The sequence below is a fragment of the Nelumbo lutea genome, chromosome 2 (assembly GCF_056320005.1).
Source record: "Nelumbo lutea isolate HS-2025 chromosome 2, American lotus-T2T, whole genome shotgun sequence".
Classification (NCBI taxonomy): domain Eukaryota; kingdom Viridiplantae; phylum Streptophyta; class Magnoliopsida; order Proteales; family Nelumbonaceae; genus Nelumbo; species Nelumbo lutea.
The window spans coordinates 4,045,769-4,117,857 of NC_142685.1; the positions used below are offsets into that span (position 1 = coordinate 4,045,769).

General features: G+C 40.9%; 4 protein-coding genes and 2 long non-coding RNA genes across 6 annotated transcripts; 2 read left to right on the top strand and 4 right to left on the bottom strand.

Annotated features, from left to right (window-relative positions):
• Positions 1-14,447: 14,447 nt before the first annotated feature.
• Positions 14,448-15,602, bottom strand: LOC148868161 (zinc finger protein ZAT12-like). Its single transcript, XM_088973981.1, has one exon. The coding sequence runs from the start codon at positions 15,247-15,249 to the stop codon at positions 14,716-14,718; it is 534 nt and encodes a 177-aa protein (XP_088830107.1). The 5' UTR covers positions 15,250-15,602; the 3' UTR covers positions 14,448-14,715.
• An 18,892-nt stretch (positions 15,603-34,494) lies between these two features.
• Positions 34,495-36,993, top strand: LOC148868162 (uncharacterized). Its single transcript, XR_016107193.1, has 2 exons — positions 34,495-35,005; positions 36,547-36,993. It is a non-coding gene; the product is annotated as an uncharacterized LOC148868162 (long non-coding RNA).
• Positions 34,529-36,869, bottom strand: LOC148868163 (uncharacterized). The gene is made up of 2 exons (XR_016107194.1): positions 35,635-36,869; positions 34,529-35,551 (listed from the first exon to the last, which is right to left on the bottom strand). It is a non-coding gene; the product is annotated as an uncharacterized LOC148868163 (long non-coding RNA).
• Positions 36,994-39,054: 2,061 nt separating the features above from the next.
• LOC148868164 (histone H2B) lies at positions 39,055-40,127 on the top strand. Its single transcript, XM_088969596.1, has one exon. The coding sequence runs from the start codon at positions 39,458-39,460 to the stop codon at positions 39,911-39,913; it is 456 nt and encodes a 151-aa protein (XP_088825722.1). The 5' UTR covers positions 39,055-39,457; the 3' UTR covers positions 39,914-40,127.
• Positions 40,128-43,760: 3,633 nt separating this feature from the next.
• On the bottom strand, positions 43,761-44,401 carry LOC148868165 (hexose transporter). The gene is made up of 2 exons (XM_088969598.1): positions 44,239-44,401; positions 43,761-44,109 (listed from the first exon to the last, which is right to left on the bottom strand). Exons 1-2 carry the CDS (start codon positions 44,320-44,322, stop codon positions 44,026-44,028), a joined length of 168 nt encoding a protein of 55 aa, XP_088825724.1. The 5' UTR covers positions 44,323-44,401; the 3' UTR covers positions 43,761-44,025.
• Positions 44,402-45,229: 828 nt separating this feature from the next.
• On the bottom strand, positions 45,230-55,945 carry LOC148868166 (PIF / Ping-Pong family of plant transposase). The gene is made up of 2 exons (XM_088968048.1): positions 55,320-55,945; positions 45,230-46,565 (listed from the first exon to the last, which is right to left on the bottom strand). Exons 1-2 carry the CDS (start codon positions 55,453-55,455, stop codon positions 45,520-45,522), a joined length of 1,182 nt encoding a protein of 393 aa, XP_088824174.1. The 5' UTR covers positions 55,456-55,945; the 3' UTR covers positions 45,230-45,519.
• Between the last annotated feature and the right edge of the window lie 16,144 nt (positions 55,946-72,089).

Sequence of the window (72,089 nt, forward strand, 5' to 3'; positions counted from 1 at the left end):
CCGGGCAGCTCGCCACTTATAGGGTAGCTCGGTACAGAAGAGTAGTTTGGCGTATCGCAGGAAGATCTCTTGCCTGACAACCTTAGCCCAGACACCGACCCGTCGACTGACACAGGCGTCGACCTGACAATCTGGCCCAGGCGTCGACCTGGCCGCCTGACACAAGCGTCGGGCTGACAACCTCGAGGAATTCACCACCGTAACCCGGTTCTGATGGGATATGAAAAGTCTTACCGTTTGAAGGCTTTTCACCCACCTAACCCACGAGGACACGCTACAAAAAGCTAAATTCTCATCCTACAAAAACTAAGTTCTCATCTACCAAAGCTAAGTCCTCACTTTTTAGAAATTGAAGCTATCGCTTTATAGTTTACATTTTTTATGAACTCAAAGACTATGCAGGGAGCTAACAGACTAAGTAGCTCTACCAACCTTACTTTCAATTCAGATAATGCCTCATTAGTCCTCTCCGCAATGTCCCCCCTACAAAAATGAGCTATTCGTGGCTTCTGCGGGAGTTGGCGGCCAACAGACTACATAAGCGCCCTTACCGGTCGAGCCTTCCAAGGCTCCCGTGTGACCTGGCGACCTAAAGTTAGTAGTGCTGCCCCCGAAGGTCGAGCTCCTAGTAGCTTCTTGTAGGAGTGGGTGACCAGTATTACGAAGCTGATGCAGCACAATCATAGCTCGATACCTCACAGGCAAAGCCTACGGGCCACATTACTGCTTAAGACCCAGTCGCCTCTCCGGCATGGGCAAAATAAAAAAAGAGTAGACTATGAATCACTCCCAAAGCCTATGAGCCACATTACTGCTTAAGACCTGGTCGCCTCTCCGGCACATGCAAAGTAAAAAAAGAGTAGGCTACGAATCACTCCCAAAGCCTACGGGCCACACTATTGCTAAATATCCAGTCGCTTCCTCAACAGGAGAAAAATCAGCAAAAGTGAACTATAAGTTGCCCCAGAGCCTAAGGGCTACACTACTGAACTGGCGGAGACCCCCTCGCCTTACTAGCAGCTCGCCACATACAGGCAACTTCCAAAGCCTAAGGAATTGGATCAGCACTTACTAGCTCGTCTACTTACGGGCCAAAAGAAATCTACTCCCTTCGCTGAGTTACTCTCAGCTCGGGAGTGGAAGGCAAATGATGAGGGCATATTTGGCCCTCCAGTGAAATTGTGACACGTGGCACCTCGTGACAACTAGGTGACACCTAGGCAACAACTTACCAAGTTGGTGTCCCGCCGGGGCACCGACCCAGCTGACCTAGCCGGCCTGCGCACTGCTTGGCGCGCAACCTTCACACGGCCTGCGCGTTGCCTGCGCAACCTGGCCGACCTGGCAACCCATAAGACGCCCACCGATGAACCATAACGGCATACCCCGCGAGCTTGGTAACTCACCAAGGAGCTCGGTAGCTCACCAAAAAGCTCGCCAAGGAGCTCGCCAGCTCTCGAAGGAGTCAGGCAGCTCAGCAAAGCTCGCCACAAGCAGCTCGACATAGCCAAGGAGCTCGGACACCGACCCAGACACCGACCCGCCGACTGACACAGGCGCTGACATGACAACATGGCCCAGACATCGACCCGCCGACTAACACAGGCGCCGACCTGGCCGCCTGACACAAGCGCCAGGCTGACAACCTCGAGGAATTCACCACCGTAACCCGTTTCTGACGGGATATGATGAGTCTTACCGTTTGAAGGCTTTTCACCCAACTAATCCGCGAGGACACCAGACTCCGACCCCCAAAACCAAAAGAAGGAAAAAAAGCGGACAGTGTCATATCTATTAATTGGCATACCAATGTATGACATTTGTCCAAAATTTGTAGTATTGGTGTTGGTGGGGCTAATATACTAGCATGTTCTCAGTGTTGTAGTCCAAAACGTAGAAAAGCGGAATCAGTGATCTCGACTGTCCAACCACACTTGGTCTTGTGTGTGGCACATACCATATACCATATACCATATACTCGTATAGCAAGGAAAGAAGAAATTTAAAGGGTGTCCATAACATTCTCCCATCAGATTCGAAATATGTGACCTCATAATATCGTCTGTCTGTCTTATCTTTCCGGCTGTTACGTTTGAGTTATCTTAGCTCAGCCAGCTCTAACTCGATCGGGAATGCTTTGCTGTGGTGCTTGCGGTTTTCCCGTCCAACTTCAAATGAACAATTCCATCCCTGGCCAGGCCTCTCAAGCTGACAGCTTTCCGTTTTTCCTTCCGATACTAAATTTATTTACTCATTATTTCCAACCTCTTACTTCCTCCTTCCGTCTTGTCAAACGAACCCAGATTTACTATTCACTTTTCCTACCCACTTTCTACCCGCCTAGAATTGCACTCACACATCTCTCAATTCATAAGAGAGATGTGTGGCTGTAATTCACAACGGATAGAATGGATAGGAAAAGTGAATAGGAAATCCTGTTTGTGAGCAATAAGCCTTTTTTTTGTCGGTGCCAGACTGGGCCATTAGATGTAGCCCATTTTAAATGTGTTGGATTTTAATGGGCCTAGGCATATGTTAGATCATGTGGCTGCCAAATGGCCCAGTCAGAGTGGAGTTCCTCTATGCCCAATTAGAAGACACCCAAACAGGAACAAACCCAATGGGGACTAGAAGTAATTGCTCCACAACTGACCCCATTTTATCAATCAAGCATATCGGGTCTCAACTCTCAACAGATGAGACCGTCTACAAAGTATCAGCCTCAGCCCTACCCCTACGTCCCACCTATTCTTTAAATCTAATTGTCAGAATTCCAAGTAAAAAAATAAAAGAACACTTACTACTTGTGCTTGGTTGATTCTAGATTGATAGCAGACTGCCCAATTAGGTCAAAAGATGAGAACCGAACCCGGATTTGTGTGGATAAACGAATAATACTTAGGTCAGAGTCGCAGTTCATATTATTGCATAAGTTTCATATTATTGCATAAGTTTGAGGGTGTCCAAGACTTCTCCCAGAAATCTCTGATTGAAGACAAAATGCATAAGAGGTTGGAACTTGGAAGGGGATGGGTATGGAGCAGAACAACTTTGATTGGTTATCAGGCTGATGCATACACTGTAAAATGGATCCCATCCCCACCCCACCCATTTCGACATCCGTATGATGAGATTGAGTCGGGATCACCTGCCAACAAAACAAGTTCCAACCCTCCCTCTACCAATATAATCTCATACATAAGGGTGTCAATGGATCGGTTTTGAATTGGACTCCGCCCAAACCAAAATCAATTTGGATGGATTGAACGGACCAACGAGCCATACTGAATTGGACCAGACCAGTCCAGATTTAATGGTCCAAAGTGTCTATTAGATTGGATTGGACCTGGTCCATCCATAACGAATTCATATTGAATTGGGTTGGAATGAGGCAATCAAGGTTTTTAAAAAGAACCGGAAATAGAACCGGCCAGGGGACCAGTTTCCGATTAAGCGGTTCAACTGCCCAGGTCGAACAGTTCGACCCATGATGCCATAAATAAATTAAAAATAAAAAATATATTTATAAATAATAAAAAATAGCATAAAATTAAATAAAAAACAGAAATTTACAGAAAATAAAACTATCTAAATACAAAAATAATACATTACAAAACACATATAAAATATAAAAATAAAATACCAAAAAATTCTAAAAAGTACAGAAAAAAATCAAAAAATATAGAAAAATGAAACTATCTAAATACAAAAAAATTGCTTGCAGAAAATACAAAAACCATATGTTTGCAGAAAATGCAAAAAATATCCAGAAAAAAAAAAGAGATTTTATCATTCTTTGATATCATTTGATCATCATTCACATAGAAAATAAGCAAGGAATTGAAAAAAAAAATTAATAAAGCGAAATTAATTAAGCCAATGTGAATATGTGAATCTTTGTAATCAATTAAGCAAAGAATTTAGAAAAAAATAACTAAGCTAGATTAATTAAACAAAGAATTAAACAAAAAATTGAAAGAATTAATTAGACTCACAAAAAGATTAAAAAAAAAAGAATTTTATACCTTCAACTCCTTCAAGCCTAAAGGTATAAAATTCAAAACTTTTGGAACCACCAATTTCGAGCATGACACTCAATTCGGAAGCACGAAACTTTTTGGGAACCACCAATTTTGAGCCTAACACTCAATTGGGAACCACTAAATTGTTCATCAGTTTGCCAAGCTACTGGTAAGGTTGCAGATAGAACAATGATACTTACTCTCGCACGCATGGGTAGAGAATAGTGGGCAGGAAATATAGCATTATCGCCACTACAGGTAAGGTTGCAAAATCACCGGCCACCGCTGCAAGTCAATCGCCGGACTTGTTACAGCTGCAACCCGCAACTATTACTGCTAGATCTGCTGGAAAATCAACGCTGGCCTCCGTAGATGAAGGTCACCATCATCGCGGGTCACCGTGAATCACCGTCGGTCGTTGTGTGTTGTCGTCGGACATCATAGGTTGTGGCCACCGCAAGTAGTCGGTTGGGTGTGACGACTAAGAGGAGGGAAGGGTTAGAACGAAAATTAGGTTGTTCTATCCCTAAACGTAAGAGATGGGATCAGGGATATGGGGGTCATTTTGTTTTTGTTTTTTATTTTTTATTTATTTTAATCAGCAAAAAATAAAAATGATAACCCACGAACCGCTGGTCGGGTCGAACAATTTAGCAGTTTGAGCCCAGGTCAGTGGTTTTTTGACTTTTTTAACGGGTTTTAAAGACTTACTGATTTATAGTATTACCAGACCCAGGGGCTGAAGGTTATCAATTTTTCTGGTTCCATCCAGTTTTGAAAACCATGTAGCCAATATCTAATCCATTGATAGAAAATAAGAACATAGTTATCAATGCACCAGATTTGGATTAGAATCAATCCAAATTAAAACAAGTTTGAACAGATTGGACAATCTAGATGGGAACAAATTAGTCCCCCACAAGATTGCCCCATAACACATTCCCACCGTGTATATTGAGAACATCTTCAGTATGATAATCCCAAAAATGATGATAACATCATTGGGAGATGTTCCCAATACACAGCGGAAATATTCTGTGGGATGTTATGGGGGGCTGATTTGAACTTGGTCTACATATTGAATTGGATAGGTCCAAAATATTTATTGGATTGAATTAGACATGATCCATTTGTAATGGCCTCACATTGCATTACATCGGATTATACCAACTAATCCAATTGATACTTCTACTCGTACATGGCGGGTCCTACTTTTATGGTGGGTCTCAGTCTCATAGTGAGATGTAGAGGGTTGGAACATGTTTGATGGTCAGGATAAAAAAAAAAGAGAACGCAGCATATTCTCCAATCTCAACTACCCACAGCATGTCAGCTTTAAAATTCATTGGCCCTACGCCAGGCGGACCTCAACATTGAAGTTGAAGCACATAGTTGATTTTCGGCGGGTCCAGAGTGAGGCTGGCGAAATATTTGATAATGAAAGAAATGGAGGTATCCAGTCTGTTTGGAACTTTATTTTTGGGTATGATATCCATCGTGAGGCTACCCTACCCACAGTGGAGAATATGGGTCACCAACCCCATATTCGGAACTTTATTTTCTAAGTTTCTACTGTTTTGATAAACCTTGAGAAACTTCTCCGATACAAATCTCGGTATCAAGTCTTCACCACAACAACAACAGTTCCTAGGCCGGGCGCTTAGGCTTTTTCACTTGGAGCTACTAGGTCAAATTAGGGTGCCTCTGAATTTGACTGTATGTATTTCTGATCTCCAGCTTTAGACCTATTCGAAATCTGAGAACTAAAACTCTGGCCCTCTCTCACCCACCTCTAAGTTCTAAAGATTGCCAGCAAAATAGACCGTGAGTCCGTGACCCTTTTGCTTCGTGGAAACACTAATTAATAATGGGGGATGGCTCCGCTGCTAGTTTAGACCAACACATAGAAAGACCATTACTGGATTATGAATATATATATACATATGACCCACCTATTTTTGCTTTTCTTACTCGTTTTCCCCTTTATCTCAGGCTGCTTTTGTGTCGTTATATTGTTGCAACTTCCAAGTTAGAACATGTTTTTTTTTTTTTTTTCTTTTTGAAAAATACACTATTACATTATATTATTAAGAAAAAGGTTTATTATTTGGCCAAAGTAAGAAGATTCCCCGAAGCAAGTTATGTTATTTCTGCTACATAGAGAGATCTTATAGCTGATCTAGAATGTTTACTTGGGGGCCTAATACTAGATTGGCCATCCACCACCACCTAATCTTCTTTATTCTTTGTATTTAGGCCATATTTGGGAGTGTTTAAATTAATAATAAGTGTTTATTTAAATAAGCACTTATTTGTTTATTTTTTTAAAATACGGATTTATTTTATATTGGGTGTTTGGTAGTCTTTCTCTAATAAGCATTTAAATAGGCATTTGTGACTATTTTATCATTGATTTTTTTTTCTAATTTTCAAAATATATCCATTGAAAGCACTTTTATGAAAGTACTTTTATAAAAATACTTTTATGAAAAAACTTTTATAAAAGTATTTCAATGAAAGTACTTTTACAAAAGCAATTTTGTGAATGTGCTCTCGGAAAAGTACTTTTGCAAGTGCTTTCATAAAAATACTTTCATAAAAGTACTTTCTTAAAAGTGTTTTTATAAAATACTTTTGTAAAAATGCTTTTACTTTTATAAAAGTACTTTCATAAAAGTGCTTTTATAAAATTCAACGAGGGATAATTTTATAAGTGGTATTTTAAAATTAAATTAGGAATAATTTTGGAAGAAAAAAATTCAATAAGTGCTTACTTAAAAAAAGCTCAAAGTTTGGCGGTTATGCAGCTAAGTTGCTTGACTAAACCAGGGCAATTATGAACCACACTGGTTTGTGGATCAATAATTGGTTGCTTCATTTTCTTCAGAACAAACATTGCTTCCAGACCAAACCTGACCCTATTCTTATCTGAAAGATAAACCTTGTTCAATATGTTCATGCGTGAGTCTGCAGTCTGTACCATACCAAACTATGCTCCTAAGTAACCCTCTTTCACACAAGTTTATTGGCATTCTTAGGCCCGTTTGATTGATGGGAATAGGGGTTTGGAATCAGAATCAGAATACCAACTGTTTGATTGGATAATATTCCGATTCCAATTCCCATTCTCATTCCTGTCTGAACGAAACAGGTTATGGAAATTGGCCATTCCAATTCCAACTGCCAACCAAACGAATCCTTAGTTTTACCGAGTTTTAAATAACCAAAAACGAAACAAAGAACAAGAAAAAGAAGAAGGGCATTAGTTGTCGTAGGCCTCACGATGTGTGTCCAAGATCGTCAACCCGTCTAGTCCGGAGTTGGTTTCTCACCCGAGGATGGACTCAGAGTGAACATATATGGCTTATCCAAGTCCGTCTGAATCGGGCGAGTTGAACATAAAATTTGTTGACATATGCCATGATCTCGAGGAGATTGGAGATAGCTGGCTTGCTTCTAAAAAGAGGCTACGTGGCACCTCTTTCAATAGGTTGGTGGGTCAAGTAAGCTAATCTGGCCTCGGTCTAGCTAGGTGACCTAAAGTACCGGAGATGACTAGGATCACTGAGGTGTCACAATGTTATTCTGTCACTCCACGTGTTGTCACATCATTGGACGAGCCAGTTTTTTCCTCATCATATCGCAAATTAGTTTGGGGCCCAATGTGGCCCTATAGATCCCCTTGCCAATTGCTATCGTCCACATGATTAAAATAAATCTATTTTTTGATAAACTAATAAAAGCCGAGGGGACGCACAATTAAGGCTATCAATAGATGGGATATTAACTGTTCAAATTGGTTTTAATTTAGATTGGGTCTAATTGAATTAAACCTGATCCAATGATAATTGTGCTCTTATCATATGTCAATGGGCTGTATCTTAGTTCAATATGACTCACGCCAATATAAATTCATTATTACAAATGGAGCAGGTCCAATCCAATTCAGTTATATATTGGACCATAAAGTCTGAACCACTCCAATGTAATATATTTTATTGGTCTGTCCGGTCCATTCAAATTGATTTTGATTTGAATAAATTCAACCCAAACCCAATCCATTGACACGCTGGGCACAGCTGATGCAATTAGGATTTGATACTCACGAATTACACCTCACACCGGTCTCATAGAGTACACACCCCACCTTATATTCACAACATCTCTCGTGAACAATAATATTAATATATAGATAAGTACCGGTGATGTTCCCGAAACGCGGTTAGAACGTGCTGTGAGGAGCAGAGGCTGATGAGGTCTGTAATATTGATGGAATAGGTTGTCAATTCAGAGAAAAAAAAAAAAAGAGCCTCCCACTTGATCGATGGTTTCATAAGGCATGCCTCGATTTAGTGGGAATTTGAATAAAGTCGTATAATTACTTGACCCGACTACCAGTGAACCATTTTTCCATGATAATAGCTATGTGTGTTGTGGTTAATTATTGGGCAACTTATGTGAATTCCTAAAAGATGGAATTCTGGAAGAACAATTAATTAATGGTGCGGTTGATTACATAAATTGCTAGAAAAGGAAGTTCATGTTTAAGTGCAAGTGCCTCCATAATAGTTGGTTAATACCTTAGAGAGGTTCGGTGCATGAGTTTCTTAACTGAATATTCATCGGTTGGCTAGCTGTTTGTTATGTGGGGACTGGGGAGTAGTCCAAGCGCATGTGTCTTAGAAATTGGGAGATCTGATCTGCTCTTTACACCTGGCGTCTTATAAGCACATCCTACCATGCATTAGGAACAGCTCCCGTAATTATTAATTATTATTTACAGGAGATGTTTTTAATACACGGTGGATGTGCCTGTGAGGCGCCCATTTGTGAGGAATGGATCCTGTTTCAGAAATTGGATGAAGATTAGGGATTGGGGACATCAGCTAGCCAAAGAGAAAAGTCATTAAAATGTTGATTTGCGCATTATTAATCTTGGTGGTTAATTTATGCGGTTTCCCTTCTATGGTGTGGACCTGCAGCCTTTACAACTTTAAGTTGTAGGTGGGGTGGGTCAAGAAGGGTTGAGCTAAAAGAATTAGCACTACTCATCATTAATCTATATCTCTATCAGGAGTAAAAGTCCCATGGCCTATCAGCTAGGCCATTCATATTTGAAAGCAATATCAACGGGTTGAGTCCAACTAACATTAGCAAACCGAAATTAATTTTTTAAAGTCGGATTGAAGGGGCCTTTTTTTTTAATCGTAATAAAGAGAGAGAGAGAACTTTGCAATAATTCGTTTGATTTAGAGTGACATAGATGAGAGTAGCAGCAGTAGGTAGCAGTTTGTGTTCAATTGGGATATATGATGTACTACTTTTCATGCAACTACCACCAACCTTGATTAGAAGGAGAGATTGAAAAGCCATGTTGGTGGATATATTCAACAAAGAGAGATGTTTGTAGAGAGAGTAGAGACCGGGAAACGCTCCATTTACTTAATTGCTCAGCTGATGGAACTCTCACGATACTTGATTGATTGCTTATTTAACCAAGGAAATTTATAAATCACTAACAAACTAATCTGATAATGACACACAACAGTTACCTGAATTAAAAGTTAAACCCATAATTATATTACATACATGATATACATCACTTACTCCAACCAACCATGACTAATTGTAACTCTTCTATCTAGCACCGTTACCATCCCAGTTTTATTATTATTATTATTATTATTATTATTATTAAAACAGAAAACAAATATATTAGCAAAATCCAAACATAAAACAAAATTAAGGAAATAAGGACTATGTAAGTCTTGGTTGGCCAGGCTTTGAATCCACCTATAGATGGTTCTTTGACAAATAATCCAGACTCTTTTAGATTTCATTTAGCCAGCATGTGAATTACCCTGTTACAATGCTTGTTCACATGTACAGAAATACAGAAAAACTAGTGGTAATGGCATCAATATCCATGCACAGAAAGTGAGCATCCAACGCTAAGTCAAAGTTCTTAGAACTCTGCGCTTACACTAGAGAAAGACAATCTGATTCCACTTTTATAGTATCTTTGTCAAAGTGTTTCAGATTCTTCAAACTATTGAGTAATGCCATAGCTTCTGGTTGGATGGGGGAGGAAGCTGTAGTTTTACCAAAAGATGCAGCTACTACAGTTCCTATAGACTCTCTCAACACGGCACCATACCCTGAACAACCAGGGCTAAAAAAACTTCCATCAACATTTAGTTTAAGTTGACCTGGCTCGAGGCAGATGACAAGAACTTTGCAATTCTGCTCGGAAAATCCTCATTCTCTATCTCCACATTTTGTAAGACACAACAAGGGTAGAGCTCGGGTCTAGATCAACATTTTTTAAAACTTTCAAATGTCTATATTTCCAAATATTCCATAGGATTAGAAAAGGAAAAGCAATCAAGTCATCCTTTCTATCTCTCTTTTTCATGCAATGATCAAGCCATGTTGAAACCCACTGATTGAAAGAAGAATAGCAGATTCCTCTGCTTACCCCAGGATCCCTGTTTAGGGAGCCTCGGAGTTAAGAAATTCTTACCCCTAAGATACCTAGCCTTAATGAGTTTAACCCAAAGGTTGTCCTCCTTTGTACAAATCCTCCATGCCTGCTTTGTTAGTAAGGCTAAACTAAATTTATACGAATCCCTAAAGTCCAACCCCCCCCCCCACCCCCACCAGTTTGTTTTTACTGAGAGCCTCCCAATCTTTTGATCCCCCTTAATAAAACCTGGTTTGAGTCCTCTTTAATTCATTACAGACATCTTGTTGTAGAAAAAGACAAGACATGGTATAGTTTGGGATTGCACTAGCCACTAACATTAATAGAATTTATTTTCCTACCCAAGAGAGTAAAGATTCATGGCTCTTTGACGATAATTTTTTCACTCTTTCTATTAGGAAAATAAATAAGGCTTTTTTGGATTTACCAATTCTTGTAGATAGACCCAAGTATATAGAGGGAGTAAGCATTTTTTCCATTTTAAGGAATTTGGCCATAGGCTTCTTCATAGAGCTTGAGAGTATCCGAAAGAATCTGCCCCTCCCCGAGGTTTGCTTTAGAGACTGTCATCGCACTATCAGTTTAGCAGACAAGGCTTCTGAACAAAACAAGAACAGGTAAGGGGAAATGGGGGTTTCCTTGCCTTAAACCCTTTTCGGATATAATTTATTACTTGGGCAACCATTTATCAACACTCTATATGAGACTATGGTTACACACTGTAACACCCAATTAACCCACTTGGTACCAAACACTACCTTCAACAACACCCTCTCTAGGAAGGTCCATTCTACCCTATCATAAGCATTGCTCATATCTAATTTGAGGACCATCCATGGGGCTTTGCCTCTAGTTTTCCTCATAAAATCAATGATTTCATGAATTACTAAGATATTGTCTTGAATGTATCATCCCAGAGTGAAGGCATCACTCTGATTCTCACTCATCAATTTCCCCAATAAAGGCTGAACACTATTAACAATGACCTTTGCTATGATTTTGTACACTGTGTTACATAAACTTATTGGTCTATAATGAGAGGTTGGTTGTGGATTCCTTATTTTAGGGATTAGTGCGGTGTAGGTTTCGTTAAATTCTCTGAGCATTTCACCAGTAGCAAAGAAATGTTTAACTACCTTAACCACGTCAAGGCCAACAATTCCCCAAAACTTTTGGAAAAAAAAAATTGGATACCCATCGGCCCTGGAGCCTTTCTTGGGGCCATTTGAAACAGAGCCTCCTTTATCTCTTCCTCAGTTATGTCTTTTTCCAGTTGTTCTCTGTCCATATCACTCAATTATAACTGCTTATCAGATCTTCATGGGTTATTGAGTGAGAGGTTTTGAAGATGTTTTTGAAGTGGCCTTCCAATTCTGCTAATACCTCCTCTTCAATGTCCACCCAATCCCCATTGGTTTTTTTGAGATACAAAATTCTATTTCGACTGCTCCTTCCCTTTGCTACTAAGTGGAAGAACTTAGTGTTTCTATCTCCAAACTGCAACCAATTCACTTTCAATTTCTATTGCCACATCATTTCTTCCCTCTTAAGCCAAATGTTTAACTCTGACTCCAAATCCCTTACTTTGCTTAGGTTATAATTCATCCCAGCCTTACTTGATTCTTTACTTAGCTTAGCTTTTAATTCCGAAATCCTTTGTTAGACATTTCCAAAGCTACTCTTATTCTAAACCCTTAGAGTTTCCTTCAACTCCCTACACTTGATCCCTAATTTGATTTGACTTGACCCCTTACTCACTGGCCTCCAAGATTTCTCCAAGAGACCCTAAAAGTTATCATGATCTATCCACATTTCTTCAGACCTGAAAGGATATTGTTAAAAAGAGCCAACCACTATTCATTGCAGACCACACTGTCCAGTTTTGCTCTAATTAAGTTATTCCCTTCCCTTTTATTTGTCTAGGTGAAGAAAGGACCAGCACTTGGGATTTCCTGAAGCCCACAAATTTCTAGAAACAATCTATACTTCTGTAGAAACACCTCACTATAAGTCTTACTCCCTCCTTTTCAGAGATGCGTAGAATTAAGTTCAAATCACCCATGCAAATCCATGGCCCCTTAACCAAATTCGCCAAATTCTTCCACATTTGCAAAAAGATTCTTCTTTTAGCTTTCTTGGGTTCACCGTAAATGAAGCTACAATGCCAATCTTTGCTTTTTTTATTAGTAAAGAAGACATGTATCAAATTTCTATTAGCATAACAAACCTTCGCCTCAATTTCCTTCTTTCAGAAAAGAGCTAACCCCCCACTCAGTCCAATTGCATCCACTCCCTAACAGTTTCAATCCTTAAAAACTTTCAATTTTTTCTTACAAGTCAAAACGGAGTTTTTTGTTTCCATTAAAAACACGCAATCAATCTGTCCTAAACTTTAAGACCCTGACAGTTCCAACTCAATATCCTCATTTTTCACTCATTAAATTCTCCTACCAACCAGTTGCAATTTATTCGACTCAACCCTATTCTTGTGATGGTATTCTTCTTAAAAAAATTATTATAAAAATTACTCGGGTGTTCTTTTTTGAACCTATCCATTAATTATCAAATTAAACCACCACGGCACATGTAAATTAAAGCAATTAATGGATATGCCAATATGTCATGTGTGTGGCGTAAAGAATCTTACTGGGATTAGGATTAGAAAAAAGACACTTGGATTAGGGTTTTGCTGGGGATCTATTGTTACACACTTGAACTTCTCCATGTTGCGCGACTCGATTCGACCCAAACGGCGTTAGTGTCTTTTCAAAATATCGAGCCCACAACCGCAGGTCTGTCGTCCAACTACATACAAATACAATGACAATAGTGAAAGACGTTTGCCACCTGCAATTTGGATCGTGGGATTCTACTTATTCCAGCTCACAAAACCCTAACCCCTTCAAAGGTTGGGTTGGGTTCCTCACTTGGACTACTGTCACCACGACGGGCGGAGAAAATGGAGCAAATTATATAGAACACCTCTCCGACTTTTTCTTACGAACACGTGCCCACTACGTTTACGTACGTATTTGTGACTTGTGAGTCCTTCAACATCAAGATATCTATACACTATAGCGTAGGATCCACGAATGCCTTCTTAATTTGTCTATCCGACTCTGCAACACTTTCCACGTTTGTCGTGAGTAGTTATATTCCCGAGAGCTTACCCAAACCAAACCACACCAAACAAAACCCAGAAGATTCAGCATCTACTAAAATTCATGACCATCCTTAATACCAATAGAAGACTTGGTTTACAAATTTGTGACTCAACTAATTAATGTTGTAAAAATCTCTCTCTCTCTCTCTCTCTCTCTCTCTCTCTCTCTCTCTCTCTCTGAGGTCTTTTGATTGTGATCCTGTTGTTTGGCCTTCGCTGTATGATCTGTATGCCATTTCAGGAGTGATTGTTAAGGTGATTGGTGTAAGTCGTGGTTCTGTTAGTGCAGGCAGCATATTCTTTGGCTGCTAAAGGTAAGTTTAGTGATGAAGATTTCTGGGCAGTCTCGCCAGACTGGATGCTCCCTCTATTGAAGTCTGATCTTTCGATGCACAGGTCAGAAAGAGAAGAGGAAGTTTCTATCTTTCTGTAGTTGGTTGTTAGGCGCTTTCTTTTTAGTTAGTTTTCTCTTTGCAGTGGTTGTGGCGTTCTGTTGTTTCCTAGTTTGTAATTTTTCCACCAAAAAAAAAATTACCAATAGAATGTCTTGCCATCAACTTGATTTATAATTATACACGAATCTTCTTTGCAATGATAAGAATGGCATGCTTTCTCGTCTTCGACCAGAGCCGAATGGCATTGGAACTTCAACTTACAATCCCTCTGGCAACTGGTATTAATATTAAGGAATTCAAACAGATAAGATTTTCGTCTAATTAATGTCTTTCGAATTCTCGTCATAGATAATGGAATGGACTAGACTGGACTGGATTTGAGATTGGATGTAAACGGAGATTTCTTTTTTTTTTCTTTTCTTTTCTGAAAATAAACAAATAAATAAATGAATAAAATTCCGATAAGCACAAAGTACCTATAATAACAGCAATCTCCTATGCCTCGCAATTAACTGTATAAATCAAATTCAAAAGAGAAAAAAAGAAAAAAAAGAGATCCCCAAAAAATCTAAATACATGGAATGAGGGGAGAAGGAAGAGAAAGCCAAAAAAACAACGATCGAGTGGGTATGGTATGATAATGTTTGTATATCAGATAAAGCAATCGACAACAGGAGGCATCTTCCTTCCAAGCTGCAAATCCAAATCATTCTCCAAAGGCGTCAAATTCAAATCCAAACACAAAACCCTCCTGCTACTGCTGGATCTCTTTAAAACAGCTGGCACTTGTGGGGCTGGCGGTGGTGGAGGTGGTGACAGTAAGCCTTCGCTCAGCGCGGACCTGTGCCTCCTCATGTGTCCACCCAAGGCCTGACCGATGGCGAACTCCAGACCGCATATGGAGCACTCGTGTGTCTTGGGCTTCACCTGTAAGTTGTGCAACTGCGCCTGATGATTCGGGTCATCCGCGCCCATCAATCGGGGCTTCTTGTGGCTTGCTCGGTGCCCTCCCAGCGCTTGGAACGACGGGAATTTCCGGTTGCAGGTCTTGCACTCGAACACACGATGAGGGGCCATGGAGTCGGCCTCCCCACTGCGGGATAGCAGCATCAAACAATTCGCCATGGTGATGTTATCAATCTCGCCTTCTACTCTGCTTCTCTTCATGGCTTGCTCGTTCAACATACAAGACTACAAGGATGGAGGAGCTCTGATCGATCTGTCTCTCTCTCTCTCTCTGACTTTTATCTGAAGATCTTCTTCTGGTTCAATTGAACAAAGTTGTCTCTCTGGTCTGCTTTGTTTGTGCGCTTTGATGACAAGTAAGGAATGAAACTTGGGACGCTTAGGCCTCTCTATTTATAGGTTTAAGCTGCCGAGTACGACTTAAAATCAAATCGACCACTAATCATGCACAAAGACCAAAATACCCTTCGTTTCGTACGCGTTAAGAAAGGTGCTGCGTATATCCGTAGTAAATTCCAATCAAAACGGGTGCTGCTCTTCTAATACTAACAGTCTTCTAGTCTAGTCGGCTAGTCCCACTTCAACTTTGTATATGTGGCCGTCGTATAAATAACACGTAAGCGTGACGGTATAGGTGATGAGATGAGAGTGAGGAAGCCCAACGTTCCAACTTGCAGCCAACGTAGAGCGAACGAGTCCGAGTCGTGAGTGGTGAGCCCGAGTGAGGATTTCCTAGAACTTTCCTACTTTCTTTCATTTACTTCTAGAAGATTTTAGTTACAAGTATGAAAGCAAAAAGTGATGAAGGAAACAGGGGAGAGGCCAGGTGAGTCGATGATCTGGATGAAAGGGAATGAAACGTGGATCACACGTTATTTTGCTCGCTCCCATCTCCATCTATCTCTTTAATCTTCCTCCATCTACAAATCCAAAAAAACGGACAAGTACATGATGAAGCAGCGAAGCGAGGGGAAGTCCAAGTGTCCACGCGGTCTAGTCCGTGAGTGTCATCTTCGTGTTTTCACATTAGCACTTGGCGAGAAACTAGAAAGAAATTACACTTTCTAGATGTACAATTAATCCTACCAGATCGAGATGTTTGGGTCCCACCCCACCAGAGAATACTCTGGCCTCTCTGGGACACCATCTCATCAAATGTGCGGTTGAGTGGGGTGTGGACATCATGATGATACCATGTTTACTGCACGAGTGCACGTACACCCGTTTGGAGATTTTTTTTTTTTTTTTTTCTTTTTCTTTTATGCGAAGCTTCACTGGGAGTTGATAGAAACTATAATAACCGTATTACAAAAGGGCCGGGTGGGAGAAAGTGTGAGTTCACTTTTGTTCACTTGGAAAAATGTATACTCGATCGACTTAGTATTTTTATTATTATATTTTTATAGTTGCTAAGTTTGTTGAAGATAAGAATCATAAAGATGAGTAGCACCTGGAGGGCTAGTCAACTGTTCATTGGTTGCGACCTTTCGCCTGAGCTTTTTTTTGCTTTTAGGTTTTATTTCCTTTCTTTTCTTTTTTATTTATAATTATTAACCAAATATATTTTCTCCACTATATTACGAGTCTTTTGTTGTAACTGTATATGGAATCCGTGTGCTGTGTTAATAATAATAGTAATGGCTGTTAAGATAAATTATGACACCCAATTAACGATGCCAGGTAAGTGTTAACCACGGGCTCCTGCTTCTAGAATTTGGATGGAGAAGGAAATTAAAAGATAAACCTCCTTCTTCTTCTTCTATTTTTTTCTCAAATATTATTTTGTATTTCAATTTTGATTTTAGAAGAAACAGCTTCACTGAAGCCAGTTACAGAATTGGGGCCGGCAAAACATGTTCAACATGAACAACGACCGAGTCGTAATTCGTAAAGCATTACGTGTACGTAATACAACTAACACGGAGTCCGGATTGGGGAATACGGACCCCACTACCCCCAGGGAATACAACCAATAAAGACTAGTCCGTGTACGCAATACGGACTAGTCTCCTAACTCCATACTCGTTCTACCAAAAAAAAAAAATGATATACGTGGACTGCAATCCATATCAAAAATCTGAAGCTTATCACTAGCCTCCTTCCGTAAATTTAGCATCAATTAATGACCAGGATTCGTACGGTGGGCGTCAAATTTCTAAGGTGGAGGTGGACTGAACCATAAAACCCTCCAAAAAAAAATTTCCATAATCGTTACTACACCATAATTACTATCCTACGGTTACCGTATTGTAGTTGTAGAGGATCCGGAGTTCTCGTTTCCATATGCCAATTCAGCAATTCTTAATCCGGAACGCTAAATCTGCTTAGGGGTGTCAATTGGACTGGATTTGGTCCAATCGGATTCTGTCCAATGTAAATCTATTACAAATGGACCTGGTCCAATCCAATTGAATGAATATTTTGGATCATTTTGGGTTGCTTTAATACAATGGCCAATCTGTTTTAATTTAGGGGTCATTTGTTAAATTTTTCTGAAGGATTTTTTAGAAGCTCCAACAATCGAAAGAAGATATGAACTTTTACATTAAGATCTTAACAATTTGAAAACCGTTTGGTTCAGGTGTGTTTTTCCATGTGAAGACGAGTTAAAAAAAAAAAAAAAAAAAAGTGAAGAGGTCCATTTGGACCTTTCCAAAAATAGCCCAAACTGGCTACCGAGCTTCTAAAAAGCCGATGGCCCATTAAAAAACAAACACAACATACATACATACATACACACACCAAATGGGCCTTTAGATTGGTTCCAATCCAAACCTAGTATATTGACACCTATATTCACATCTTCTATCAATGGACTTGATATTGTGGACCACTAAATCTGATTCTTAATATGTCTTATTGGTCTATCCAATCGTCAAATTGATTATAATCCAGAACGGGTCCGACCCAAAGCCAGTCCATTAACACCATGCAACGTACAGTAATCAAACAAGTTATTTGGGGAAGCATTAAGAGTAGGTCACGCACCTAAGAGTAGGTCCTGTGGCGAGCTGTTTGTAAGTGCCAGGTGTCACGATATTATTGGAGGGCCAAATCCACCCTCATCTTTTTTCTCCCACTCCTGAGCTGAAGATAACTCAGCGAAGAGAGTAGATTTCTCCTTTTGGCCCGTAATTCGACGAGCTTGTAAGCGCTGATTTAGTTTCTTAGGCTCTGAGAGTGACTCGTAGTCTACTCTTATTGATTTTGTCCATGCCGAAGAGGCGATCGGGTCTTAAGCAGTATTGTGGCCCTTAGGCTTTGGGAGCGACTCATAGTCCACTCCTGAACTTTACCCATGCCGAAGAGGTGACTGGGTCTTAAGCAGTATTATGGCCCTTAGGCTTTGGGAGCGACTCATAGTCCACTCCTGAACTTTGCCCATGTCGAAGAGGCGGCTGGGTCTTAAGTAATATTGTGGCCCTTAGGCTTTGGGAGCGACTCATGGTCCATTCCTGAACTTTGCCCATGCCAAAGAGGCGACTGGGTCTTGAGCAGTATTGTGCCCCTTAGGCTTTGAGAGCGACTCATGGTCCATTCCTGAACTTTGCCCATGCCAAAGAGGCGACTAAGTCTTGAGCAGTATTGTGCCCCTTAGGCTTTGAGAGCGACTCATGGTCCATTCCTGAACTTTGCCCATGCCAAAGAGACGACTGGGTCTTGAGTAGTATTGTGCCCCTTAGGCTTTGGGAGCGACTCATAGTCCACTCCTGAACTTTGTCTATGTCGAAGAGGCGACTGGGTCTTAAGTAGTATTGTGGCCCTTAGGATTTGGGAGCGACTCATGGTCCACTCCTGAAATTTGCCCATGCCAAAGAGGCGACTAGGTCTTGAGCAGTATTGTGCCCCTTAGGCTTTGGGAGCGACTCATAGTCCACTCCTGAACTTTGCCCATGCCGAAGAGGCGACTGGGTCTTAAGCAGTATTATGGCCCTTAGGCTTTGGGAGCGACTCATAGTCCACTCCTGAACTTTGCCCATGTCGAAGAGGCGACCGAGTCTTAAGTAGTATTGTGGCCCTTAGGCTTTGGGAGCGACTCATGGTCCACTCCTGAAATTTGCCCATGCCAAAGAGGCGACTAAGTCTTGAGCATTATTGTGCCCCTTAGGCTTTGGGAGCGACTCATAGTCCACTCCTGAACTTTGCCCATGCCGAAGAGGCGACTGGGTCTTAAGCAGTATTATGGCCCTTAGGCTTTGGGAGCGACTCATAGTCCACTCATGAACTCTGCCCATGTCGAAGAGGCGACTGGGTCTTAAGTAGTATTGTGGCCCTTAGGCTTTGGGAGTGACTCATGGTCAACTCCTGAACTTTGCCCATGCCGAAGAACAACTGGGTCTTGAGCAGTATTGCGGCCCTTAGGCTTTGGGAGCGATTCATAGTCCACTCCTGAACTTTGCCCATGCCAAAGAGGCAACTGGGTCTTGAGCAGTATCGTGGCCCTTAGGCTTTGGGAGCGACTCATAGTCCACTCCTGAACTTTGTCAATGTCGAAGAGGCGACTGGGTTTTGAGTATAATTGTGGCCCTTAGGCTTTGGGAGCGACTCATAATCCACTCCTGAACTTTGCCCATGCCAAAGAGGCGACTGGGTTTTGAGCAGTATTGTGGCCCTTAGGCTTTGGGAGCGACTCATAGTCCACTTCTGAATTTTTCCCATGCCGAAGAGGCAACTGGGTCTTGTGAAGTGTTGAACTGCATATGAGGTGCTGGGTTGACCAGTTGCTGAGCTGCCTGTGAGGTGTTAGGATGATCAAGTGCTGGATGCTTGTGAGGTGCCGGGAGGACTAGGTGTCGGACTGCCTATGAGGTGTCAGCCTGCTTGTGAGGTGTTGGGCTGACCAGGTGCCAAACTGCCCATGAGGTGTCGGGTTGCTTGTGAGGTGTCGGGCTGACTAGGTGCCGAACTGCCTATGAGGTGACAAGATGAACAGGTGTTGAACTGCCTGTGAGGTGTCGAGCTAACCAGGTGCCGAGCTCTCTGCCAGTTTGGTACTTTAGCCCGTAGGCTCTGGGAGTGACTCGTAGTCCTCTCTCCTTGACTTTGCCCATATCGAAGAGGTGACTAGGTCTTATGCAGGTGTCGAGGTCAATTGTTAGCTTGGCCTTTGGTCTTCTAGGGGTGAGGAAGTCCTTTATCAGTTCGTCAGTTCGCGCCTGGGCTAGACTATCAGGTCGGCGCCCGCGCCAGGCTGCCAGGCCATGCGCAGGCCGCACTAGGCCGCCGGGTGGGCACATTAGAGCTACTTAGTCTATTAGCTCCCTGCATAGTGTTTGAGTTCATAAAAAATGGAAACTATAAAGCGAGAGCTTCAGTTTCTAAAGAATGAGGACTTAGCTTCCTGGGAGAAGAGGACTTAGCTTTTTGTAGGATGAGAACTCATCTCTTACTAGGATGAGAACTTAGCTTTTTGTAGCGTGTTCCCACAAACGGCGCCAATTGATGTGACGATTTCTGGTCACGTATCATTTTTTGGCTAAGTACCTCATCAGCTCATCTGCTCCCAAGTGGCTTGTGACTCAGGGGCTGAAGTGGAGCTCCCTAACGTAGTGCAAACTAGCTGCTCCCTACAGGAGGTGATCTAGCTACTAGCAACGACGAGAACTGAACCGGCTACTTCCTGCTGGAGATGATCTGCACATCTCTGTAGATGGCAGGAAGTGAGGGACCTGTACGAACTGAATCAGAGAACCCGGGGGTGTTTACTCAGCAAGGTCACTCCAATGGCTAAGTCAACACTTAGTAGCGAGCTGAAAATGATATTAGAGAATGGGAGAGTTAGAGACCAGGGGTTACCATCCTCCCTCGCCCCTGGGGGTGAGGCCTTTATATACTGGAGTCCTTGTGGGTTTGGTGGAGCAGTTCTTGGATTCCCGCTGTGATGGGACCTGCTTTCGTGTTAGGTAGGGATAAAGCCACCAACTGGTAAGGTTGCCCATTTTCGCCTGACTCGGGGAGTGAGTGAGCTAATATAGCCGTTATAAGTCACAATCCTGTAAAATGCGGGGTACAGTGGTGAGTTCCTCGGGGTTGTCACAAGGTGGTCGGTCTGACTAGGAGGCAAACTACCCGTAGGTGACGAACTGCTTGTGAAGTGCTGCATGGTGGCAAACTGCCTGTAAATGCTACATGGTGACAAACTGCCAAATAACAAGCTATCTATAAAATGCCGTAATAGATGATAATAAGCTGCCTGTGACGAATTACCTGTAAATGCCAGATTGTTTATAAATGTAAGATTATCTATAAGTGCCAAGTCTCACGATATTATTGAAGGGCCAAATCCGCCCTCATCACATCAATAACGATACAAACCGATGCGACAGAAATAAGTGGTGATGCCGTGCAGTGTATCCACCGTCTGAAATCTTATCGTCTATGAATAAATAAATGCGGGGTATAATAAGTAGCAAATTTTTATCACACATGCGTACATAGTTATATATATAATATATATTGCGTGTTAGTTTGATATTGATCTTTTGAGTGTATCCGAAGGAAAATAGTTCAACACGATTTTCCACTTCATTAATTTCTGTTGCTCTTTTAGTAGCAGCAGCTAGATTATCAAGGCTTTCATTTTCCGTATGCTAACAATGAAAGCAGCAGGTCAACACATTGATTTATATGAGGGGGAGGGGGAGGGGGGATTCATATCTGTGTGTTGGTTCTAAATGTGCTTTAAAAAATAAGAAACAAATATTTTTCTTCGGTCAACATGTAAGACTTGTAAAGAACATATACCGTTTACACTTTACACCAAAAACCCTAATCACATCATATACAAATTTGATATTTTGTTACATTAGAATAGCAAATTAGCAACTGGCCTTTGTAACTATTGAAATAGGAGTCAGGAACTCCTGCCCATGCCTATTTACATTATTTCTGTAAATTAGGAACATCTCTCAGATATTCTTCATGTATAATTGCGATAAATATGAGCAGAGTTTTGGTGGGTATGAGATTCGGACTCCATTTTCCCGTCTCCCTATATACGTATATAAAAGGATAGATATTCTCTCCTTATGGCTGCGATATTATGTTAGTAGCGTTATCGTGGGTAAGAAATATAGACTCGATAGGTCCACCACAACATTATACACGTGGCAACCAGGACAGGCATCGAATTATCTACTCAAGTTAAAGTGAAGGCTTCACAAGTTACAACAGGTGAGGTGACCCGAGGGTTGGTTTACTACGTGACAAACTTGTTCAACCACCTTGTGGTCCCCCATAATTTTGTATTTACTTTTTATTTATTTATTTAATTACGACAACAATCCATAATTTTTTTATGCTCGATCCAAATCCAACCCCCTTCCAGGAGAGTGATGAGACGAAAACATTATATATATAGATGAAGCAAATAAAATGACTCGAATTCGACAGTGGTGACCCACCCAATCGATCGCCGGGAAACTTAATTTAAAAAATGAAAGAATTAGTTAGTAGTAGAAGAAGACTGTGAAATGTGAATAGAATTTTCGGTACGCTGGATGTATATAGAGACTCCGATAGTATATATATTCTTAATTCCTTATTTGAAATAGTTAAAAACATACAACTTGGCATATCAGTTGAAATTGTATGGATGTATGTATGTATTTTTATTTTATTTATTTAAATCAAAACATTAATTACTAAGCTTGGTCATGACATTTTGTCATTTAATTTTGCACCATCTTTCGTCAATGACGATGACGTGCAGTGGAGTAGTGGTCAGTGGTGAGAGAAGGGATGGAGAAGAGAAACCGTAAGCGAGTCTGTTTTATAATTTATTGAGCGGGATTGTCGCCGTAATAAACGGCAGAGGAATTACGTGACTCCCAGGGAAAAGTTTGGGAACTCCAAATCCCAGTCAGCACCAAACACGGAGAATGGGCAGCCAAAGAAGCAACCTAGGCAGCAGGGAGTTCGAGTGAATCAGTTAAGCTAGCTGAGCTGTACATGTAACACAAAAGAAATTCAGAGGAGTTTGAGTTGTTGAGGGGTGAGAGGGTAACTGGGTAAGGTACGTGTGCCAACTGCACCCACTAGTTTAATTTGTTTCCGTGGTGGTTCGGGTTCCCTACTTCCCTCCCCCGAGCTAGTAGCTACAGCCTCAGAGTCGACTTAATCCCTCTCAGACGAGACGACCACGCCCCATCAGGCCATCACATAATATTATAATTGGGGAGATGTAGGGAGACAGCACCGAGAATCACCACCGACTGAAGAGAGATATATGTATGTATAAGAATAAACAACACATTATCACAGTAACTAACTGAAATAGAACTAGCATATATTTTTCATTGTAAATTGGTCAAAGTCAAAAATAAGAAAAAGATAAAATGGATGGAACGCATAGGTTGAATACTCTATCTCCACTCTACTTGAGAAACTCGTGCGATTAACTTCATCCACATGTGCGTCGTCTTCAATGTAGTTGAATCTTATTATACCAACTTTCAGATATTGCACCGAGTCATGACAAATATGATCACGAGTTACGACTCAACAACACAACAATTCTGAATTTTTAATATATCACAGTGAATATATATATATATAATATATATATATATATATATATGTATATTTGGATTCTATTATCTATATTTACTAACTTTTGACCTTCTTTATCTTTGTGTATTATATTTTAAACCCCTTGAAAAGAAAATCCTAGTTCCGCCGTGTGTTAATAATGCGGACATCCGCCCAAAATAATGTTGAATAAGCTCCCTTTTCTTAATTTCTTTAGGAATGGAATGGTGACCGACGGACCGCCGGTGTGCAAGACTTGAATAAGCCATGCACAACATCAATTGTTGGAGCCATCAATACTTACTGGGGTGTGGGAGTAATATTAGAAAGGACACATAACGCACTCCGTGAGGCTGTCAGTGCACGGCCTCCATTCTTTGCTTCTTTTAGTCAAAGTCAAATTAAATGTGGTTTGGTTAGACTTAAATTACAGCGATTCTGCTTTCTATCTAGCCTTCTCTTTTAGACTAGACGTGCCTCTCGAACTCTCTCGAGTACCAGTTATATGTTGCAGGCCGGTTGCAACTATCAACGGTCATCCCCTGCCCTGATTCTACCAAATGACTTTTCGAAATTAATAATAATATTCTTTATTTTTATTTTGTGCTTTGTTGTGATGATGAGAGTGTGACGTGTAGCAAGTAGCAAGCAGCCACTTTCTGGTGAGTCATGCCATGCTTGCTCACACGCCTCACAGCAACAAGGAATATAATTAATTAAAATATTATCAATCCCACCACCCATTGAAGATCGATTACAGTCAAAGTCAAGCCTTCTCTTGCGGTTGCCTAAGTCCAAAGCTGTCGGCATGGCCGTGGGAGACACACCCACTCGATTCTCATTCTGAGGGCCCCATTTTGTTTTTGTAGTCTGTAGTAGTTTAATAATCATTAACGCTATATATTACATTATCACAATTCACACAGGTAACAAATCTGCATATACATCCTTCTTTTTTTATTATTTGAATTTAAATAAAATAAATTCTATTATTTCCAACATGGCTTCTCATCAACAAAGATTTGGTCCGACCTCGTAACCACTCAATACGTGAAAAGGCATTAGTTCGGCCCAACAGTATGTCCAAGGCGCAAGCTCCAAAAAGAGGAACCTGCGGTCCGAACTCCCTACAAGGAATCCGAGCTCTCCCTTGGACCTTGAGCCTTACAAGCACAAAAGGCAACAACCTGAACTAGCCCACCCTGTGGCAGTTCGGGCCACATCTCTATCCGAAGTCAAGGCTTCACCTCGCACACCATTCTAGCACTTTTCCTCTGGGACGTCGAACTGAACAAACCGCACCGTACCTGACACCGAAGGAGCCCGTATCTAGAGACGACGCACCTGACTGACTTGGGACCTGACACTTGACAGCCGCATTCCAATGGCCACCTACCACCGCCACCTGCCACCGCCATCTCCTGTTACAGAGATGGCTCCGACAAAGAGAGCAGTGGCGGTTCTGCCCCATCAGAGGCAAGGACACCCAAACTGGCAGAAGCGCAGGTAATCATTCCCGACCTGACAGAAGCTTAGGAGTGAGTGCGCGAAGTGGTTATAAAAGGCTCTCTACCCCCCAAGAACGAGGTATGTGAACTTTGCGCCATCTAGTTTATCATCTTGCCTTTGAGGATACTAACTTGAGCTTCGGAGCATTCTCACTGGGTCCCTCCCCGGAGATACTTGCTTTCTTCCCCGTTTCAGGTACCTTCAGCTCCAGCCAGAGGCAAGATCGTTGACAGCTAGGACCGACCGGATTGCGTACCATCATATTCTCATCGGGTCCCTCCCCGTTTCAGGTACCTTCAGCTCCAACCAGAGGCAATATCATTGACAGCTAGGACCGGCCGGATTGCGCACCATCAATTGGCGCCGTCTATGGGAAACGCTTCTAAAAGCCTCCCTCTAAAACTCTTATAACCTCCTTTTTTCCAAGAAGCCCCAACACTCATGGCTTCTTCCAGCAATGTCGGACGTAGCCCGGAGATGAATGCCCCCGGGGAACAACTTCAAGTCCCCATGGTGTGCATCGGACAATTCACCATCCCCCTCCCGGTGGATGGGATCCCCAGCCTGAATGCACCATGAACAGTGGTGCCAATGAGCCTACCTACCGTGAATGTCCCCCTCCCTTTCCCTGTCAAGACAACCTCTACCGAACCAACTGTTGTCCCCCTGCCGACTAGCTAGAGCCAGTTTGATGACCTGATGCAGTGCACGCGGGCAATGCAAGCCCAAATGCAGCAGTTCCAGCAGCATCAGCTCCAGCAGCACCAAGTGTTGCACCACCTCTCTCAGTATCACTATCACCAGCAGATCCCCCATCTGCCTCTGAACCAACCCCAACTTCCACCTTGGCACCCTGCTCTAAAGCCGGTTAAGCCCTCCCCCTAGGGCGGGCGCCTTCACCGAGGAGAAACCTCCCAACTTCAGAACCCCTCCAAGAGCCACGCCTCATCCCCGGGCCGAAGGGAAAGAATGATCTCCCCCGCCCCGCAGCTCACCGGTGGATCGGGAACCTCACCCGCCAAGTCAACACATCGGCACTCCAAGCCTGAGCTCCCGCCCACAGAGACCAGAAGCGCCAGTGCCAGGCCCACTCAGCAACGAAGACACCAGCGAAGTCGCCGAACTGCCACCTGTGTGCTGCCTGAGCTCAGAGGTAAAGAAAAGACAAGCTCGGACGAGGTAAAAGCTGCCCATATTCTCTTAGTTCCTTCCCCCCTCTCATCAGAACTCCTTGCAGTCCCCATGCCCAGAGACTTCAAACTCCCCCCTTTAGACATGTATGATGGGTCCTTCGACCCCAACGACCACGTCGATGCCTTCTAGTCCCAGATCACCTAACAATGGCCAGTGAATCATGCATGTGTGTGGCCTTCACCACCACCTTCAGGGGGTGGCCCGCACTTAGTACAGGAACCTGGCCCCCGGGTCGATAAGAAGCTAGACCCAGTTCATACAAGCCTTCACCGCACACACTTCGTTACCAGCAAGCGGTGCCCCAGAACCGAGGAAAGCATCTTCGGAGTTGTCCAAACGAAAGGAGAGTCCATCCGGAGCTACATCAAGTGGTTCAATGATGTGTGCTTGTAGATACCGCGACTGGACCCCGCGATGCAGCTCGCGACGGCTAAGAGAGGAGTAACGCACAAGGAATTCAAATGGCACATGGTAGCTAGTCAGCCCGCGACCATAGCCGAATTCCTCAAACTCGTGGATAAGTTCATGAGAACAGAGGAAGAGATCAACCAAAGGACCGAAAGAGGGATTGAGAAAAGGAAGAGGGAAGGCAAGCCCTCCAACCCAGTTGATAGAAGAAAAAACCCGGCCCGGGAGACGAAGTTGAGCCAGCAGTTCCGAGCTCCCTTAGCAGCTCGAGCGGACTACACACCCTTGAACGCAAGACAGACTGAGATCTTGATGATGATCAAGGACGCCCCATACGTGAAATGGCCACCTCGCCTAAAAGGGAACCCAAACGAGAGAAATAAGAACTTGTACTGCAGTTTCCATAGAGATCACGGTCATAGTACCGAACAATGTAATAATCTCCGGGACGAGATAGAGGGATTCATCTGTCGCGGGTACTTGAGAAATTTTGTACAACATAACAATAACAATAACAATAATAATAAGACAAGTCGGCAAGGGGAGCACGGTAAGGATGCTCCTGAGTCTAGCGGTAGGCCAGCCAAACCGCTGCAAAATAGCCTCCGGAGGAGAGGCCAGTTCGGGGAACCATCCACGTAATTGTGGGAGGTTCGATAGTCGTAGGTTGCACTTCAGCAGCAGCCCGGGCATCAGTTCGCGAAGCTACCCGAGAAGAGCGAAACCCTCGAAAGAGGTCAAAAACTGAGGAACCGATTTTCTTCACGGAAGACGATGCGCGAGGGGTCCACTACCCCCACGATGATGCCCTTGTCATCAAACTAAGGATCAACAACTTCGAAGTCAGGCGCGTGCTTGTTGATTCAGGCAGCTCGGCAGACATTCTCTTCAAGTCAGCGTTTGACCAGCTTCAGTTGTTGAGAAGCGAGCTGAAACCCGCAAACACTCCTCTGGTAGGCTTCAACGGAGAGGAAGTCAGGCCCCTCGGGAAAATAACAGCACCAGTGGAAGTCGGCACATGGCCCCGTGCGGTCAGATTCAACCACAATTTCCTAGTGGTTGCGACCCCCTCTCCATACAATGTCATAATAGGGCGGCCAATCACCCATGTCCTACGGGCGGTGGTCTCCACCTATTACTTGGCAATGAAGTTTCCTACAAACTTCAGTGTAGGGGTAGTGCGGGGCGACTAGCCCGAGTCCCGCAAGTGCTATGTTGCCGCCCTGAAGGGAAAAACCAAGGTGGTTGACGACCTCGAACTGGAGCGACCTACGGAGCAAGGCGAGGAACGAGCTGCACCCACAGAAGAAACGGTCGCAATCCCAACTTCAGCTGCAGACCCAGCTCGAACGCTACAGATTGGTGCTTCCGTCCAGGAACCTCTACGAACCGAACTGGTGAGTTTCTTACTTCAAAATTTAGATATTTTTGCATGGTTTGCTTCCGATATGCTCGGCATTGACCCTAGCCTTGTAACTCACAAACTTAATACTGACCCTGTAGTCAGACCCATTAAACAGAAGAAACGCAACTTAGCCCCAGAACGCTGGAGGGCGGTCGACGAGGAGGTCAAAAAGCTCATCGCAGTAGACTTCATAAGGGAAGTTCACTACCCGAGCTGGGTAGCTAACCCAATGCTAGTAAAAAAGGCAAACGACAAGTGGCGCATGTGCGTCGACTACACCGACCTGAACCGAGCCTGCCCGAAAGATTGCTTCCCCCTCCCCAGAATTGACCGCCTAGTGGACGTGACCTCGAGACATGAGTTGCTAAGCTTCTTGGATGCCTACTCGAGCTACAACCAAATCAAGATGGACCAGTCCGATGAGGAAAAAACCACCTTCATAACCGAGTTTGGCCTATACTACTACAAGGTCATGCCCTTCGGACTAAAAAATGCTGGGGCAACCTTCCAAAGACTTGTGAATAACCTGTTTCGGCCCTTAATTGGCACAAAAATAGAATGTTATGTAGACGACATGGTCGTCAAGACACAATTTTCACAGGAATTAATACAAGACTTAAATTCTGTCTTCCAAATTCTATGTCAATTTAGCATGAAACTGAACCCAAACAAGTGTGCCTTTGGTGTCACATTGAGTAATTTCCTAGGGTACATTGTCAACTGACGCGGCATTGAGGCCAACCCGGACAAGATAAAGGCCATCCTAGATATGAGACCACCTCGAAAAGTAAAAGAGGTTCTGAGGCTAAATAGCTGCATAGCCGCTCTGAGTCGCTTCATGTCCAAATCGGCAGACCGTTGTCTGCCTTTCTTTAAAGCAATCAAAGGCAAAGGGTTCGAATGGACCCGAGACTGTTAGCTCGCGTTCGATGAGCTAAAAAACTACCTCGCTAGCATGCCGATCTTAACCAGGCCCGAAGAGGGCAAGGTCTTAGAATTGTACCTCTTGGCAAGCGACGATGTGGTCAGTTCGGTACTAATAAAAGAAGTAGATCGGATCCAACGACCCATCAATTATGTTAGTAAAATTTTGCAGGGAGCAAAGACGAGATACCCGTAAATAGAAAAACTGGCATATGCGTTGATAATTGTAGCTCGAAAACTCCGTCCATATTTTCAAGCTCACACTATCATCGTCTTGACGGACAAACCTCTGAAGCAAGTCTTACTCAAGCCCGAGGTTTTCGGTCGACTGACGAAGTGGGCCATCGAGCTCAACGAGTATGACCTCCAGTATAAGCCATGAACTACTATTAAGGCCCAAGCCTTGGCAGATTTTATCGCTGAGTGCACATTCAGCCATGAAGTCCCTATGTCGATTGAGCCCGAGATCCCAAGTTCGGGTGAGCCCGGAGCTCCCGAGCCAATAGAGTCTAAACCCCGTGAAATAGCAGCTAGGGTGGCATCTCTCCTGGTTCGGCCAAACGCGAATTGGGATGAAGAGCCATGGATCCTTCACGTAGATGGCTCCTTGAACCAGCAGGGCAGTGGGGCTGGAATAGTGTTAAGCGGCCCGGGTGGCATGAAATTGGAATACGCACTACGCTTTGAGTTCGCGGCATCCAACAACGAGGCGGAGTATGAGGCATTGATAGCCGGGCTGAACCTAGCGCAAAAGGTAGGAGCAAAACACATAGTCATCTGTAGCGATACCCAGCTTGTGGTCAACCAGGTTACGAGCGAATACGAAGCACGCGAGCTTCCAGTCACACTTCATTAGGCTAATCCCGAGGTTAGAGAACATTGAGGTCGATGTCCTGTTCCGGTTAGTCAGCATGAGTCACAACGCCATGAGAACCATGTACATAGAGAACTTACCTCGGCTTAACATTCTCGGGGGGACAGAGGAGGTCGCTCCCGTCCTTGAAGCAGAGCTGAGCTGGATCGACCCACTCATGAGCTTCTTGCTTGACGGGACCCTCCCTGCAGATCGCAATGCAGCCAGGAGGGTGCAGCGCCAGACAGCTAAATACGTCATAATAGACGAACGGTTGTACCGACAGTCCTACACCCTACCCTACTTGCGTTTCTTGCGACCTGCCGAGGCCGAGCTCGTACTCCGCAACACTCATGAAGGTTTGTGCAGCGGACACTTGGGAGGCAGGGCCCTTGCCCAAAAGGCACTTCGACAAGGATACTACTGGCCAATGATGAAGGCAGAGGCCGTCAAAGCTCGTCAGAAAATGCGATAAGTGTCAGAAGCATGCCAATGTCCACCATCAGCCTGCTGCTGACCTCCAGTACCTCACCAGTCCTTGGCCCTTTGCGCAATGGGGCATCAACCTCCTAGGGCCATTCCCGCCAGCAACAGGTGGGAGGAAGTTCTTAGTGGTGGCGGTAGATTATTTCACAACATGGGTAGAAGCTGATCTTCTTGCAATAGTTATAGCTCGAAACGTACAAAACTTCTTTTGGAAGAACATAGTATGTCGCTTTGGGTTACCTCGGGTACTGATCTCCGACAATGGCAAACAGTTCGAAGATATCAAGTTTCAGGAATGGTGCCAAGATATGGGGATTTGGCGGAACTTCACATCGGTCACGCACCCACAGACAAACGATCAAACAAAAGTAATGAACAGAGCTATCCTCCGCGGACTGAAAGCGCGACTAGACCGAGCTAAAGGGTTGTGGGCGGACGAGCTACCAAGTGTTCTATAGGCTCACCGAACTACGGAAAAAACCGCTACGGGAGAAGCCCCCTTTAACCTCACCTACGACACCAAAGCGGTAATCCCGACGGAGATCGAAATACCTACACTGCGATTAGAAGCATACGACGATTAGTCAAACAGAGATGAGTTGCGTACCAACCTCGATTTATTGGACGAGGTAAGAGACCTCGCATACATCCGGACCGCAGCTTACCAGCAAAGAGTAGCTCGGTACTACAACGCCAGAGTAAAAAAGTGGAACTTCTGCGACGGCGACCTGGTCCTCCGTAAGATCATGGCACCCGAGCTCGACGTGGGCAAACTTGAACCGAATTGGGAAGGGCCCTACCGAGTAAAGAAAGCGCTCGGGGGGGCATACGAGCTCGTTAATATGAGGCGATACTACCTATAGATCACCAAGCGAAGTGGACCAAGTCGCTATCAGTTTCTAAGGGCTAGGATGCCGAGCTAACATGGACCTCGGCATGGGCAAGCAAAAGCAAAATATGCCAACTAAAAGCTCAGGCAAAGTGCCAACAACGAACTACTAGGGGCATCGACATATGGTCAGCTCAGCAATATGGTCAGTTCGGAAGAAAGAGTGACAACAATACTTAACCAAAAGAAGAACATTCCATTGCAAGATACTTTGTTTACATTCCAAAAAAAAAAAGCGAGCTCACAGGCCCAGAGGCACTTCTTCACCATTTGAAGGCACTTCAACGACACCCGAAGGTCTTGCCTCGTCCTTAGAATCTAGCTCATCGTCAGCAGCGTTGGCCATCTCCTGGGTAATGCGCGAATTGGTTATGGCGCTAATATCGAGCTTGGGGTACGTATTCTGGATCATCCACCGGCTTAATTTAAAGCCCCTTCTGTACGAACCCACCATAAGGTTGTCAAAGCGCGGCGAGGTGATATATTCATCGATGGCCGTCTTCTTGGCATCCTCAATGCCCTGAGAAAATATCTCTGTCCTCTCCCTAATATCCTCTTGAAGGTATTCAACCTGATGTTGCAAGTCCAGCCTTAGGTCTGCCATGTGCTTCACCACAACACCCATTGCCTCAGTATCTCTCCGAGACCTCACCAGCCTAGCCTGTGCAGCACGAGAAGCCACCTTAGTAGCTCGGGAAGCTGCCTCGGTAGCACGGGAGGCCTCTTCAGCAGCTCGTGCCTGCCTCGAGCTCCTTTCCGCTTGAGCCGCCAAGGCATGGATAGAAGAATTCACCTACCAAAAGGAAAAATAACAAATGATCAAAAGAACGATAACAAGAAAGATAAAAACAAAGAGCTTGACAAGAAATCGCTGACTTACCACCATGGCGTGAGTGGCAGTCCGACAAGCTACCTGGTTCAAGGGAGCTCGGTCCATGCCGCGACCTTCTCAGGATAAATGGCCTCCCTACTCTTCTGAAGAGTGTGGTTCGGCGACAACACGCTCCTGAACTCGCCTTGGGCTCCCGAGCCTGAAGGCCCAACTCGCATATAATCAGACTCAGAGTAAGCAAGAGCCCCCGTGTAAGTAGCCTCGGCATAAGGGGCCCTTGTTGCTTCTTGCACTGGAGGGGCCATCTTGGGCTCCCTGGGCGGATCCACTAACGAGTAGTCTGATCCCTCTGGCTCCGCATCTCGGGGCAGTTCGGCACGAGTTCGTTTGGCAACTTGTTTCCTCATCTTCATTGCGTGAAACAGGTTCCCACCACGAGTCTTCTTTGAGTCCATCACACTTGCAAAAAAAAGCTCGACATCAGGAAAATGAAAGAACAAAACAAAACAAAAGGCAAGCCTCTGAGTAAGAAACCTACCCGAACTTTCACCAGCCTCGATGAGCTTGGCCTCCATTAGATAATGGTGGCATTTTAGCCCAACCCGTGCCCATTCCCGGAGGCCCTTCGCCGTCTCCCTATCAAGCGTAACACCGGCATCAGGGGCAGCCATCCCCCACCTGGTTTGGAACGGCCACCCCGGTGCACTTCGCACCCCAAAGTAGTCCCGTTTCCATGCCAGGACCTTATTGGGAAGATCATGTAAAAGCTTAAACCCCGGGCGAGGAGACAGGTAATATGCCCGCCTACGCCTGGGAAGGGGACCCGCTTGCTTCTTAAGCATTGAATGGAAGAAAAGATCTCCAGGTCTAAAGGCAATACCTGCTCGCAAAATAGGGAGATTGTTCCCACCAAGTTACGAATAGAATTCGGGTGAAGCTGGCCAACAGTAACGCCAAAGTGGTTAATAACCTCGACAATGAGGGGGTGGAAAAGTAGGCACAAACCAGCCACGAGTTGCTCCCGGAATATAACGATCTCATCAGGACCATGTTCTTAAGGGAAACAACCCAAGGGTATGAAGTAGGTGTACTCCCTAGGCAAGTTGAACTGGGTAATAAGGGACTGAAGCCCCTCAGGCGCCATGGTCGAGGGCCCAAACTTGTCTAACGTTCGACCTCGATGGGAGGAGGACGCCAAACTACGAGAGGCAACTCTGCCTACGGGTTCAAGCTCCTCCTCGAGCTCTACCTCGAGTTCACTAAGGTTGTCGAGGGATGCAGATCGATTCGTAGGACCTGCATCTGAACCCCTCAAAGAGTTGTCTTAGCTATCCGAGCCAGACATCAGGAGGAAAAGGATACCATGAAGAAAGAAACTCACCCAGAAAAGGCAAACGAACTGTGGGAACTTGGACGTGAGCTAAAAGACTTGGACGCGAGCTAAAAAAATTGGACACGAGCTCAAGAAGCAAAACGCGGGAGAATGGCAATGAAAAGCGACTGGGGTCCCCCACTTTTTATACCCATAGTAGCCGAAAATCAACGACTCTGATCAAGGCCAATCCAACGGCGTGTAGCCGTGCTGACCGTATGTCTCCTGAGACCGAGACGTGACTGATCGCACATCATTGAAAACTGAAAAAGCGCCAGCACACGTCTCCCTGCGTTAAAGACAGCAGTGACGCATTTTTTAAATTTTGAAATAATGCTCGCTGTCACGTCTCCCAGCGGCGCATTTTTTAAATTTTGAAATAAGCGTGCGCTGACACGTCTGTCGGCATTCATAGACGGATCGGTGTGTTTCCCGACTTTTTGGCGCTCGAGAAACCTTGAAGAAACCTGACGAACGCGTACTTCGCGTTATTAGTCAAACCAGTCCGAAGTACGAGTCAAATCCACCCGCCACCTCGCGAACTCCCCATGCCATGGCAAGTCCCTTTGCGCGAGGAGTGGGGGGCAATTGATGAAGGAAGATTTGGCTCGACCTCGTAACCACTCAACACGTGGAAAGGCAGCAGCTTGACCCAACAGTACGCCCAAGGCGCGAGCTCCGGAAAGAGGAACCTGCGGTCCGAACTCCCCACAAGGAATCCGAGCTTTCCCTTAGACCCTGAGCCTTACAAGCACAAAAGCCAATAACCCGAACTGGCCCGCCTTGTGGCAGTTCGGGCCACATCTCTATCCGAAGTCAAGGCTTCACCTCACACATCATTCTAGCACTTTGCCTTCGGGATGCCAAACTGAACAAACCACACCGTACCTGACACCGAAGGAGCCCATATCTAGAGATACTTGCTTTCTTCCCAATTTCAGGTACCTTCAGCTCCAGTCAGAGGCAAGATCATTGACAGTTAGGACCGACCGGATAGCAGGGATGGGGATAACATGATTGAATATGATTGAATCTTTTTTAATAAGATTGCAAATTTTAATTATTTTATTTTTATTTTTATTTTTTAAAATAAAATAAAAAACAAAAGCATAATAGTTAACATTATCAAAAATCATGGGAAATGAAGATCCGGGATGGGGATAACCTTATCCCCGATAGCAGGGATGGGGACAGAGATGGGGATGGGGATTTTTGTAGGGATGGGACGGGGATCTGCCCCGCCCCGTTGCCATTCCTGGGAGGAAAACCACAACTATTTCACCTTTAAATACAACTGGTATAGAAGTTGATGGAGATGCCTTCCAATCGGATGTAGTCATGCAAATGACTAGAAATATTGCTACTCAGTATTGTGGGTATAGTGCTCGTCGAGTGAGATATGAAAATTTGATACGCCTTTGCGATAATACCACAGGAAATCTCACAGATTTCTCCACTCATTTCTCCTTATCATGGAAGCTAAAATACTCCGCTGATGGAATTGCCTTCTTTGTCGCTGCTTCAACGCTTCCTGATCTTCGAAAGACGATCTTTCTCGCTGCTTTGTTCTCCAGGTGAATTACTTGGTCTCTTTCACAACAATAGTGCATACAATCGAACTGCAAATCAGGTAGTGATCGTAGAGTTTTAAACTTCTAACTTTTCGAAACGTCCACGACCTCCCATATCGTCACAACACAAAACTTGAGTGTCTTTACAACATATTCTTACAGCTTGTAGATTCAGGGGTACTGTAACCTTTCCTACAAAGTTGATCTCGGGATTGTATAAAGTTGAATCTCATGTAATTAAGTCTTGGGAATTAGGATTTTAATTCAAGCTTGAAGATTAGCAACACCAATAGTACGGAGTCCAGTCCAAAGCATGGAAATTCAAATCCATCTTAAGGAAGAAAATATTGGCTTGGTTAGTTGGTTATTCGATTTGTTCTCGGCGTAGGTGTCTTGATAGGTGGTTTGGGTGTGATTATTTGGTTCGTTCTGAAGAAAATGAGGTACAGAAGTGAAGATGACAACGACGATTTACCCTTGGATATATCCATGGATGATGATTTTGAGTGGAGAACAGGACCCAAGAGGTTCTTCCCTTCTGCGTTTTTTCTATTGCGAAAGAAAAAAGGTTAAAAAAATTCAGAAAAACAGATTCGAAAATAGATGAGATGAGAGGGACGAGGAGCACATACCTCCGATGTATCTTCCAGAAGGATTATCAACGTCAGATTTCATGGCAAGCAAAATTGGGCGGGGGAGGAGGTGGGGCGATCTGAGTTTCAGAGGGAGGGCAGGTCGAGAGGAGTGAGAGACTGAGTAAGAGCGGGAAAGAGGAAAACTGAGTTTTGGGTGAAATGAGAGCTAACGGGACAAGACTGATTACGGCCATCCCTTTAGCTCCGCACGAGGCTGAGGGCAATGCGTGTGGGAGGACATGACGATGTTGGAAGTGGGATGCTTTTCGGGTGCGAACCGATAGGGGTAGGAATGGCAATGGGGTGAGGATCATATTCCCGTCCCCATCCCTGATCCCCAATTTCCGTTGGGGATAAAAAGTTGTCCTCCATCCTTTATTTCCGACAGGAATGGGTTTCTTGTGAGGACTCGAATCTCCAAACGATAACAGTATTTTTTTTTAAATAAATTTATTTAAAATAAATAAAAATTTTAAAATATAAATAATATTTTAAATATAAGTATGTAAATGGACCGGTTTTGGGTTGAACACCGTCCGTCCGAATTGAAAGTGACATGGACGGATTGGACATCCTAAAAATGATATGGACACAGGCCGGTTCGAACATGAATAGTCTATTCATAGAATGGACTGAAAGTGGACAAAGCCACTAGTTTGAATGGTCCGTTCAATGTTCATTTTTGTTTGAACTTTGAAGCATCAAGTGTGGAAGCTTTCGAAGGTTAGGGTCCAGCGCCTCTGCGCCTCCACCGCTCCATCCTCAGTCTCGCCGGCGGACGGTGGTATTTCTTTTTATCACCTGATTTTGTTATTTCACCATGCCTGATGCCATGCGCTCTCTCACTCTCTCTCTCTCTCACGCGTGCTCTTGCTCTCTCCCCTACATTTGAGCCATTGTCACTTGCAGGAAGTATACTTTGTTCCGGTGGAGGAGAAGGTCCCATCCTTGCCGAGAAAGGATTATCCGAAGCCATTAATCTTCCACGACGGTCGGGCGGTGGCAAGGCCTACACCATTAAACGTGTCGGCAGTGCTACTATGGGTACCTATGGGAGTCATTTTAGCCAAATGCATGATTCAGTTAAAAGAGTGGTAGATTTCTTTTTTCTGTTTTAGAAAGCCAAATGCATGATTCATTGTATAGAAACTCATGATATGAAAAATGGGAGTTTCCAAAGGGAAACGTTTTTTACTTATTTTTTTCTTTCTGTTTGTTCAGTTCAGTATGTACTGACAGTTACGTTGAGAGGGGTTAACTGATACATTGTGATATTTTGAACATTTGCCCAACTGTATTCATAGTTATCTACCCTGTACATATATTTAACTATTGTTTGGGATTACCAGGTTTTGATCATTTGGGTTAGGCTTTCTATTTCTTTTAGGACAATAAATTAGGTTGGATATGTAATTGAAAAACCCACTTCACTGATTGAACCATGAACAATAAATTTGTTTTTTAACATACCTAACAAAAAAATATCATCACTAATTAGATTTTAAGTTTTTTTTTTGCCTAAAATAATTCATTTTCTTGTTTATATTATGGCCTTTGATGTCAACCCACTTTAATTTGGGCTTTTTACTCTTTCATTATATTATAAGTGAAGTCTATGCATATGATGTCTTACACTTCGATCTCTAAGGTAAGTTCATGTGTCGACAAGTACATAGAATAGAAAAAAAGCTCTGAAGGGTTGCTCTCATTAGAGAGCCTGTGGAAGTAGATATTAGCTATGTGATGGTATATGAGGGATTGGTTGCAGTGGACTACTGCTCTATGTCAAATTCTACAAGCCAGAGTTATAAAAGATATGAAAAGATATTAATGGGAGTTTGGAGACCATACAAATGCAGGTAAAAATCACTAAAGCACCCTACACAAATATTCCTGCATGATCCAAATATGCTCCCTAACATGGAGGAACATTTTACTTGTATTTTCTGTTTTTCCCTTTGATCGATTGCAGAGCACATTTTTGTTTTTGTTGTATCTTAAGACCTGTTATTTGGGGTGTTTAAATGAAAGTTAACCCCACCTTACTTTGATATTTCGGATAGAATTGATTGAATCTTCATCACCTGCTTCACTGTCACTGCTACTGCTCCCACTCTCACTCCCACTCCCACTCTCACTGCTGTTCTCACTGCTCCCACTTGAACATAAAGTCTGCTTATCTCTTTCTTCAGCATTCACCTGAGCCCTCAAAGCGTCTACGGCATTAGGGCCCTTTTCTGCCTCATCATCACTGACATTGAGGGTTGGACTCTCTAAAGGTAATTCCGCAGACAAATTGTTCTAGTAGACATAGAGATATCTGAGAGTTGGAATCTTCCAAATGCTTATTGGAATCTCTCCAGTCAATCTGTTTGTAAACAATGCAAGTTCCTCTAATTTACTCAAAGATCCCAACTCACTTGGAATTTTGCCTTCGAGTTGGTTTTTCTGCAAGAGGAATTCCTTCAAGGAACTACAGGTCCCAATCTCTGGTGGAATTACCCCTGACAAAGAGTTCTCATTGAGGTAAAGTAGCTCCAATTTAGTTAGTAATCCAAAGGAAGAGGAGATCTGACCTGTTAATTTATTACTCAGAGCTGCCAAGAATCTTAAGCCACTACAATTGCCCAAGCCTAATGATATTTCTCCATCAAATTGATTTTAAGTCAAGACCAACTCCTACAAATTCCTGCAACTACCTGAACCCCCCAACTTTATCTTGCCCTCAAATCTGTTCGAACTGACATCCAAGTAAGCAAGGAACTAAAGATTGTTTAGGTTCTTAGGCAAAACTCCAACTAGCTGGTTCTCAGTATGATAGAGTTCTTCCAATTTAGTACAATTCCCAATAGATTCTAATATCATCCCTGATAATTGATTACTATAGAGCCATAGAGATGAGAAGGTTTACTGAGACGTTAATGGTAGTGACCCACAACTGAATCTGCAGATGATGCAGTAAACTGCTTGTGTGAAATGAAATCATATCCTTTTATGTTGACTTTTAATAGCTTTTAAATCAGATCAGATGACGCAGTAAATGAAATGAAATCATATCCTTTTATGTTGATTTTTAAGTATGGAAAACATTTTTTGAGAAAAACATTTAATTTGGATTGGATTGGGTCCAATCCGGTCCATTTGCATTTCAATTGGATTGGACTGGATCCAGTTTGTATAGGTTTGGACCGGATTTGGTCCAATTCATTTGTAAATAGACCAATATTGGATTAGACTGGGTTGGACCAAATCCAGTCCAATTGACAGCCCTAACAGAGACCTCAATCCCCATCCCTGACCCTGATTGAAGATTCCTATTAATCCCGATCCCCGTCTATATCCCCATTTGAATTTAAAAGTCAGACCACCATCGAGAATAGAAAAATTACCATCCCTAAATAAGGGCAGATCCGAATTCTCTCAAACGGGGCACCTCTGGGAGGAATTCACATCCAACATGCACATTTTAACGTCCCAGATGTGCCTTCGCAGATCCGGAAAGCTTTGCAACTTGCAAATTTCTCTATATTCTCGAACCTAGTGCAGATCTGTATCAGTTGTCCAAACATACACCTTTTGACGATAAAATAATAATCGAACGGACAACTTAGTAGCCAAGTCAGCGATCCGCGTGAAAACTTATCTTCCAATAAGGCTTTACCGAGATCCTTTTCTCTATATATACCCCGCTCAACTACGAAATCAATTCATATCAAGTTTTAAGCTCTTCCAAGTCTCTCCCAGATTTTATATTTAGTTTTTCCCGCCTAAAGCAGCCCCCTCTTCCCTCTCTTTCTCCTTCTTTGTATTTACTCTTGCGATGGCACCAAAGGCCGAGAAGAAGCCCGCTGAGAAGAAACCCGCGGCTGAGAAGCCGGCAGAGGAGAAGAAGACCGTAGCCGAAAAAGCTCCGGCCGAGAAGAAACCAAAAGCGGAGAAGAGGCTACCGAAGGAGGGCGCCGCTTCCGGAGACAAGAAGAAGAAGCGAGTGAAGAAGAGCAGCGAGACATACAAGATCTACATCTTCAAGGTGTTGAAACAGGTACATCCTGACATCGGTGTCTCAAGCAAGGCCATGGGCATCATGAACAGTTTCATCAACGATATCTTCGAAAAGCTCGCTCAGGAGGCCTCTAGGTTGGCCCGTTACAACAAGAAGCCCACCATCACCTCTCGGGAGATCCAGACTGCTGTTCGTCTTGTTCTTCCCGGCGAATTGGCCAAGCATGCCGTTTCCGAGGGCACCAAGGCAGTGACCAAGTTCACTAGTTCTTAATTGCAGATCAGTGTTTTAGTCTCTTCCCTTTTCTAGGGCAGAAGAGCAAACTAAGTGTCTAATACGTGGAAGATTTATGATATCTAGGCTTTCTTTCAATTCACTGTTTAGTTGAACTGATTTTTTTTTTCCTTTTTCTTGCTTGGATTGTCCAGATCCATTAGTTACTGGCTGTAAATTATGAAATGAAGTCCTTGTTAGGTGTTCTTGACTATTATTATCGTGTATATGTTTCATTTTAGCTTTCTCTCTCCTTTTATCACATCCCCCTGGCATTGTGATTTTTGCTTTGAATTTGGTTTAATTATCACTCTTTGATAAATTTTTACCCAATTTATGGGATTTTTTAATGGTTGAACTCAATGGTTGGTGGTTAACGGTGGCAGCTAGTTAGTACAAGATGCTTGAGGTGACTTCATATATGGGTTCAAGTGAACCAAAGCCATGCTGAACCCCAGCGTGACCCTCTAACCCAACCTAAGATGCATGTTTCATCCAAGGTTTAAAGTATGATATAATAATCTGGTTTGCTAAAACTATATATTGATTATTTTTGAATTTTAATAAAAATTGAAAAAATGTAATTATAAAAATTAAAATAAATAATTTAAGATTTAATTTTCTTAAAAGTTTAGTAAAAGGTAGAAACTATAAAAATAATTTATTTTATCTATTTAAATGAATTATGTGTTTCATTTTGCAATTATATATAAAATATAGTGATTATACATTAAAATGAAGACATTTTAGTGTTATTAATGTATTTATATGATTATTATATATTTCCCTAATATATTCAAACTTGTATCCATATCTGTATTTGAATGATTTAATATACAAAATATAGGGTTTTGTGCTTTACATATTTTTATTTGTAATCCTTCCAAATTGAGCCATAGTTTCATAACAAACCAATAGAGATTTTGGAATTCGAATGTGAGGCAACCAATGGTACCAAAGTTCCAAACCAATACCCATCTAGGGTTTTGGAATTGTTTTTGACTCAGATGATTGGATCATTCAACCCAAGAACTGTTCAGTCAATTGGTTTTGTTTTACCTCAAACTCGTTCCTTGGGCAAAAACCATTGAATTAGTTAATGACCTATTGACCTAGGCGGTTGAATCGTCAACTTGTTTAATAGTTTTGACTGTTTTTTCACTTTTATTTAATTTTTTATCAAAATGGGCCATCCATTCAAACTAGACAATCAAACAATCAACCCAAAAGTAGGTGGTCAAAATGGTTTCATTTCCAAATCGATTTTTAAAACCATGTACACACCACTCATTTATCTCTCTTCGGGTCCAAGTTACTCAAGTCAAACCTATTCATTCAAACCTTCATTCCAATGGGATTGTAAGGAATGAGATATGTTCCTCACACTTGAGCACCTCACATGCACATCCATCGTGCATTGGAAACATTTCCTATGAATAATAACTTATAAGTAGAGGAGATATTCCCAATGCATGGTAGGATGTGCGTGTGAGGCGTCATATGTGAGGTGCAAATCGGTCTCGGGTTGTAGACACATGTATGCCCATGGGGAAAGTAATTCTTCATGTTATTTTTTATGGTTAATCATCACAAAATCAGTATTGATTTTGACTCTAAAAACATCCACTGTGTGAAAAAAAAAACCAATTAGGACTGTATCCAATTTACCTCCCAATTCAAAATATTGATACGTATGAAGTATCAATAGTTTTTTTTTTTTTATTTTTTTTCAACTCTCTTGAACCGGTCAAATCCCCTGAACTGATACACTGATTTAAGGTCCATTCATCATTCCATCTCTTGAACTGGTCAAAATCCCGAAACACTCTCTGGAGGCATATATCAGGAAGCCCCCAATACGATACGTATCGGCCGATACGGCCCAAAATGTTGAAACTTGCCATGAAGAGCTGGGACCAAGTTTTAAGTATTAAAACTCTTAATTTGACAGATCAACATATCAAGTGTTTGTTTCGTTAGATACTCCCATGTCACATTAGGTATTAATAATATAAAATAACTAAAATGCCTTATCTATCAATCTATCTATCTGTCTATATATATATATACATATATATACTTAGTTTTCTCTATTTTTTCCTTTAGATATAGGGGTTGATACAAATGAAGATTTTCACAAGCTATTCGAACTTGGTTCATAAAAAGAAGCTTGATTCGCCTTGGTCTAAATCGAATTGGTATTCATACTGTCGATTCAGAGAAAAGAAGTTTGTAAACTGAATCTCTTGAGACACTTGAACCCGTACGTGTGTCAACTGGTTATGTTTTACCAGCAAGATCAACCTAAACAATTATGCAATCAAAGTCATCACGAAGAGAAACCCCCTTAGACCGTACAGGAGAATAATCATAAGAATTGTTTTATGGCTCAGAAAGGCCACGTGTTTGTTTCAAATCCCTTTTTTTTATCAGTTTATTTTAAGTCTCCTTTTATAAAAAAAACCAAACCCATATCATTTTATAGATTTATAAAGAAATGAAGGAGCAGGCTCGAAGAGAGAGATGTTAAGATTATTTAGGTGTCCCTGGCACCTCTCAGGACATTTTTGTTCTCACTGTTTTTGCACATAATTTCTCCATACTTAAAATTTGACTCTAATTTCTTCTTAAAATCTCACATCATCTAACTGAGGTTGATGAGGCAAGCAGGAACAAATACAAGAAGAGAGGAAATAGAGAGTGAGGAACAAGTAGGGAGAGAAGAAAACAGTATTGTGGTGGTTGTGCAAGAGGGAGTGGAGGGACGGTGAGGAAAGATATGAATGATTATAGAGGATGTGTTATAAGTGTACCGTTTTTTTTTGATAAATAGTTATAAGTGTCTACCATTCACCATTGTTATTCTCCCAACATGGTCTTTTCTCAAACTTCACATAGAAGATGCTTTGGTTTGGATTTTTTTCACCATCATTAGTTCTCCCATTGTGCTACTTTTCCAAACTTCAATCTAGGCCTTCCACTTTTGAGGTACCATGGGGGGGGGGGGGGGGTTCAGCTGGTCAAGGGTCTAGTAGTTTTTTTGCCAATTTTTGTTGCCTTTCCTTCTTCAACCCACACAGATCAGATGGTTTAACTACTCATCCATTAATTGCCAGCTCCTGAGGTTAGAGGTCTAGTACAAGAATAAGATTTTGGTTCTTTAACCCTATGTTTGGTTTGAAGAAAAATGTAGGCAAAGGAAGGCAAAGGAAGGGAAACCTTTACAACCCTTGTATTGGGTGATTATGCTGATTACACAGTTTGCACATGACGCAAACTTGAGAAATGGAGATATAAAAAAATTGAGACAGTTGTTTTGCCTTAGAATTATATATGGAATTGATACAAAGAAATTGTAAATGTATCTTGATGAAATTCTATAAAACATGGTACTATTGTTTAGCAAGATATTCTAGGCCTACAAGAATCCTTTGCACTTTGAAGAAATGGTGCAAGCAACCAAACAGAACAATTCCAAAGGACTTACAACTTACAAGCTTAGCCTTACTACATCAAACTTCGAGAGAAGTAAGGTTCAGGATGACATGAATCGAATTTACTGGAAACTATTACCCCAGGAATGCAAATATGCAGTAATTTTATGGGATAAGATGCTCTGTGTTAAAATCAGCAACTTGAATGCCGAGTATGCTGAGTTTTGTTCCTCTCGAATTCTCATTTCCTATGTGATAAAGGAAAGGTACATAGAAAAAGCAAATTTAAGAGCGTCGAAGAGTTTAAACTCCGTAAATTTCACGGCTAAAATGCTCATTCGTAATCTGTTTCTTCTATTTACCCCTTTTCCCATGTGATAAGCAGTAATTGCTATATCGCAGTCCAAGTCATGTTGAAATCATAAAGCAGACAAAGCATGATTGAAACGAAAGAATGTTCTGTTTCTTACAATAACAGTAGCAAAAAGCAGAATCGAGGCCATCTATCGATTTCAACATCCTCTTCGCCCGAGTCGATGATAAACCCTGATAATCCACAGTCACAGAACAAAACTTGGCCCCCTGGGACCTACGGACGCTTCGTCATCTTAGATAATCTGAGAAACATGGAACAGGCTTCAATCAAGCAAAGTCAAAGCAGCGAAACAAGGAAAATTTTCAAGCATCTCTGTCTTCGTCTTGATTTAAGGTTCCAAACTTCTGCTTGAAAGAGTCCTGCTTCTGTAGCCACATCATGTGTCCCTGCACAATTGAAGAGTGAGAAAAGTAAAGATCGGAAAAAAAGAGGAATTGGAGCTCATCTATCTCAATGCAAAGAAAGATAGAGAGGAATCGAAGCTGAAGGCCTTATTGTTGGCAATTGAAACTTACCTGAAGAGCAGCTGCCCAGGCAATTAGAAATGAAGCGAACCAGAATTTCTTGTCCTTAAGCAACTGCTTTGCTTCCATTCTCATCTGAAACCTAACAACTGCCTAGTCAATTGGAACCTTCTCAAAGAGCAGATCACAATTCCTCGAAAACATAAAAGCGAGGTTCGTAAGCCTCTCTCTCTTCATTGTATATATAATAGTAGATAATGGTATAACACATGGTCCCGTAGCTCAGTTGGTTAGAGCGTTGCTCTTATGAGCCCAAGGTCGCGGGTTCGAGCCCCGCTCTTTAAAGAAAACGAAATACAGCGCTTAAAGGTGTATTTGTTTATAGTCACTTACGAGAGCCCTAGGCCCATCATTCAATCAGAGGTCCAAATGAATAAGTCAGTCAGCTGGATGATTGAGTCTGTCATTCAATTATATAACCCTAATTTTATTCTTTTATCCTTCCTGGTGTTAACCAAACAGAAACCAGCCTACAGTCATATAGTAGTGCAGCGAAAAGTAAAAAAATTTCATTGCCCTATCCACCTACCGTCCTACATTATGCACATTTTATTTTGTGTCCAGATCACCTACACTTTATGATTTACATTAATCAATGAGAATTCATCAAAATTCACAGGGTTGATTTTGACTGGCCAAATTCTCAAACGTGACCTCTCCAATCAAAAGGCAAAAGCACCCCCTTAGACTTAGAATATCGGTGAATTTCCATCGGTTAGTGTACAAGAGTATTTATTACGTCCAGACTGATTCATTTTTGGTGAACTTTCACTGTGTAATTCAGAAAAATTGTTAGATTCACTGATCAACTGGAAAACCCAGACGCGACTTAATGGCGGAACAAGTGGATTGCTAATGCATCAAAGTTCAAACATCACCCAGTTCCAACTTCCAGGTTCATCTACCTGGTACCAGCACGCTTGTGCATCACTGCATAAGAATGAAGCTACATTTCAAGCAGATGGAGATGAACAAAGAAAGCTTTGGGAGAGTCGAACAATCGGTGGTTCCGGGAGACCTCACTTCCCTTTCCATCATTACCTTCTTAACCTTGTTAAACATTATGGCAACGTGCCATTCACATCTAAATTTTATACATGTTGAAATTGAAAGAGGAAATAAAACTCTTCAGGGTCGCCAGTGAGAGGCTCCCGTCACAAGCAGGCTGCGGGCCTGTAAATGGCAAATTCATAACTCAGAAACCAGTCAGTAAACCAACCAATACATTGTCCCCAGAGAAAGAAGGAAATGATCACTCAATTAGCTATTGTTTCATGGAGGCAATCTTCCAGACAAGCAGAGGGAAAGCTTATCTCTCAGGATGGAGGCATTCTTGTCAACTGAGTCACATATCTGCTGACGATAACCTGAGTCATGGTTGTGAGACAAAGGCATCTCATCCTGCACCTCATCCTCCAGATCAACGACGATGTTGTGCAGTAAGCAGCATACAAGAATTATCCTTGGCAATTTATGCTTGTCGGGTCTCCACATCACTCCTTGAACAATCCTCCACATTTCTTTCAACCTTGCCAAGGCCCTATGTGCCACCACGCGGGTTGCAAAATGCCTCTTGTTGAACTCGGTACTGGATTCTGAAAGATCTTTCCCTTGATAAGGTGTGACAAGCCAGGGCAACAAAGGGAATCCTACATCCCCAATTATGTATTCTCTCACCTCTGATCCTTCAGACAACTTCATCTTTTTCCCATTCAACCTCTTTCCTTTCTCACAAAGCTTGAAGAAGCCTGAGTTCTGTAACACAATGGAGTCATTCAAGCTCCCTGGCCACCCAGTAACGATGTCCCTGAACCTCATCTCAGGATCCACAATTGCCTGCAACACCATGCTGTGGTTCTTCTCATGATCGAACCAAACATCATTTGAGGGGTCTACTGAAGGCAAGCACATCATGATGTGAGTGGTATCAATTGCACCACAACAGTTCGGGAGGCCCCGGATTTTCTCAAACTTAGACTTTATCTCTGTCATCTCTGTTTCTGTGGCAGGCCAACGAAGGTGGTGGAGCCCTCTTTCTTCCATGGCCTCCACAAACCTCCAGGTCACTTGAGAAACTGTTGATTGGCTGATTCCAAATGATTCACCAATTGTCAATAGCGACTCACCAGAGCTTAGCCTTCTTAGAGCAACAGCCACCTGATCATTTATTGACAGAGGCTTGCCATTTGTACCCATAAAATTTGATGGCTTTGCCATCATATCTTCCTTTACAAGTGAACAGATGTAGTTGAAGGTCTTCCTCGAGACTTTGAATACAGACTCAAATTTATCCAAACCATTTGACAGAGATAAAGGCCCTGCAAAGGAGCAAAAGAAAGTAGTATTCATTCATGAGTGTTAATTATTCAGATACTAGTATTCAACATTCCTTCTGAAATCTTGCTAGGTAAGAGTAGAAGTGCTGCTTACAAACTCCATATCCACACTGGATTGATTGATCTAAGAACCAGCACCAATCTTCCAAAATTAATAGAAACAACATAAAATAGGAATTCAATGGAGTTGGCAGGTTTTTTTTTTTTTTTTTCTTTTCTTGATTGTAACTGATCCCAGTTTATTAATGCATGAAAAAAAAAAAGAATGAGGTACAAATTAACTACTTGTCTAGAACCCCATATAAAATGGCTTAGGCAAGTCCCTATTGCCTAACCCACTTTTCTTTCTTTGATTTACATACGGTAATCCAGTACCAGTCCACAGACTGATGATTGAGATAGAAACAACCTAGATAGTGACTAAATTGTTCCATGACTACAGTATGCACTGATCAAGTTGTAGATCACCCTGGGTTGGTCTCAATCTCAAGGTACTACTGATATGCTAAATTGAGCATCTATTAAATGACGGACATCTACTAAATGTCCTAAAAGTTCCCACACTAACTTTGAGGCCGGATTATGAACTTGAGAATAAAGTAGAATTCTGGATACAAACCATTAATACTGGTATTCCTCTACAAAGTTCTCATTGATCTGCTACCAATCAAAAAAGAGATTCCCACAGAATAAAAAATTCTGAATCATATTACTGTTAGAACCCCAGCTTCTTTGAAACTAGGTTATATGAAAATAATTACTATCTTAATTGTAGAAACCAATATTTCATAAGTCTGTAACAGAACAAACTAGATCAACAGAAAAGGGGTGGGGAAAGAAATAAGTGTAAGAATAGAGAACCAAAGTGAACACAACAGTTTCAGAAACTTAAGAAGCTCATATGCATGTTACAAGGGGCTCAAACACCATAGCTAATGATTTATCAAGGTCTATGGTAATGAGTGAAGCATATATAGTATAGTCCTTGCTACCTTGAGAAGCTTGTCTACATGTTTGCATAGTTTTGGATGGACTCTACCTTATTCTTTGACTGATGTCTATCTTGTATATCAGGTTATCAATTTTTCTTCACTATTTCGTTATATTAATTAAGCACTTTTATTTGTTTATTTATTTATGGAAAATATATAAAATTCTAAACAAGGATATGAAAAAGAGAAAGAGATGGAAATGGGAGGAAAAAGGAGACTTCCACGCAAAAAGAGCATGGAAGGAAAAGGAAGGAGCACAATCACATATTTTGCCCAAAGAAGGTAGGGCTAGACCAAGAGAGGTATCCCAAGAAAAGGAGGTAAACCACAGGCCCATAACCAAAACAAAAGGAGAAAAAGTAAAGATCAATCTTGGGAGGGAATGGCCTCTAAGATAATGCCCAATATATGCTTCAAACTAATTTGTTTCATTACCAGAAATGAAACCTAAGATGTAAAATGTGCACTTGATTATCTTCAATGACCAGAACCACATATTCCTAATTCATAACTCTCACTACATTGGGGGAGAGGAGAGAGGGTGGGTTGGCACATTGTACACCTTATTAATTTGCCTCCACAATAATTTGTTAAAGGATTAAGTCATCAATCATATAAGATAAATGCTATAATCATTTCATATTGTATAACTTGGGATTTGCTGTCCTTGCTCAAATAAGGCTTGATGCAGGAAAGGATCCTCAGGGAAGGTGGAGTTTTAACTTGTTTTGGGACTGGAAAAAATGTAGATACTACTAGAATGACTCTGAGAGTTTTCTAGGCATCGCATATAGAGGAAGAAAGGAAAACTTTCCATCACAGTGGTGTTTCTAGGAATCAATTCTGGAGACAAAAGCATTAAATCCAAGTAAATAAACGATAGTTCTTAATTTTCTTCTCCAAAGTACTGTAGTATACGAATTATATAGAGTTCAATGGTCAGTCCATTAGCAATTAACCTTCTTAGAGATGATGTTGTGAATGATTACCTCTTGGTCACCTCCTCAAGGATAGCATCCTGATCTTCATATTATCTCCTTCAACTAAGCAAGAAGAAGAGGAAAAGAAACTAGACTTTAACATGACTATTGACTGGCTTTCCTCAATATGTAAACACCTTTAGACCAAAAGGCTGAACTACCAGAAACACCCATGTGGATTTGACAAAGGGACAACAGGAAAACATATAGTGATGTGGGATGGGATGGAGAAAGGTTAGGAATGGCAACGGGGCGGGGCGGGGTGGGGCCGGGTTTTGCCTGCCCCGTACTCGACCCCAAATTCAAATTCCCCGCCTCAAAACCCAGCAGGGCTAAAAATCCTAACCCCATCCCCATCCCCACAGGGAACGGTGATCCCCGACTTTGCCCTGCCTTAGTCATTCTTACTTGTATACTCATTAATTAATTAATTTTTTTTTTAATTTTTTTGAAACTTACCTAGAACTATTTTATATTGTGTAATATAATATAGTATATAAAAATATATAATATAATATATATATTATGTTATATAATATAGTCAGGGTGGACAAATACCATTCCCGACCCTAGAGTTTCGCATTTTTCCCGAACCCTATTCAATAGTCAAAAAACCCACCTCGATCAAGGCGGGGCCCCATGGGGATGGGTCAATTTGCCATCTCTAAGAAAGGTCCTACTAGGGTGAATGTAGTATGTAAATGAGAAATGATGAAATTTGTAGATTATAAAGGAAAATAAGTTAATTAATCCTTGAGAATTATTTTAGGAAGGTTATAGTACGTTTAGAGAAGAGATCAGTGGGTTTAGGATGGAGAAAAGAAGTGAAGTTTTGAAGGTGTTTAGGCAAGGAACAAAAGTAGTTGCAGGTGCAACCGTTAGCAGCACAAAATACTCTATAAACTATTAGAGAAGCACAAGGTGCTTGCGGCCATATCACACAAGAAGAGAGAGAAAGAGATTGGGGATAACATGCCTCATAAGGCACACAAATATACAATTTCAAATGAATTCAAAATCATGTCTTAAGTTGAGTCTTAAAATATATTTATAGAGTCAAGTAGGATAGGCCCAGGCTTAACAACCTCAAATATTTAATGAACAAGAAGAGGAATAATTAACACCCAAGAACTTCTACTCTCAAATCAACTCTTTAAAAGCATGTAAGAATCACTAATCTAATATAAAGAAGATAAATTACTAAAAGCAGTAGATTATGATCTTGCTATAAAAAGTAATTACAAAAACTACTATAAATAGTATGTCCAAACCAAGGTTCTAAATATCGACACAGGCCAATACACCAGATGGGGTGTATCGGTCTGTACCATTGGGCACTTTTATTATTCATAGTTTTTTTTTTCCAAACCTGTTAAGGGGGATTGGTATAATGCCTGTCTACCCCCTGAAACAGGTCAACCCCCTAAACCAAGCTTAAAGTGGCATACCGGTGGGTCACCGATACAATATTTATCAGCCAATACAGACCAATATGTTGCAAAATTTCAATCCTTGGTCCAAACGTTATTATAAATAGTAATTTTATTTTTAACTAAGAATAATAAATTTCTAGAAGATTGAAACTCAACCTTACAACCAACTCCAAGATTCCTTTTCAAAATTAGCTCCTGCATTATAAAGATATGCAAGTAAGGTGGCTTAAAAAATCCAGTTGTCTATTCAAACTCTACCCCACACTTTGCTGGAAGTGATTCAGCCCCGAATCTATGTACTGCCTGTAATGGAATTTCTTGAGCCAAAATTCAACCTTATCTTTCACTGGGTTTATCCCTGGCTCAAGTCTTTACAGGGTAAATGGTAAAAGGAAACAAAGATGCAAAACATATCTTGTCATCAGCTAGAAAAAGATCCAATATATACATATAGTATGAGAAGAAAGGGAGTGCAGATCTGCTAAACTAGACTAAAATTTCATGAACCAAAAAGAGAAAAATAAGGACTAGTTAAGGAAACGTTGCCACAATTCAAGGAATAAACCAAACCCCACTTATACTCAAAGCATCAACTAGATCATTTGCTGATACTGGGAATCCTGGAGAACGAGGTAACAATGTTAGAGGCTAGCCTCCAGAAGAAAATGTAATCAAAATGATCATTTGCACTAATCATGTTCTAATTATTATATCAAAATAATAATCACATGATAAATAGATAGAAAACATGAAAGCAGATTCCTATCCACTTAGTGATTTCCAGGTACTACCTTACAGTGGTTAATATCTAGAAGTCGCATCATCTTCTGACACTGATACCTAGAACTTTGCAATAGAAACTCGAACCACTTTACAATTATCATATACTTCACCATCACACAAAATACCATGTCATGGGTTACTTGAATCAACATTATTTTTTGAAGAAATAAAGAAAGAAAAAACTAAACGTGATAATCTTAAGTTTCTGGTTATTATAAAAGAGATTATGAGGCAAAGGGAGTTGCATTCATCTTGGAGCAAGGCAATTTGTATGGGGAATAAAGGAAACAAGCTCCTTTGTCATAAGGGTGAGCATTCGGTTTATCTGGTTCGATAAGCCAAAATTTTAAAATAATGTGCCTTGCCCCACTCTTATTTCTTGAAGGAACCACTAATAGACCTACTAATAATGTGCTTTCTCATGTGGATGCATTAGTGTTTGCCCCACTCTCATTTATTGAAGGAACCGCTAATAGACCTACTAATAATGTGCTTTCTCATGTGGATGCATTAGTGTTTGCCCCACTCTCATTTATTGAAGGCAATGACAATTCCAGGGATACTTCTATGCCTGAGTATGCATGATCATTTGTACATTGGTAACAGGTTACTTAACTATGTACTACACTACAAGACAGGTTCCAGATGCATGTCACACTGAGACAATCTGCAAAAGGCAATGCCAACTTGCAGAACAATGGTTATGAATGCAGTAAGATGAGAATTTAAGTACCGTGATGCATGTACACAGTGAGACAATATGGAAAGCTGAGGTCATATTTCCATCTTGGCAACCATGTAAAATTGGATTATATACAAGAACACTTAATTCTATAGCCTCAGAACTTGCAATTACACGTACAAAGACAGGATAATCCAGAAAACAATATTGGAGAAGAAAGGCTTTTGGAGGTCAAAATCCACAATGAAACAGCTAACAAGGTTTCCATAATTCCATATTGCCACCATGGAAAGCATGTAAAAATGGATCATATACAAGAAGCCTTAATTCTATACCCTTCAACTCATAATGTTATGTGGAAAGATGGAGAAGAAAATGAAGAAAGACTTGGTGTTGAAATCCAGAATTGAGTGCATGTTTTATTCTTCAATTAGTAAAACAAGGTTATATATTAAGGAAGGGTTTACACAAAAAACAAAAAAAAGTATAAGAGAGATCATCACAAAGAGCAAGGATGCAGATTAACAGTATAGTGTAAAGCAGACATCAAGAAATATAGGAGGAAGGGATTTATCATTCTATAATGATGGTATCATAACTGCTAAAAGCATACTCCCCTCCTTAAAATTCAACCTAAAAGGCCTTATCCAAAAAAGATCCATTTACTTGTCGCAAACTTAGTATAACAATTTAGGTACTTTTGTTTTCGATTAGCAGAAGATAATTATTTTATTAGAATTAAATAAAGCTGTAGCAGTATGTGATGACAGGGATGTCATCCCCCAAAACTTTTAAGCCACAGTTACAAAGAAGTCCCAAAAAAGTTAATAGGTTCCCAGCAGCCCAAAGTACATCAGATTACAATTTTGCCCAAAACAAGCCAGGTCTATCAACTCCTTGCTTTGCCAATATATCTGCCATTCTGTTTGCAGTCCTTCTTATCCAGACAAAAGTAGAGCTGAATCTCTTTGCCAAGGTATCAATTTCCCTAAAAGCATGTCTGTACTCTAATTTAGGTATTATAAACTGTTACAATAAAGTTGAACTGATGTCCAATAACTAAGTGAAAAATTCAGTCCAGAAATGACCCAAATACATGAGTTTAATTCCTATATTATAAGGGAGAAAGTCAGCAAAAGAACTTTGAAGACCACTTCTATTTAGAAGCAAGCTCAACCAATGATTTGGATGCATATCAGGTATAAGCATCAAGGCACACCTCAGTGTGAGGAGTTCCTAAAATACACTGAGGCTCATATCTGATGCATAGTATGCACATGGACTGTACTCCTCAAACTATGAGACATTTATGAGGCAGATGTCTCTGAGTGAGATGTAAGCATTAAGCATGCCTTATATCTGATGTTTTCACCTCACATAAGATATACACCTATGTCTCATTTGAAAGAACAATCTTTTATTTTTTAGCTTTGATATTGGTTAGTTGTTTAACCATATTCTTTTGTTTATTATCCCCATATAAATATCAATCATCATCCCTTTTTTCCCTTCCACTTTAGCAACAGTAATTGGAGAGCTAACGTTTTAGGGTTGGGGTGAAAAAACCTCTATCCTATTAAGGGGAGCTTGGAGGGAACATCAGGAAACCATTAAAGGTCCAAGCACCATCTGAAGAATACCACCAACTCGTTGTCTCAGACAAAGGTACAAGATTCACCAAATGGGATTTATACACACACTTACACGCACAAACATATGCATATGTAAGATGCTTGTAAGGCTTATACCACACCTTGAACAAGTGGAAAGCCTTGCATCATGGTTTAGCATCTAAAAATACGGATTCTTAGACAAGCTAGTAGAGGTGTCCATTCTCTTGGATAAAAGGAATGTGGATTTTCATCAATGATTGATCCAGAAAAGTTGGATCTCAATCTCCATCTTGCAACATGAATTTCAGATATATTATCTGGCCGGCAGGAATTCTAATTTGTAACTTAATTTCTCTTTCAAAAACATAATTTCTGTTGCTTATCAGTGTGTTCATTATAGAACAATGTTTTGTTCCCAAGGGTTGATTTTGCAAGTTCTTTCACTTACTATTTGTTGGCATCATCTAAAATGCACCTTAGGATTTCATAAAAGATGAACAGGAGATAAACTAAACCCAAAATATGAGCAGATCACTAAGGGTGATGTTTGCAATAAAAAATGGTATGCCACCTTCCAAAACCTAAATCTCAATATAGTCTATTTTGATCCAAGGTATAGAGGAAGGAAGCAAAACACCTAGCTGAAATTGGAGAAGATAGAAAGGGAAGAAATGAGCTAGGATCCCCTAAACAGAATTACCAATTTACTCATGTTTAGCCAATGAAATTGAGACTAACATTTAAGATGTGGCTAAAATTTCAATGAGAAGTGAGATAGCAAGGTTTTTCCCTAAAAGGTGAAAAACTGAGTTACATCAACCATTGTGCAAATGCTTCCTACAGATGACAATTCTCCAAGTACCATTTTTTCCTCCACATGGCTGTATCTTCAACCCAAGTTCTAAGGCCCTAAAATATCAACGTGTGCTTTAACACCTTATCCCATAAAATGTTACTTGATCCACCTACTACATTGTTTGAGTGACTTAATATCAAATTAGTAGCTCAAAAAAAAAAAAAAAGAATATGAAGCCAGGCTAAAACCAGCATTCTTCTGAAGCACCGGCCTCTCAGCCAATAATTAATAATCCCCTTACAACTCAAACCCTTCACCACAAGGCCCAGCATATCCTTCAATAAAGAATACTCGCCCAAGAAAAATACAATGGAAAATTTCACCTAAGACAAACTGGCAATGCCCAATCACTAGTAGATGCCAACAATTCCATCTGTGGTTATCACATTTAAAGCAATTTGAAGAACCAATACCACATTATAGCACCAAAATATTGGCTTGAAGTGTTTGTAAGAGACAATAATATCATGGAAACTTAAAGCAGAAGTGCAGTACCTCATGTTCTTACATCCAAGTCTTAAGAAAAAGGTCAGACATTCTACATGTCTAAGCTAGAACTTTGTAGTCGGTTCTCTCAAATTATGTGAACTTGAAATGAAAACTATCCTTACAGACAAAGCCAATAAAACTGATAAAAAATAAAGTCAATTAACCTGAAACCCCTTCTTCCCAATCTCGAAGATAAATGAAAAAAAATTGGCTACAATTGACATGCATAAACAACTTTATTTTGTCCCTTATATAGCATACACTGTCCACCATAAACAACAGTTCCACATTCCTAAAGCCAAATGCAAATGAAATCCAAAATCATTCATGAATTCCATATTCTGATAGATCGTAAGATGATTTAACAGAAACACAGGGAGGCAATGGCAAGTTCTTTGACTGGCAATCTACTTTTAAGTGATTCAAATGTGAAGGTGAAATGAAGATTTGACCCAAGGTGGAATTTCACTAAATGAAGTAGTAAATGTTCCTGAACAGCAGCGTCCTATGGTTTCCTAAATGTACCGAAAAAAAAAAAAAACAAGAATGTCAGCTAGAAGGCAGATTACTCAGAAGTAGTATAAAATGGAATATTGGGGATCCTCTTTAGCCTATACATGAACCTAAATGTATATTCAACACATCATCAGCACTTCAGCAGGCTTGTATGAGAAATAAGGCAGGAAATTGATCTAATTAACCAAAACTGGGTTGAACCCATGTGCTAAAATTCCACCAAACAAAAGGAAAACCTAACGAGTAACATAATAACTACCATACTGGTCGAACACAGTAAGAGCAGTATCCATATGCATATGTTGAACAAATAAACACAACAACAACAGAATATCAAAAAGAAAAGGCAAGGGAAAATAGTAAGCAACAGTAACAAAGCAAAGGCGATATACCAGTAATTCTCTTGGAGAAGTCGTCCCACCAATCAACGGGCTCATCCAGTTGTGACGGCGCTGGGGCGGCCGAGGCTTTTCTTTCAGCCTTCTTGTCTACCTTCCTCTTTCTCTTGAACCCTCTAACAGGTCCCATTGGAACTCGAGAACACAATCGATTGGGAGCTGAGAGGAGGAGCCACCAACGTCAACCGAATAAAATTAAAGGAAAACAACGGAATTCATACAGAAAGGACCCATCGCTCGTAAAACCAGATTCCACGGCAAGAGTATAGAGAGACGGTGAAATCAAAAGAGAATAATGGAAGAAGTTGTGGGTCGTGAAGGGCGTAAGAAGCAAAGCATGCAAAAAAGTTTACGGGTGGATATAGTTAATTGTAGAGCATATTAATGGTGGTGGAGGTGATGTTTGTGGCGCTAAAAGCATGCAAGCAGGAAGAAAGAGTCGAGGAAATGAGCGGAGTTTGTAAAAGCTTTGACAGGAGAAAAAATGAGAAATTTAAGTCTAAGACGTGCTTGTTTACTGTTCTGGACAATGTAGCAAAGCCAAGTAAGAAGACACGGACATGGCCATGGGTATTACTAGTTAGTAGTTTCTCTCTCTCTTCGAATCTACTAAATGCATATAATGTAGAGAGGAAATAATGCATACAAAAAGAGTTTTGTTTGTATTTTTTTTTTCTTTTGTAAAGTTGTAAATTTCAATATACACGTTTCTCTCTGCTATTGCCTATTGACTGAGGCAATACACAGGTATGATACCTAAATAACTTTGATCAATCAACCTCCCCCTCCCCTGTTTAAAAAAAAAATAACTTTCACGGGTCGGGCTTTGGGCTCGAGTTATAGGCCGGGCCCGTTCAAATTTTGACAAAAGATAAAGCCTGAACCTGGCCATGAACAGGTTCCCGAATGGCTTAAATAAACATAGGTATACATGCATAAGTACATGATTATATATTTTATATGGTTAAAGACTTATAATGGAGTCAACTGGAAAATAATTTATGTATTAATTTTCAAAATGGCGAAAGAACCCTCTCTTTAGACAAAAAAGATAAAAAAAAAGGTTAGATGACGGATTGGTAGTTTCCTCCCGGTTCATGAGGGCATCTGATTGCAGTTGTATTGCATCAAGACCAAAGTAGCAGGTCGATCAATGTGTTGGCCTAGTCTCTGTGTTTATATATATTAAACTCATCCTTGTCGATGTATGGGTTGTAGGTTGGAGGCATCCCTCCGTAATCAGGGAAGGGAAGAGTGGAGAATGGAGAGTGGGTTGGGATTATATGTAAATGTAATAAAACCCAGCACAGCAAAGTAGCACATACTGAACTAAGACAGGGCTTGGCGGTCTGCTCCATTCTGCAATGGGGGTAGATCTGCAGCGGAAGAAACTCATGAAGCGTTCAAGCTAAGATAGGTCAGGACAAACTTTATATGTACTATGAGGCTAGGAGTTGTCCGATGTGATGGTTTCAACAAGTTCAGTAGTACTGGATCATGACCTCAATTCGTATGATTGTGGTTCTCTGCTAGATCTAGCAGATCCATGGGAGGCGTCTCTTACGTGTTAAAGGGGGACGATCATGATGAGAGGTGATTGGGCACAAATGAGAGGAACTTCTGTATGCCGATGATGCTGGGCACATGAGTGTTGATGATGATAGGCAACCGTTAGGCTGGGACACACCCATGCGTTATGGGCAACGGGACAGCTCATTCAGCTTAGACAAGGGACTGGCGTGATGAAGGGTCATGATTAGGCTAGGCCCGCATGTCAACCTTCCCTTGAGTGTTGATGACACAGTGCCAGTCCATGCATTGTCCCCATCAATGCTCCCTCCAATTATATAGGGTCTAAGAGTACGTTTTGATGACCCTCTAATGACAGCTAAATCCTAATTCAGTTCTCATAAAATTTGTTCTCACACCATTTTCATAACAATTGTAGCCTAAATCAAAAAATAAAAAGTATGAAAACGTTCCAAATGCACAGCTGAAAGCATTATTAGACCAGTGTAAAAACAAATTTTATGAGAACTGAATCCAGTATTTCATCGAGGAATCACATGCGAGTGTTCAAAACTCTTCAGATGTTTATTGTAAATATTGAAATCTCCTCTTTTTTTAATTCTTTTATTTGGCGGTAAGAAGGCAAAACCCCTCTCTTTTTAAAATGGATGCCAGTCCATGCATTGTCCCCATCAATGCTCCCTCCAATTATATAGGGTCTAAGAGTACGTTTTGATGACCCTCTAATGACAGCTAAATCCTAATTCAGTTCTCATAAAATTTGTTCTCACACCATTTTCATAACAATTGTAGCCTAAATCAAAAAATAAAAAGTATGAAAACGTTCCAAATGCACAGCTGAAAGCATTATTAGACCAGTGTAAAAACAAATTTTATGAGAACTGAATCCAGTATTTCATCGAGGAATCACATGCGAGTGTTCAAAACTCTTCAGATGTTTATTGTAAATATTGAAATCTCCTCTTTTTTTAATTCTTTTATTTGGCGGTAAGAAGGCAAAACCCCTCTCTTTTTAAAATGGATTAACAGCTCTCTTGTCTAAAATGCATTAGCCATTATGTCTAAAAATTAGAAAGTCTAAATACCTATATGTATGACCAACAACACAACTATCAACAGTATTAAACAGGTAAAGAACATTTTTGTACGCACACATTGATTATACTAAATTATTCAGATAAAAGACATGTTGGTACTCTTTTCAACCTCCCAATGCAAAAAAAATCAAGATTTTTCAACTTATCAGTTGATGAACCATGAGTTACAGCGGTGAACTAACACTAGCGACCAAAATCCTTGTTAAAATGCAAATCTTCTCGTTAAGTTAACGAGAAGGGACTAAAAGGATTTCAATCTTGAAAATTGAAGAGTGGAAACCACAAAAGGTTTTCTCAACTCTCAAATTACTCGGAGCTCTTATCTCCTCTATCTCTATCCTAATATCCATGGCATCTCTCTATCTCTATCTCTCTCTATATTCATCCATTGCATCTCTCTATGACTCTATCTCTATTCAATTTCTTTTCTTTCTTGAACCATAGACTACCAGGTTTGTAGAAGAACGCTTTGAGAGTTAATGCAGTGGCCATAAAACGGGAGTCCATAAAGGTTCTTCTAGAAGCCAAAAGTGGAGTGTTGTCCAATGGGAGGGATTTTATATGTATTTGGTATAGCTTCTGTTTATTAAATAAATGTTTGTATTTGATTTATCTTTAAAATCGAGAAAAGTACTTGATAAACCATTTATTGACAAATAGGCACCACATCAGTGGAACAATGAATAAACGCTCAACTGTTGGGGGAAGCATTAAAATAAAGCTTCCCTCAACAATTACTACACATATAAATCAAAATTCACTTTTGTGAATAGCAATGTGTATAGATGAACATGATGAGAAAAATGCTAATTTGACAATGACATGGTGGCGTTTTGATAAACTCCTATCATGAAACGCCCATGGAATAAAACACTACCTTTATCCATCTGTGCTAACTACTAATATCAACGATGTGGTATAGGGTGAAACTCGAGTTGGACCAACTTAACATTTTATACTACTTCAAGCTCGGGCTTAATTTGGTTCAAGCCCATTGAAATTTTGACAAAACCCTAACCCAAGTCCGCCCAAGTAGCACTCGTAGAAGTGGAAGCTGGAACCTGGAAAAAGGCCATTCTCTCAAATATTCATGCATTTGAGGTGGGTTTGACATTGATTGTGCTAAGCCAGTAACCTAATGACCTTGGCCGAGTAAGTTGTAACATGGTTTTGAAAATTAGACTAGATCGGATAGTCAGACTGCTTAACTCGAGAATAGGTCAAGTAATCGGTTCCATTTCACCATAAAATCGCTCTTGCGACAAAAACCATTGATTTGATCAGCAATTCATTGATTTAGGCAGTCGAAGTATAGAATTGAACAATGGTTTTTGGCTGTTTTTTATTTTTTAAATCAGAATGGGCCATCCATTCAAACTAAACGATTGGACCATTCAACCCAGAAACCAGTCCCCAAAACAGTTCCGTGTCTGGTTTGATTTTTAAAACCTTGGGTTACAGTAAGCTTCCTCCAATCATGAAGATTCATTTTTGCAAATCCTGTACTCGATTAAGAAAGATGCGTTCTCTAGAAAAGACCATGTAGTTTAGGTTAAATACTCAAATAGTCAAATCTCATGCCCCCATTAAGGGTCTGTTTGGTTCATAGTCAGAATCGGAATTGGAATGGTCCATTCCCATAGTCTGTTTGGTTCAAACAGGAATGAGAATGAGAATTAAAATCATTAGGAATGGGATTCCATTCCCAAGGGAGGGGCAGGGAATGGTCATTTCCTCAAATGGGGGAATGGCATTCCATCAGAAATGGGAATTGGATTCTGATTCTACCCAACCAAACAATTGGAATCGGAATAGCCCATTCTGATTCTGATTCTAGACCCCTATTCCTGCAAATCAAACATACCCTAATTTCTTTTGAAGGCAAAGGCACGATAAGAGGGCAAAGTTGTATATTTTTAAAAGAAATACCCACTTATGATGTCACATTTGAGGCCCTTTCCTCAAATGGGGGAATGGCATTCTAGCAGAAATGGGAATTGGATTTTGATTCCGCCCAACCAAACAGTTGGAATTGGAATAGCCCATTCTGATTCTGATTCTAGACCCCTATTCATGCAAATCAAACAGACCCTAATTTCTTTTGAAGGCAAAGGCACGATAAGAGGGCAAAGTTCTATTTTTTTAAAAGAAATACCCATTTATGACGTCACATTCGACTCTGGATCTCCTACCCACGAGAATTCTGCCCACAATTACCCACAATACACTACCCCTTGAATTGGGAACATATTCTCCTGCATAATACTATGCAGAGGATGAGATGTTCTCCATTAATAACTGCGATAAATATGGGTAGAGTTCTCGTGGGCAAAAGATCCAAACTCGTGACATGCAAACTGATCTGACCAATTACCAACTGAGGAGAGGTATCACTCCAATAACGTCACCCAAAAATAGAGGTCTTAATCTATTATGCAAAATTGGAAAGAGAGAGAAGACTTCAATATTTAGAAGAAAGGTGGGAGGTTTAAGTATATTATCCTGCTGATAAATACACAAGTATTAAAATAGGAAAAATCTATAATGTCAAGGATACATGATACGATAGAGGCTTTGATCAATCAAATCCGTTTTGAAATTTACTGAAAAACCACCTAAATGGTTACCACCTTCATCGTATCGGTTGATTCGTTATGAGTTTTTCTATTATCATGTCTTTCGAACATCACAGTTGAATCCTAAAATATTGTACAGTGATCTTCATGCCAAAACATCTCTCTCAGTGTTACTTCCAAATCTCTTGCCCGCAAAAAGCTACCCACTCTGGTCACATATTGGGAATATCTCCTTTGAATGACTACATATAAGTTCCGAAGATGTTTCCAATGTGTGGTTGTGATGTCTTATGGATCAGGGGCGGAGTCAGGGGGATCCAAGGGAGCCATGTTCCCCGCCCCCCTATGATTCAGAAAATCTTCATTTTCTATGTAAAATTTTCTCTCCCTCCACTCTCTACCTCAATGGTTGGCCCTCCCTATGCGTCCATTCATACTTCATTTAGGTTTTGACCCCCCTTATAAAAATTTCTCAACTCCACCCTTGCTAGCTATGGATAGGTGTGAATAAGGTTTTAAAGCCTGACTTAGAAATAGAATAGATTAAAAATATGCAAAATCTTATTAACAAATGTGTATATACATATTTTATACAATAGTACATGTGTATCCATATAATTGGAACAAGATATTTTCCTTTTAAATAAGATGCATAAGTGAGTGTATTGTTTGTCCAACCTGAGTTTAAGTAAGGCTTGAATTTTATGGTCCAAACCCAACCTAAAGCTCAAAAACTCAGGTCCAACCCCTATGAAAGCTTAGATTGGTTCGGGTCGGGTCAGGTTGGACCAGTACACCAAAATAATCAGTGATTTATCGACATCCGTTTCAAACAACACCTAAGTTGCTCTTACCAAAAAGTCCAAGACTATGATTTTCCGAATATATCCTGATCTACAGAACTTTGACTTTTTCCATGACATGTTTATCATCAGGCTAAATAAGCCTCATTTGCTACGATATCATCGTAGCCCTGTGCTAAAACAACTAAATCAAGGCATTCTATGTTTTGCTGTCACCCCACCTTGAATTAGATAAAGTGGCATCTTGGTGGAGCCACTGTAATACATTCTCCATTTCAGCCCTACGCTAGGATACTATCGTAGCAAAATTGAACCTACGCTATCAGTGACATCTATCCTCTCAAATCTTCTAAAATTAGATTTATGTTTAACTGCAGTTGTTTCCACTTTAGCTCTTCCGGGTTGTGGAACCCCGCATCTTTTACGGTAGGGCCTATTAATTTATTACTGGCGTGGAATTTTATTATTGGTTTCATAGTCTGCTGAATAGGTAAAGGTTCAGTTAATCCAAATTCTATTTGAGATTGCTTAAAAATAAATGCTTATTTGAGATAATTTTTTATTTGGGCGGGAATCACATATCGTTATGTATTTATTGGTATTTGGAAAATAAGTTTGAAATAATTATTCATTTAAAAAATAAGGGCTTACTTTTTAAGCCCAAATTTTTAATTTTTTTAAGGACTCATACAATAAGCACTTTTTCATTTTTTTCTCTTATAATTGTCTTCAATAAATTTTTAGAATACCAATTATACCCTTTTATAAAAGCAGTTTTACAAAGACACTTTTATAAAATGGGAAAACCTATGATACGGGAAAGATATGGTATCGGAAGAGATTTGACCAATCAAAACCCACCCTTGAATTTTGATAAATAATACTCGATTGGTTACCACGTTTATAATTCTAGTTGGTTGGTCAAAACTCAAAAGTTTTTCGGATATCATATCTTTTCCATATCAAAATCGAACCTTATAAAATTAATTTTATGAAAAGTACTTCTACAAAAGCACTTTTATAAAAATACTTTCACGAAAACATTTTTATAAAAGTATTTTTACGAAATCACTTTTATAAAAGTACTTTTATGAAAGTACTCCGATAAAAGCATTTTTAGGAAAGCACTTTTACAAAAGCACTCTACGAAAACACTTTTATAAAAGTACTTTTATAGATTTATAAGTGGCATAAAAGTACTTTTACAAAATCACTTTTATAAAAATATTTTTATGGAAGTACTTTTATGAATGTACTTTAACAAAAGTACTTTCATAAAAGCACTTATATCAAAATACTTTTATTCATTCACTTTAAATTAAGTATTTTGAAAATCTGAAAGAAAATGAATGATAAAAGAGTCACAATTGCTTATTTAAATGCTTATTGGAGAAAAGGACTAGCAAATGCCCAATATGAAAAAGCTGGATGCCAAATGCAAATAAATGCTTATTTTAAACACTTACATTTAACATAAACACTCCCAAACACAGCCTTAGTATCAACCAACACCCACACCTTTTTGTTTTCATTTTTATATTTCCCAATTTCTTAATGCATTGGTAGATAAATCAACATTGGATTGGAGACTTGAACGGGCAAAATCATTGAAAAGGAAGTTGATAGATTTTTGATTTCTACACTAGCCTTACTTCATCATCCATATACTTATTAATTCTATCACACCCCTTCTAAGATTTGTATATGGTATTGTTGTTCCTAGCAAGGTTTTTAAAATCAGATCAAATAGGGAACCGTTCTGGGTCCAGTTCCCTGATTGAACAGTCTGACTATTCGGTCCAAACAGATGGCCCACTCTAACAGAAAAAATTAAAAAATTAAAAAACAAAAAACGACCAAAAATCGATATCTGGATTGACAATTCAACTACCAAGTCAATGGTTTACTGACCAAATGAACCGTTTTTTACCAAAAAACCGTTTGAGAGTAAAATAGAACCGAATCCCAGTTTTTCCAGTACCATCCAGTCCACTCCAGTTTTGAAGACCATGGTTCCTAGCATCGTAGCGGCGAGGTGGGATTATGAAGATTTTAGAATAATGAAATTGAGCAATTGTGGACAATCAATACATGTATTTCCTAACATAAAGTGAACCATTTTTTTTTTGCCACTATATTTAAAGCAAAGGCTCAGTCCGGAAGGAATACAAATACAAATTTGTTATTTTATATGTATTTGTATTTTACATATTTATATTTATACTCCTTCCAAACTGACATAAATGTTTTGTGGCATTTAATGCAATTTGAAGTATCTAGTCTCCCTGTGCGAGCAAAAACATCACACGTTTCAAAAGATAATTTTGTCTATCCAAGTATCTAATCACCCTGTACAATTTGAAGTACTTATTTCATCATTTGGTTTTGTTTAGTGCTATATCAACATATTCATTTATAGGATAAATTTCTTAAATTATCTTTATAATTTAATTAATTGACTAATTCTACTCTCACTCTCACTGTTTATGTATTGCCTTAGAATATCTTAAATTTTCTGATAATTGTTTAAAACCTCTGATCCATATATTTTTCCAAAATTACTAAATTACCCATTTCATTTACGTTCACTTCATCTCCGTTTTCCATTTCCGCCTCTCTTACTGGAGGGTTGAAGAAGGGTTGAAGAAGAAGAAAAAGAAGGGGAACGACCGTTCATATTCAGGGATGTGACGATTCCGTCAGTTGAGGTTTAACAGCATATTGGGCAGATTCGGCGACGATTTCATCCTCAGGAACGGCCATTGCAAAGCCATGTGCATAGACGGCACCAAGCGCCTCTGCCACTTCTGTGGTTGGAACCGGCGTGCTCAATCTCCTCTCTTCCCCGTACCTAAAACACCATCGCCACTACCGATTAGAGAGGATCAAAGTGATTTTCGCCCTGTATTCAAGGCCCTGTACCTAAAACACCACCGCCTGGTATTACTGGAATGGGCGAAAATCTCTTGTCCGATTTCTCCCAATTGAACGATCGTTACATATGGGATTACGACACAGAGAAGACCGATGTCATCACTGGCGATTCTCATCCCTGTTCAACGTCACGAGTTGCAATCGATTCGCAGGGTCCACCAGCGATTCTCAGCTTGTTCAATGTCACGGATTACAGTCGCAGCAATGGAAGCAAGGTCCACAAGGGTTGGTCACAGTTTAGGGTTTCTGGAGCCAACAGCCGCAGCAATTGCCAATGCTTCCGCAGGACTCAATGCAGCCATGGAAGAACAACTCGTTTGGGGTTTCTGACGGCCGATGGGTTTTGAGGCAATTCGGAATATCTATATTAACCTACACACCCTCGAATGTCATCTGGTGGGTATCATATTCCGCTGCTCAGAGACTCATCTGGGGTGGAATTCATTGCTAATTTTATAAAAAAGATGAGGAAAATAGAGAGGGTATGGGCAGCAGCAACCGTGGCATCTTCCGACTGGATAAGACGAAAGTGGTGGTAGTTCAGGGGGTGAGTGCAGCCATGACAGGCATCAACATGATGAAATTTCACCTCTAGAGTCCCCTGCCTAAGAAATGGGTAAGCTGCTTCAACAGCTGCCTAAAAATAGTCTTTTTCGTTTTCCATTAATGGCGTTAATGACAAAGATGTTCCAGATAATTGTTAGAAAACGGAATATTCTAAGACAATATGTGTAAAAGTAAAATTAATCAATTATCTAAACCAGTTTAAAAAATTTGCCCTTTTTATTACTCAACCCATGTATTCTTTTTAGTCCGCTTTCATTTTTTAGTATATACCCATTTGTTTGTTTTTTTACTATATATAACAATACTCTGAATTGCCTGAATTAATGCACATAAACTCTGTACCTTATAATAGAAAGTGGACCACTTATTGTATAAATGCAAATAGTGATGCTTTTTTGACCAAGTGAATGAAAACACATACCCCACTTCTGCAAGAGACTTTAATGCACGCTGAAATAATAGATAAAGCAAATCTTTATCTTTTTTTTTTTTTATAGTTCATAAAATATATACCATGGGCAACACACATGTGTCTGTACCAAAGTCATTTCCCATTTGTTCTCCCATATGTTATTAGGGTTTATAAGCAAGTTGGATAATTTTCATTGTGCAAAAAAGAGCCAATACTATTAATGGAGTCCAGATCTGCCACCAACTTCCAATGGTTACCTCAATGTGACTGCTTTCTTTACCTAGGTTTAATAATGCATAATAAGCGAAACATTGAGCATACTCCATCCATAAAATGGATAAAAATGGAGAGATGCATCCAAAGTGCTATCATAGGAGAATACTACTTAGTCCCTTAGGTTAAGAGGTAGCTACAAGATCAATAATGTTGCATGTAGTATTACATTGGAAGCTAGGAAACAAATAATGATAAGTGTAGCAGAGATGCAAATATTGAGATGGATAAGTTGAAAAACCAGAAAAATAAAAATAGGAATGTGGAAATCTAGGAGTGGATGCATTAATTGATAAAACAAGCAGTAGACTAAGATGGTGTGATCATGTGCGAAAAAGGGGCCATTTATGACACTAGAAAAAAAAGGAACGATCTGTTGCAAGTTGAAGGGTGATGGAGGCCCATCTCATCATGGAGGCCTATCTCACCATATGGGCCACAGTCCATAGGAAGCAATAATTCGAGATAAGTCAAGAACTCAAAAGTCTAAGATAATTCAAGAATTCAAGATCAATCAAGAATTCAAGAATTCAGGATAATCCAAGAAACCAAGAGTTCAAGATAATCCAAGATTCATACCAAGATTAGGATAACCCATGCATGGATAAGATCCAGGGAGATCGGATGGTGGAAGATTTCGATCCAAGCAAGGCAACATCAAGGAGAGTTCGATCCTAGCTACAAGATTGGGATGTTTAGATCAACTACAAATTTTCTTTCCTAGTTATTCTACAATTTCCAGATGTATTATAAATATTTTTTTTCCAAGCTAATAAAGACAATTCAGTTTTTTGCCAATTTTTCTCTCTCCTCTAGAGATTTACGTAAAAGCTTCGCTACGAAGCTGGTATTCGCTCAGTGCTTGCATAGCCAGTCCAGTTTAGTGCTTCCACGCTGCATCATGTGGTATCAGAGCAGGGAATTCGCCCAGTCAGATGGCCAACCAAGATGGTAGTAGCCGCAACCCACCCCGTGACGGGGATCAGGGGTTACAAACTGTTTGGAGATCAATTGAAGAACAACGCACATCCACACATAACATCGAGCAGCAGTTGGCAGAGATGACTGAACAATTGCGGACCTTATTGCGGGAGGTTGTTCCACGAAACTGGGAAAATCCATATCCAATCGAAGGAGACGACCACAACAGACCCCCCCTCAACACTACATCCCGACATCCAATTCTTGATGATGAAAGTGACGACAAGTTAGAGTTCGGTGTTGCACCAGTTATTCCCGACAACGACAGAAATGATAGGAATTGGCGCAACCCAGGTAATTTCAATCCCCATCAGAATAATGATGAATTTAAACTCAAGGTCGACATTCCTACTTTTAGTGGGGATCTTGGTATAGAGGGCCTTCTAGATTAGATCACAGAGGTCAATCGTTTGAATACATGGAAATCCCAGAAGAACGAAGGGTAAAATTAGTAGCCTTTCGACTGAAAGGAGGTGCATCTGTCTGGTGGAAACGGACGAGAGAGACCTGGATCAGAAAAGGAAGAGGTATTGTTCGAACCTAGAGGCGCATGAAACAACTTATATGAGGTACATTTTTACCCCCAGATTATGAACAGTATATGTTTGAATCATATCAACGATGTGTGCAGGGTTCAAGAAGTGTTAATGAATATACATCTAAATTTTTAAGATTAGTTGAAAGAAATCAGCTATCTGAAAGTGATAACTAGTAGGCAGCCCGTTATCTGAACGGTTTGAGACCGGCTATCAGAGATAAATTTGGCGTCCAAATGGTTCTTAGTGTGCAAGAAACAAGGAACCTAGCCTTGAAAGCTGAATTAATGTTCCAAGAAAAGGCTCGTAGTGATAACCGCCGGTACAATGGGAACGACTACAGACCGACAACTGTCGATAGGAACAAATCAGCCACGGTAGTATAACCTTCTCACCCGGCAAGTATAGCTAATGCCGGTAAGGCCATCACGGGAGGAAATACTCGAGGTAACCCTCCTAAAACCAGTAATCCCTATGCAAAACCGACTCCTTTTAAATGCTTTAAATGTAATGAGGTTGGGCATAGATCCAGTGACTGTCCTAGAAGGAAGGCAGTTAATATGATAGAGAGGGAGGAGAAAGAAGATGTTGAAGAGGAAGTATATTGCGAACCTGATGGGGAAGATGAAGAAGGTCCATACGAACATGAAGAATATACATGCATTGTGAGAAAATTAATGTTGTCCCAGAGGAATAAAGATACTTCTCAACGACACCGACTGTTCCGTACTAGATGTACTGTCAAGGGTAAATTATTTGATTTAATTATTGATAGTGGCAGCCAAGAAAATATTATTTGCAGGGATGTAGTACAAAAATTACAACTACTTCCTGAAAAACATCCAAACCCATACACAATTGGGTGGATCAAGGAAGGAGGCGGCATACGGGTGGAGGAACGCTGCAAAGTACCATTTTCCATTGGTAAGTATAATGATGAAGTATATTGTGATATTGTAGACATGGATGCTTGCCATATTTTGTAAGGTATGCCTTGGCAATTTAATACAGATGTAAGGCACATGGGTAGGAAGAAAACCTACCAACTTGAAAAAGAGGGTATACGCTACACTTTATTGCCCATAGCTGAAAAGAATGTCCCAAAGGTGCCAAAAACAGATGAGAAAAATTTCCTTACATTACACACCATCATGCTGGATTTATAAAAGAATGTAATGATACCTGAGAGGTACATTTGTTGGTAGTGAAGGGAGAAAATATGAATGAAACACTAGAGGAAGATAAAATTCCAGTGAAAATGCAGGGACTACTTGATGAGTTCCATGATGTAGTTCCAGATGAGTTACCAAATGAACTCCCACCTATGCGAGATATACAACATCACATTGATTTTGTTCTTAGTGCTAGTCTACCTAACCTCCCACATTACAGGATGAGTCCTAAAGAAAATGAAATTTTACGGGAAAATGTATAAGAATTGTTGAAGAAGGGACATATTTGAGTCAGTATGAGTCATTGTGCAGTACCAGCATTGCTAACACCAAAGAAGGACGGAAGTTGGAGGATGTGTGTCGATAGCCGGACCATTAATAAAATTACTATTGGCTACAAATTCCCCATTCCCAGGCTGGATGACATGCTAGATCAGCTTAATGGAGTTGCAGTTTTCTCAAAAATCGATCTTAGGAGTGGATACCATCAGATCAGGATCCGTCCCGGAGGCGAATGGAAGATAGCCTTCAAGACTAGAGATGGCCTGTTTGAATGGTTAGTCATGCGTTTTGGACTAACCAACACACCTAGCATGTTCATGAGGCCGATGAATTAGGTACTGCGTCCCTTTACTGGTAAATTTGTTGTGGTATATTTTGATGATATTCTGATTTACAATAAATCTATCACTGAACACATTGGACATATTAGGGAGGTATTAAAAGCATTAAGGGAAAATAAATTTTATATCTAATTTAAAGAAATGCACTTTCACGAGTGATTATTTGTTATTCCTGGGATTCATTGTAAGCAATGATGGAATTAAAGTAGATGAAGAAAAGGTGAAACCCATTAGGGAGTGGCCGACCCCATCAAACGTCACGGATGTAAGACACTTACATGGGTTAGTAACTTTCTACAGGCGATTTAGTAAACATTTTAGCAGTATTATAGCTCCCATCACTGAATGTTTGAAGAAAGGAAAATTTCGATGGGGAGAAGAACAAGAGCAAAGTTTTGCTCTCATAAAGGCAAAGTTATGCACTGCTCCTGTCCTTGCTTTACCAAATTTTGATAAATTATTTGAAGTTGAATGTGATGCCAGTGGAGTCGGCATAGGGGTTGTATTGTCCCAAGAAAAGAGACTCATTGCTTTCTTCAGTGAAAAGTTATGTGAATACAGGAGAAAGTGGTCCACTTATGACAAAGAATTCTATGTTGTGGTTAGAGCATTGAAACTTGGAAACACTATTTAATTGCAAAAGAGTTTGTTCTCTACACTGACCACCAAGCCCTCAAGTATCTCAGTAGGTAGAAACAATTAAGGAGTGATCTGCATGCAAGATGGTATGCTTTCCTTGACAAATTCCCATACAAAATTGTGTATAAGGCTGAACAACAAAATAAAGTGGTCGATGCTCTTAGCAGACGTGTAGCCCTCATCAATACCCTCAGTATTGAGATTGTGGGTTTTGAGTGCTTAAAAGACCTATACGCCCAAGATGAGGACTTCCAACAAGTATGGGAAAAATGTGTGAATCGACAGCCAACAGGCGATTTTTACATTCATGATGGGTTCCTTATGAAAGGGGAACAACTATGCATCCCTTGCACCTCCTTCCGCGAAAAGATCATCAGGAACCTACATGGGGGTGGATTAGCAGGACATCTGGGAAGGGACAAGACAATTGAAGCAGTTAAGGGGTGTTACTATTGGCCGAGATTAAGAAGGGATGTGTCCACTATTGTAAGTAGATGTTATATTTGTCAGACAGCTAAGGGACAAACCCAAAATACTGGTCTTTACATGCCTCTACCCGTTCCTACTGCTATTTGGGAAGACCTGTCCATGGATTTTGTGTTAGGTTTGCCAAAAACCCTAAGAAATATGGACTTCGTCTTCGTGGTGGTTGACAGGTTCTCTATGATGGCTCACTTCCTCCCATGCAAGAAAACAACAGATGCATCAGCGACAGGCAAATTATTTTTCAGGGAGATTGTTCGTTTACATGGGGTACCCAAGACTATCACATCAGATCGAGATACAAGGTTCTTAAGTCACTTTTGGATGACCCCGTGGAGGTTATTTGACTCATCACTAAATTTCAGCAGCACAGCCCATCCGCAGACAGACGGACAGATATAAGTGGTGAATCGGACCCTTGGTAATTTGATTCGCAGTATCTGTCAGGAGAGACCGAAGCAGTGGGATTTCGCCATAGCACAGGCTGAGTTCGCATATAATAATGCGATTCACAACTCTACAAGTAGATCTGCATTCTCCATTGTCTACATGAAGGTTCCTAATCATGCATTGGAATTAGTGAAGCTACCCAAAGTACCCGGTGTCAGTACCTCCGCAGAACAAATGGCAGACTAGATCCAGTCCATCCAAGAAGCCGTGAAGCAGAAACTGGAGCAAACCAACACCAAGTACAAGTTGGCAGTAGACAAGCATCGTTGGCACCAAGTATTTGATGTCGGTAACGAAGTTATGGTGTTCTTGAGGAAGGAAAGGATTCCCGTGGGGAAGTACAACAAGTTACAGCCTCGGAAGTACGGTCCATACAAAATCATGAAGAAAATCAACGACAATGCTTATGTCGTGGACCTACCAGATCATATGGGTATCTCTAAGACATTCAATGTTGTTGACCTTCATCGCTACCTACCAGAGATGACACTTGCATATCCTAGCCACGACTCGAGGTCGAGTTCTTTCCAAGTGGGGGAGAATGATGGAGGCCCATCTCACCATATGGGTGACATTCCATAGGAAGCAAGAATTTAAGATAAGTCAAGAACTCAAGAGTCCATGATAATTCAAGAATTCAAGATCAATCAAGAATTCAAGAATCCAAGATAATCCAAGAAACCAAGAGTTCAAGATAATCCAAGATTCATACCAAGATTAGGATAACCCATGCATGGATAAGATCCAGGGAGATCGAATGGTGGAAGATTTCGATCCAAGCAAGGCAACATCAAGGAGAGCTTGATCCTAGCTACAAGGTTGAGATGTTTAGTTCAACTACAAATTTTCTTTCCTAGTTATTCTACGATTTCTAGATGTATTATAAATATTGTTCTTTCCAAGCTAATAAAGACAATTTAGTTTTTCGCCAATTTTTCTCTCTCCTCTAGAGATTTACGTAAAAGCTTAGCTACGAAGCTGGTGTTCGCCCGGTGCTTGCATAGCTAGCCCGGTTTAGTGCTTCCACGCTGCGTCAGGTGGTAGTTGGGACTGAATCCGAATTCTTATCTGGCTCCATATAGTTGGGAGTTGGGACAAGGATTTGTTGAACTGAGCATAAGGCCCGTGGCTGGTATTTCCAGCGTTTATCTAGCTCAACCAGCCAAGTGCTGATCTCCAGCATTAGAGCAGAGTAACTGTTTTTGAAGTGTTTTATTTCTTCGAAGCTATGTAGAGCAGAGTAATTTGATCATTTTAAGTTCTGATTTCCTCACAAAATTGGTCTTCACACCCACCTCACTACCCTTGCACCCACATATTGGGAACATCTTTATTCTTGTATGTTTTTATTGATGGGAAAATTTCTCTAATGCATGGCAGCAAAGGCTGTGAGGTAGATATAAAGACCAATTTTTTGAAGAGGATTTCTGATTTCAGTCATTTTAGGTTTGGATGCTTTAAAACATGTTGCTAATCCTTTCATTTCTTTTCGATGTTTGTGAACCGTGGTTTCAACTCAACTATAGGCTTTGTAAACTTACAAATTACAATTTGCACAAAAAAAATTACAGGATTTTACTTACTGATGGTGCGCAATCCGGCCAGTCCTAGCTGTCAACGATCTTGCCTCTGGCTGGAGCAGAAGGTGCCTGAAGCGGGGAAGAAAGTGAGTATCTCCGAGGAGGGGC

What these genes read in the sequence shown, in the direction of transcription:
- LOC148868161 (XM_088973981.1), bottom strand. Translation starts at nt 15,249, where the DNA reads ATGTTGAACGAGCAAGCCATGAAGAGAAGCAGAGTAGAAGGCGAGATT.
- LOC148868164 (XM_088969596.1), top strand. Translation starts at nt 39,458, where the DNA reads ATGGCACCAAAGGCCGAGAAGAAGCCCGCTGAGAAGAAACCCGCGGCT.
- LOC148868165 (XM_088969598.1), bottom strand. Translation starts at nt 44,322, where the DNA reads ATGAGAATGGAAGCAAAGCAGTTGCTTAAGGACAAGAAATTCTGGTTC. An exon ending in CCTGGGCAGCTGCTCTTCAG is followed by an intron (nt 44,110 to 44,238) that starts GTAAGTTTCAAT and finishes TCAATTGTGCAG; the next exon opens with GGACACATGATGTGGCTACA.
- LOC148868166 (XM_088968048.1), bottom strand. Translation starts at nt 55,455, where the DNA reads ATGGGACCTGTTAGAGGGTTCAAGAGAAAGAGGAAGGTAGACAAGAAG. An exon ending in CTTCTCCAAGAGAATTACTG is followed by an intron (nt 46,566 to 55,319) that starts GTATATCGCCTT and finishes GCTCCTTTGCAG; the next exon opens with GGCCTTTATCTCTGTCAAAT.